Genomic DNA, 71092 nt, shown 5'->3' with positions numbered 1-71092 from the left:
GCTTCCTGTGCAATGTTCTCCTTTATTTTCTTGTCTTCTAATGGTTTGGTTCTGTTTTTTAAGGTGAGGAGTGAAATGTTTGTGCTTATTAAGTAAGGCACTGATAGGATGGGCACTAATAGGATGAAGTAGACTGCAAAACTAGGCTGTCCTTCAGATAGCTGTTATTGCTGTCCCAGTTGCTGAGGTATTTTCTGCTGACACAGGCTTGCAACTCTGAAAGCCCAGGCTAGCAGCCTTGCTGGCAACCCCTAACCTGACCTGCAGCCCTTGGTGGCAGTGATTCAGCGAGGTAAGCAGTGTGTGTCTGGAAATCTAGTCTTATTGGTGGGCAGTGGTCTTCGGAGCTTCCCTGCCAGGGCCTGAGAAGGTAAAAGTACTGTTGACAGAGGTGTTGTAGTCAGTTTGCACATAGCTAGAGATACTGATTGTGGGGTAATACTGACCTTTTGGAAGCCTTTCAGGTTAGATCCTTTTCTACTTTTGCATTCATCAACTGCTTCCCCTGATATATCATTGCTAGCCTTTCCCTGAGCAGAAAGACTAACAATTCAGGATGTGGCATATGAGTGACTGGAAAATATGAATAAACAGCATGCCTGCAGCTTTCTTGTGATGCATTTGACTTCTGAGACCAAGAAGTCACTGGCTGAAAAAGAGCGATTCATGTACCCATTCTTTCATCTTTTCTCCTATTTGCTCCACTGCTCTAAGTCTCTCTTGCTGTACTAAACACCAGCAAAACCAATGAAGTTATAATATCCCATGCCAGGAATATTTTCTAAGAATAGCTAACAGGTGCCAGTCTCCACAGATAATAAAGGCAGATGTACTTCAGTCTGGCTCTTCATGGTGAGGTCCTGTCAACTGCTCTTCCTGGCTACACGTCATTCAAATTTGGTTTATTCTACACCATTGCTAAATTTGCTAAATTTGTCAATAAAACTAGCTTCCTGCTAGCTTTACTGACTGCTGTGAGCTCTTCTGCAAGGAGCACTGCAAGGTGAGATGGAGTTAGGTGGTCCTGAGTGCTGGAGTCCTGTTAGGGTGTGAGCTGTCTGGGGCTTCCTGATGACAGTGATGCAGAAACCTGCCTTAATGCACTTTAATGAAGGTGCAGAGAATGATGCAATGGCTGAGAACTGCTTCTCTGTGCTTGCTCCTGGAAGGGTGAGATGCAGTGGACTAGATTTGGTCTTTCTGGGCCTCTGCAGCCCAGAGGGCAGCTTTGACATAGCAGCAGAGGGGATGTTGGGATGTGCTACTGTCATTTGTCTTTCTGATAGATTTTTCCCTTGGATAATCTCCGTTTGAGGGAGCTCCAAAGGAGGAAAGTTTTCTTTCACATACATCCAGCCTCAGGTCAGTGCTGGGTGCATTTGCAGAACCAGCCAGCTTAGTAAAGGCTGAGAAAATACACTAGATCAGCAAAGGTGGGGATGTTTTGGCTTCCTGGGCCAGGAAGCATGCATAATGGTTACCGTGTAATAGCCAATCCAAACAAACCTCCAAAACCACTGGCAAGCATCATGCCAGTTGGTTTCCTTCTCCACCCCAAACTTGGTGTCTGGCTGCAGCATGCAGAATGAAAGTCAGTGGTTGGGGTACAGAAATACTCTGAATTTGGTGCTTGGGAAATGGACAGCTTTCCCATGGAGGAGAAACCAATACATTAACTGAGATCCAAAACCCAGAAAAGGTGGACACAAGGAATGCCACATCAGCTCTTTTCAACATGTTTTGCTGGTATGTAAAACCTGAAATACATTTATCCTGTGACCTCCCATCGACCAGAGAGCAGGAAAATTGAGCAGATACATTGTGAGCTGGTGGAGGAAGAGATTCTCACCCACAGGCCAAGTATTTGCCTTCCTTTACCTGCTTTCAGTGCAGTGGGCTTTATGCACATGTGTGCATTAATATACCTGTTATGCATAAGAAAATCGGGGTGACACCAGCTGCTGCTGCTGTTTTCAGTGGGATTTAGGATGGCCAAAAGCTTGGCTGTGGATACATTTAACTCTGCTATGTCTCTGCATGCAGATTACATCTTGGAGATTCCTGTATGTGTTTGCAGGCACACAGTCCTGTATTTCTGTGTGTGCTCATGTGTCGGTAGGCACCTCAGTCTGTCCATGTACCTGTGCCTCTGCCTCAGGGTACAACACAGTGCTGTAAACAGCAATGTCCTGCAGCCAAAGCTGCTGTACAGCAGATAGATAAACTGCTCTGCTCGAGGGTTGCTGTCCACACCACGCTGCAAGGCAGGCAGCCTGGCTTCACTGCCGAAGTCTATTCATTTTAATAAGAGGGACACCCTGTGTTATTAAGAAGAGTGTTTATTACTGTCGCTGCACGCTGACAGCAGCTTCCATCATTGTTAAAAGGCAGATGGGGGGGAGGAGAGTAGGGAGCCATGTACTCCTGTCTTGGAGGCAAGGACCCAGCTGGTGAGGAAACTGGGGGCTGCAGGGCTTTCCCCTCAGCCTAGAGAGGAGTCACCAGTGGAGAAGAGGCCTTCAGGAACGTGGAAGGGGAAGTGTGGGGCCTTGTTTCATCTTGTCTCCAGGGCTGAGCAGTTTTGCCTTCAGGCCCCAAGCCAGATGAAATCTCTTCTGTTTGGGAGGCAGCCCTCCTTGCCTTGAGCTCTGCAGGGGCTGGGTGCTGTAGGTAGAGATGGGAAAACCAACGAGGGCAGCAGTAGAGGGCACTCACTGTGGGAGGAGGGTACAATATACACATAGGATGCAGCTGTGTCTATGCTGATCCCTCTGCTTGGTTCAAGAGTGTCTCTTCTCCCCTCGTTTAGCTGTGACAGTAGCATTGAGCTGCATGGTTTGTGGGGCCCCTCTGCTGGGATATGAGTAGGAATGTCTTGACATACAACAGCAGGCCTTGGCACAAGTAGACCTTCACCCACTGCTGCCTGGACACACCTCATTTTAGCAACTGGCTTTTCTTAAAAATCAGAAGGTGTCGCCTGCAGCACTGCAAGTGCTGTGAGTTTGTATGTCTCAGGGAAGTGCAGGAGGAAATGGTGCTTATGCGCAGCATGAATAGCCAACATTGGTAGCTGGTTTTGCTGGTGTTTTCACTGTGCAAATGGGATCTGAAGTCTAGAGGAGCTGCTGCCAGCACAGGATAGGATGGGCACAGGGCACCAGTGTAAGAGATGTGTACAGTGCCTTCCTGCTCTGCCCTAGTGCTTTCACATTTTGAGCGTCTGAGACATGGTGGTTCCCAGATAAAGATGTTTATGGAGCTAAATCCCTCCTGATTACAGAGCTTCACCTTTCTTGTGTTCAGTCAGAAACATCTGTACCCAAAGCTGGAAATGGGCTTCATTACTTTGCTCCTTGAAACACAAGGGAATGTCAATGTTTTTGGCTTTCAGCTGAAGAGCTACAATTTCAGATACCACTTTAGTTTTTAAACAAATGAAAGGGAATGTACTTAAAATTTCCCTCTCCTTAATTTCTTCTCCAGTATATTCAAGACTGCCTCATCTTACCACAGTGCTTCCTTCTCCTTCCTACACCTTCTGGGTTAAAGCTCCTGGCTTCTCTGGAGATGTGGTAGTACTAGGGAAGTTGGAGCACTCCTGGAGATATCGTCTCTCCTTTGCCACTTTCCCTCCTGAGAAATATATGGATGAAGGGAACCTACAGAGACTGTGGGTGATGGCTGTCAGCTTAGATTGATGATCCAGATGGATCCTTCTGGTGCCCTTTGTCTACTGCAGCACCCATCACAGCAGGTGGTAGTGGACCCCACTCTTTCCTGTGCTCTGTACATAAGCAGAAAGTCTCTCCAGTCCCAAGAGGAGCAATTCTGTCCTAGCAGAGGAGTGATGATGGACTGTTCCCTGGTGGAAACCCCCGATATCCTGTATCTTTATAATGGCAACAACTGACTGATGCACCAGTGATTTCATCCTACCAAGCAACAGGTGAGTGTAAGGGAGCAGGTGGAAAGGAGATACATGGCAAGGGAGCCTGTAGGTGAGTAGAGGGGTGGTGGGAAGCTTGGAGAAATGTACTAGCTGTGGGAGAAGCCTGTGTCCTTAGCCAGCATTGGGTGCTCTGATGCGCAAATCCTACTGTGGCTGTGCTCAGCATAGATGAAAAGGAACAACTCTGGGGTCCCTTGTTCTCGTTCTATGTGACTTAGCACCTTGCTCTGACAGCTGAAGCTTTTGCTAGTCAGATGCCTCTGGTGGCTGATGCTGCTCAGGCTGCTCCCTTGGCCCTAGCCCACCCTATTGAGGCTCTCCAGCCATGTGTGACATTAAGGCTCCTCTAGGTCTCTGCAGGTTTTGCAAGGTTGATTGGGACCAGTACGTGTCACTCTCAGCCACTTCCTCATCACCATAACTCTGGGCTGAATAACAAGAGGCTGAGAATCTGCTAACGCAGGCCCCGGCAGAGTGCCCCATCACTCTCTTTTATTCGCCCTGGAGATTTATGCTGCCTATCTCCCTTCCCTTTGTCCACCAGCCGGGGCCCTATAAGTCATGTCCCTGGGCTGACAGGTCACGTGGCTCATGCCGTTGCCCTGTCAGAGTGACTGATGCCAAGGGGTGATTAAAAGAGAGGAGGGGTGAGAGGTCAGCTGCAGGCGGCATGATGTGAGTGGGGGGATGTAATTATCACTCCCGTGACATACTGCTGGGGGCTTTCATGGATCGTCACCCAGGCTGGAGGTGGGGAGGGGGTGCTGGAGCAGGGAGGGGGAGTGGATGGACACAAGATGAGTGTAAGCAGTGAGGTTATGGGAGGCAGGGAATTTCCATTTTTGAGAGAAACTAGGAAGTGTAAAGCCCTGTCTGTTGCCCGAACTGAACTTCTAGCCTTCAGAAAGAGAGAAGGGGCATTTGGAAAGCTGCAGGGATCTGCTGGCATCAGAAAGCAGGCCTCTGTTTGCAGACGCTTTTAGCCACTTAATGTTTTAAGTTCCCTCCTTTGACGCATCCCAACAGTGACAACACAATACAGGCAAGAGTGCCTTCAGATGTTCAAAAATGAGATGTGTGTGTGATTTTTGGGGAGAGATTTGATAAAGAAGTTGGTAGGCTCAGTCACCCAATGCTCCATGCTGACACAGCCCAGTTCCTTCTCTAGTTCCCCTGTCTGGAGTCTTTTGTGGACAAGATGAGGCTGTCTGGGTAAACAGTCTCACAGATATACCATGCAGGTTCTATTGTTGAATGTCCCCTTTCTGGCCCAAGGTAGAGATGGGATCTTCAGCAGAGCAAAGAATGAGCAAAAAGCAGGTGAAGATAGATTGAGAAGACATATATCTGTCCTGGCGAAGAGGATTTTGGATGGAGCAGGAGAACAGCTGTCGTATATCCATATAAATGAGAGAAATAATTTCATTTCTGACAATGGAAGATTAAGAATTCTGGGTAGCAGATTTAGCTCGCCAGATTTAGCTCTCCATCTTGGCTGGAGAGGCTAAGATGATGTTGAGGTATGCGTTAGCAGTGAGAGTAGTCATGAGTATGGTCAGGGTGCAGCACTGCTGAAGTTTAGGGCAAGAACTGAGAAGATCCATGGGAGCATTTTGGAGAGTTTGCTGTTGTGCCTCTGATCTGACTTATGTAATTCCATGGTATTGGAGTTTTTCCTTGGATTCTGTTTGTGACTTCTGAAGGTTCCATTGCGTAAGTCTGAATTTCTAGTTTGCTTTTGTTGTAACTGGCTAGGACTGAGAGCTAGGACCTCCAGTTTCCAAGAGTATACATTGGGAGTATTTACAGTTCCCATGTTTTCAATGACTCAGACTGTCTTTGTGAGCCACAGGTAGCACAGATATCTCTCTTGTAGACAATCTTAAAGTTTAGTATTAGTACCTTGGGCTCTGCATGGGAAAGTGTTGAAAACCACACAGTACTGTGCTGTCATGCCCTCAGGTTTGGGGATGCATGAATACCTCTGTAGAGTCGGCAAGTGGACCATCTAGTTCAATATCAAGCCTTTAACAGTGGCTGTCACTGGTGTGTTATAAGAGAAGAAGCAGGCAGATGTGCCCCACCATTAAGGTCTTACCCTGAACTTCTGTAGTTGGAGGATGCTGATGTGGACAGCTGAACCAAGTGCCACTTCGAGCTTTTGACTAGAGTTTTTTGACAGTACAAGGAATGACAGCCCTTCAGGCTCTTCCAGGGCAAATACGTAAGTCAAAGTTCCTCTATTCCTCTCAGAGGGAGAGGTTGAACTTGGTGAGCCATAGACCAAGGAGACCTTGTTCATGTGCCTTGTGGTTACATGTCAGATATCAGAGAGCAAAAGCTACCTCAAATAAACAAAATGAAACTAATGCAAAGCACTGCCCACCCTCCCCCCCCCCCCCAAAAAAAAAGGAGGAATCAACAAACCTCAGCAGCTTCTCATATTACTGTTTCCACAGTGGTATGGCCTTAAGGGCTGTCACAAGAATAATTTATGGTCAGAGGAAAAATATCACTGAATAAACTAGGGTAAATATTATTCATGCAGTTTGAATTAAAGGATAAGTGTATTCTAAACATTGGCTTTCCCACCAGCCTGGGACAGAACTACTGTCACACCTCATTGAAGCTCAAGGGCTCAGGACTTAATTTATCATTATATTACCTAAACTTAGAAAGAATCTCAAAACTCAGCAATATCTACAGCAGGCAATCTTCAGTCTCCAAATCATGCATCCTGGCCTTTCATGCAGAGAAAAGGACACACTCCTTCGGATTCTCAGCGGCATCGTGGCTCTTCTCTTCACTTTGTCTTAGCCATGCTGGGAAGCATAGACAGAACTTAGGTAATGCTTCATATTATTATCATTCACATGCTTGTGTGGCTCCACTGCAGATTTTCAGCTAGGTGTTTATTTCTGTAAGGGACTATGGGTTGTGGGTAGTTGCTGTCACATAGCAGTGTCATCAATATCTTTACAGATTCAGAGAAAATACTGTAGGAAGGAATGCTTAAAATTCATCTAAATCAGCCCAAAGATACCTATGTGATTCCTTCCAAATGCTTACGTAACTTGATCTTTGCAAGGTTTTCTAGATCTCTGATCATTCTTGCTTAGCTTCCCTGTGTCTTTCTGGCTTGTCCATTTTCTTGAACTTCAGTGTCAAGAGAGGAACAAGAAAGGGTCAAGAAGTCCAGCTCAGGCCTTACTAACACAAAGGAGAGGACAAGGACTAGTTCTTGTGCCTTCTCTAGTTTGTACAGCCCAGGACACTGCTGCATTTTCACAACAGCTTGGCATGGGTATTTGTCTTCAACTTGTGACCCGTTGTTTCTCCCTACATCCATTTCTGTAGTGCTACCACCTACCTGATTCTCCTCCAGCCCCATGATTGTGCAGTGGATTATTCAGGCTCAAATATCCTGGCGATGGAGTATGCTAAGGGAGCCCATCTACTTTCATCACTTCCAAGTGCAACATGCATGTGATACGTCCTCTGGTGAGACAATATGGCTTTGCAAGTCTCTTGCCTTCTGTTTAGCTGTATAGTTGCATCTGCTTGTGTTATTCCTACATAATGGCTGAGAGTGGTGCTGTGGCTGACCTGCTTCCTTTGCAGACCTTTCCTTCAACTTGTCAAGGTCATTTTAGATTCTCAGCCCATTCTACAATGTCCATTCAGTCTCTTCCATCTTAAGTAATCTGTAAATTTATGAGCAAACACACTGGTACAGTGAAGCCTGTGATGATGAGTGACCACTCCCTGGAAAAGAGTAAAAGATTATACCCCATTGGGAATCAGCTATAAAGGTTATTAAAAATTAGAAGGGTGGGAACTGAGAACTGAAAAGGATAACCTAACCAATGCATTGTCCACTGAGTCACCTCCTATTTGGTGATGCTGGAACAGTTGCCTTTTTTAGTGTGGCTTAAAGAAATTCTATCATTTTAAGCACCAGAGACTGAAACTAAAAGTGATTAGGAAATGGGAGACCAAGAGTGACATAGAGTAGAAAGTTCCTTGAGTTAAAATAAGCTGTGTGAAAACATCCAAGATTTTTTTCTACTATTAACTCTAAAAAGTGTGATTCCTTTTGCTTGTGTTCCCTTCTCATAAGGGTTATAGGTAGTGGGCATTGGCAAGAAATGTTTGGTGAACTGGAAATTTTAAATCAAGGAGGAGTTCCAGATGTGGAATCTGAGCATCGTGTCAAAAACCTTGGTTGCAGGGCTATTCTAGGATATAGTGTATGGACTACAAAAAGCTTTTCCACACCAAACAATTCAGTTGTAGGCTCACAAAGTGCAAAATCCCTCTTTACTTCTGTCTTCAGGCCCAGATTCATTCCCCAGAAATATTTGGTGAATTCCAAACAGCAAATACACTTGAGGGAATTCAATTTGACCAAGCAACCCATCAATGGAGAAATAGCTTAAATTTGGCAAATAGAGTATTTGCTGGATGTTGCTTGCTTGGCTTTACAGGGGACTGGAAAGGACAAGCCAAAACAGCTCGCTAGCCTTTGCATGAGGGAAGTTTTCTTGAAGGCAGCATTAGGGGTTTGTTATTCTGGGGCAGAAAAGGCAAGAGAAAGGGAAGAATTTACTGACAATGAGCTCTGCAATGGTGATAGGAGGCAAAGGGATATGGTGGTAAACAGAAGGGCCGGATAAGGATGGGCAGGGAGAATGGGAGCAACAGACAGGAGTGAGAGATACCAGAGGGGTGGGGAGCATGGGGGGAGGAGGTGAGGGAGTGAGCCAGGAAAAGACAGCATGACTGTGTCTGATCTACACTGACGAGTACCGATGTTAACTGTCACCTCTCATCTCCAAACTAAATCACGCCTGGAATTGGAGGCAGCGAGGAGCTGATAGAGTCAGCCTTAGAGAGCCGACAAGTCAATCAGAGCGGAGATGCGTGGAGACACCAGCTTTATAGGGCTCGGTGCCTTCATTCATCGCGGGATTTACACCTGTCAGCCTCCCGGCGGGGGGAGCATGCCGGGCCTCACTTCAGCACCACTTAAAATGGGACAACAGACACATTACTGCAATCACCCTTTGCTCTCCTTTCCTCCAGAGGGTGCGTTTTATATTGCAGGGAGCTCAGCTGCCTTTGCTGGTTGCATTTGAAGCTGAACACCTCCTGCCAAGAGGGGGAAAGGACTGCCTGCATTTCAGGACTGGGAGAGCTGTTCCCCACGCAACTGCAATGCCCCAGACCAACGTGGGAGGGAGGGCAGGGGCAAATGACAGGGTAAAGTGTTCACTAACCAAAAGGCTTCAGGAGCTGTGTATGCTGCATAAACCCATCTCGTTGTCTGAGTCTGTCAAGATATTTATTAGAAGAGGTCAGCAGAGGCCAGACCAAGAGATCAGACTCTCTGTCTTCTACTCAGCTCTTCTCAAATACCTGCAGTGCTCCATAAAGACTATCCTCTCCTTTCAAAAGAGCCCCCAGATCAGAACTCTTCCCTGCTGGCTAAATCCTGGGTACCAAAGCTTGTGATATAGGCTTTGAGCTGCCTGATCTCTTAATCCAGCTGTGTGTATTCATTTGAAACTGAAAGCAGCTCCTTTTTGTCGTCTGCTTCTCAGCATTAACTTCTCTTTGATGTAATTCTTGCTTCCGATGCTCTCTCCCTTCATGGGGAAGATTAGTGTGAAATTGGTCTGCTTCTCCAGAGACTGCAGTGTTAAGCCTCCAACACTTGGTCCTTATTGGAAATCCTTAACCCACATTGAGAGGAGGGGGAGGGAAGGAAAGTGTAAGAGTCCCAGTCCTGACTCTGCCAGGGCTCTGTTGCCTCCATTCCTTTAACTGTTTTGGAAGTGTGGAGCATGGATGTTGAAGGAAGTAGGGATGTCCTCTAAATGATGCAGGTATTTTAAAGCAGAGACAAAGATGGCATCCTAGCTGCTAGGCATATATCCTCTCAGGTTGAGAAGAGAGGACAGCAGTGCAGGGTTAATCAGAGGGGACTGTGAGCATGCAAACAGTATGCCCAGGCTGGTCAGAGTGACACCCATGTTTTGGGAGTTGAGCCGCAAAATTGGTCATTGCTAATCTGCTTTGAGGAAGTAGGCTTAGAGATAGATTGCCTAAGCCCATGAGAGAGGGATGGAGTGCAGAAGACAGAAATTCCCCCTTCTGCTGGGAAGGATATGGCTGCAGGGTTGCCTTGTGCTTCATCTGGAGTTTTTTCCTCATGTGAAGAGCAGTGGGCTCAGTGGGGATGAACTTTCCTGAGCACCAGAACTGCAGTTCCGGAGTATCTCTGCTTTCGACAAGTGCTCGTAGGGGTCCTCACAGTGCCAGGACAATGTCCCTTGCTCTCCCTTTCACTCTGCTTTTTGTTCTTGTCTTGCTCACATGGCTATTCTCTGCTTGACTTCCATCGTTCCACCATTACATGTTCTTCAACTTTATTCCACCTACCAGCCCTTGGACCTGCTCCTGCTGCTTCCTCTTCCACCAGCCTCTCCTGCCCACGCTGTTCTTCCTGGTGGCTTTTCCCTACTCCCTGCAGCCTGAGGTCCTCACATGTGCTGCGCTCCAGCCCCACCATCCCCTCCTGCTTGGTCCTCCTCTGTTGCCCTCCCCACAAACACATGGTGCCATTATCTCAGTGAAGGTCCTTGAGCACCCCCCTTGGTATAGCCTTGTGCTTCCTGTCGCTTGGTCACCCCCCCTCCCTCACCCAGATCTGCAAATCACTCCTTCCCATGTCAGCCAGCAAATTGGTTTATCCTCCCCCCATCCCAGCTTTCATTACCTTACCGAAATGAAGCGATATCTCCTCGGTGGAGGCTTCCCGTCGTTGCAGCCGGTACCCAAATCATGAGAGCTGGCATAATAAATGAAGACAAAGTGCTGGCGGCCTGGGCCATCTCTCCCAGTGCGCCACTAGCCGCTGCCAGCTTCATTATTCGCTTAAGTTGCCGGAGAAAATTACTTAACCCTGACCCGTGTATTAGGGCCCTGTATTAATGCTGCGACAGGCGTCTCTTACAGCAAAGAACAATTTATTAGAGCCGAAACAGGCTGCTTTTCTCTGTCATTTTTCCAATCTGAGCTTTGAACACACATCATTAAACTTGTCTGACTCTCTCCCCTTCTCCATCATTCCTTTTTTATTTTTTTTTTAAACAGAAAGCGTTGTAGAGAATGGAGATTGCTCTGAACTCACTGAGTGCCTCGGACTTTGCCCCCTCCTTTCTTCCCCTACGTTTTTTCCTTCAGACACAGCCCCTGTCTCCATCTCTAATTCATCCTTATTCTCCTCTCTTTGTAGTCACATTTCTGTTTTTCAAATTCTTCCTCCTGAAATTCTCTCAATACTCTCTGCTTGCAGCTCTCTTTGCCTATCCCTCTTTGTACGTGTGTCATGCTCTCCTTCATTTTGTGAGTTTGGCTATTCTCACTTCTTTCTTTGTGATGAACTGGAGGAAAGATACTGGGAAGAGCATACTCCTTATTCCAGCATAGAGGCCATCCCACCTTACCCTGACCTGGGACTCCCTGGAACACCAGAGATCATTGGAGCGTCTCAGAGTTGCCCTATTAACTAATGTTCAGCACTTTCACTCTCATACTGTTCTGTTCAAGGGCTCTACCTAGATGTTGTTTGGTCCGCTACATCACCCAGGAGTGCCCAAGCAGTGTGAGCATCAGGAAAGGTTTCTGCAGGACTGGCTCTGTGTGTGTCGGGGGGGTTTCTTCTTAGTTGCTGAAATACTTTCATATGCTGTGCTGGGGTTCGGTTATGCTCTCTTTTTTCATAGCTGATTAGTCATTATAATTGACACTTCCAAGCCATCAATTGGGATGGATTTAGCAGGAGGCTGACCATGCAGTCTGTCCTCTTTCCTACCTTCTGATGGGCTGCAGAGGGAGAGAGATATTGCAAATGCCTAAGCAAACTTTGATTCAAGCTGCAAGGCCTGAACTTCCCCACCTGAAGGTGACCTGAGTTATGAGAGTGCAGAATAGCTCAGGATATGGGCTATGAGAGTTCAGAATAGCTCCATTCAAAGATGGAGGCTACCAGATTATAGTAGCTTCTGTGGAGTGTCAGTTGTTTAAGGCTTGGTGAGAGGGTGTTTGTGTCTAACTGCCCAGGACCGAGTGCTTAGCTCCTGAATCAGGTTGCCTACCATGCTATAGTACTTTGCCTCCAGAACCCCTCAGAACCCTCCCTTAGCTGAGGGGCTCACGTGAAGCCTATGTCGGCCTTAATGACAATTGCATTAGAAGAGAGATAAGTATCAATATGGGACCTTCCCTTTTGTTCATTAGTTGACTGGTAATACCGGAAATTCTACACAAAGTCATCAGCATCTTTAGAAGAAGACACATGAGCAACCCTGAATTTCAACACACAAACTATTTATGACACAGTTTCTCCTCCATTTCTATTTTCTGGTGATTTGCACAAGAAATCTGCAAGAAATGGGCACTTCGTAATAGAGGAAAAGCTAAATATACAGACTCTCACAAATCATTTTGGCTTCAAAGATTTCTTAGTCTGGCTCTGGACCTGCTCTTAACTGTCTGTTAACAATTTGCTCTTTGCCAGTAATTGTCCCATGGGGTAAGTGAATGAAGAGAAATTGCTAAGGATTGAATGGATCTAGGTGACCACTTTGCCCTCCATCTAGCTTTCCATGAGAACATATATCCCTGGACATGTCCTCTACTTGTCAGGAATGAAACTTGGTGCTAAATGAGAGGCATCACCTTGTGTGGAGGGTCTGGATCTTCTGCCTGGATCTCACAGATCAGCTAGAGGTTACTAGAACTCAAAACATGGTGATAGGCAGAGAGAATCCCCTCTAGGTTAAGAAGAGGCAGGAGGTCTGCCTGGGGTGTGAGTTAAGAGAGGTTGTTTGTGCTACTTTATGCAGAACTCCATTCACTGTGACAGTGAACACCTGTCTGCCTTCACATTCTCCTGCATGATCTAGATGGGAAGTATTTCTGTTTTCACATCAATCTACTGTGAGTGCTGTGCTGGACTGAGTTTTTTGCAGTCTATAGAGTGAGACAATCTGGTCCTCACCCGAGCCTAGAAGAATGGCTTTTGTCAAAGGCAGAGGAGAGTTCAGTCCCCATAATTTTTTCAGTCTGTAGCTGCTCAGCTGACAGTTTGACTTCTCTGTTTCAGCATTTATCTCCAGTATGGACCTTGCCAAAGACCACTTTGTCATCTCAGAACAGGACTTTTGACAGTCTTAAGTAGAGCATTGACAATAGACTAACAACAAAACTATCCTAATAACTAAAGCATTAACTAATATTAACTATAGGAGTACTGGTTAGATGGATTACTCTAATTTAGTAGAATCTTTATTATCTTCCTCTCCACTGCAAATTTGTCTGGGATGCCAAAGATTTATATTGAAAAAAGAAGCAAAATTAAAGTGATGTGTTTTTTTCATAGCATCATTTGCATGCAAGGTGGAAGAAGTTCAACATTTTATCCTAGTCTCATCCCTACTGTTTATGCAGGCTGGATGAATTTTCAAGGCTGCTTACCTTCCTGAAGAGAGAGAAAGTTATTTCTAGCAGTGTCAGGAATCAAGGGGATTCTGTAGCTATTTGTCAGGGGAGTGACTGTGAGCTGAAGGACAGCAAATTCATGAAGACATAAACATGGTACAGGAGATAGCTTGGGGGCTGGTGGGCTGCACCACAACAGTGACACCTCTAAAATAAGGGAAATATCTCAGCAGGAGACACACATGGAAAGAGCGCTGCAGAAGCTGGATCACAGTACAGTCTGGGGTAGTTTTGTTCCACCTGTGCGTCATTTCTGTGAGTGAGATAGTCAGAGGTCCTAGTTTTTAACTACCTGTTGAGGAATTAACTAATGACAGACCCTGAAATGCAAAGCATGACCTCCCCATGTAGCTGGGAGGGAAGCTAAAGCTTATGTGCATCATCTTCTTTGCCCATTGGGGAAGAGCATGTAAGATGAGGTGTCAGCTGGACTTCTAGGTGCTGAACAAATCCAGTGGGCTTTTGGTTGTGAGTGTGCAGGATCTGCTACCACATAAAACATCTCTCGAGTCTCTAAAACTGTGGATCTTTGGAACTTCTTTGTTGTTTTTTTTTTTTTTTCTCAGATGTGGTAGGGGATCAGTGGGGCTGCCAGGGAGAGGAGGGATGGAAGAGATGGCAGTGAGGGTGAGAGGGGATGGTTGGTTGGTGCAGCTGCCCTTCTGCTGGGAGTCCCTCCCGAATTCCCTGCCACTTTCCTGCTTAGCCTGATAGCTCCTCCAAGTTCTCTAATCACCTTCTTGCTGTAATGAGCCTCTCATCTCACTGATGGAAATCAGGGTATTTGGTTATGAAAGGGACACTGTTAATAACACAATCTCTCTCTTCCCCACTCCATCCCCCACTCCCCCCACCAGCCCCCCTCCCAGCTCTCCACACAATTCTCTCAATTAACGATAGGCAGAAATTAATTTTTCCCCTGGACTGAAACAATTGCTTGGCAGAGGATTGCCAGCTCGGCTCCAGATAGGGACCTTTCCCAGCAGGGCCCAGAGAAAGGAGGAGAGACCGATGCGATAAGCAGGGCCCTATCAGCAGCCACAGGACGCAGTAATACAAATGTTATCCTTAGAAATGTATTTAAAGAGGATATGTTTATAATTCGAAAGGGATTGTCACGCTTCTCTCTTCCCCCTCCCCACAGATCCACACTGCTACCGCCTTCCTTACCATGAAGTGCTCTCAACCCTCTGAAAAGCTTGCCAATGTCAGCACTGCAGGCTCCCCTGGCCACAGTACAGGGTAGGAGGAAGGGATGCCTGGGTGCAGTGCTGGGAATGGCTGTGGAGAGCCATGACATTCAGCATGCAAAAGCCAGGTAAGGCAGTGTGCAGAATCTGCTCAAGGGGTGGAAGCTTGCAGCAGTTCTACTTGGATCGTGAGCAACAAGAGGCAAGGACCAGACAAACATGCTGTGCAGAAGGCAAGCAGTGGTAGGAGGAATAAGCAAGTACATGGAGAGAAGGGAGAAGAGCCCTCGCTGAAGGCTGGTCTGGAGGGCAGGGAGCTGGCTGCTGTTGCATGCAACTGCATTCCAGTAACACTGGTGACTCAGAAAATGCTGTCCTCTTGGTTGCTTTCTAAAGCTACCCATTTATAAATCCCACATGCATAATAACTCCACGTTTAAAAAATAAGCCATCCAGCTCATCCCAACCTACAGATGCCAGCAAACCGGCAGGGCTACTCCAAGGAGTATGCCCCTGGCTGAAACACCCATCCTGGTTCACACATCCAGTTACTAGAGCACCTTCATCTTCCCCCGGCATAAGGAATGACAATGCATCACATGAAGCCTTCTGGCAACCCTGCTTGCCTACTTCATGCAGACTTGTGACATGCCCTGCAGCCCTAAATAAGACCCACTGCCTACTGCGTACCAGTTGAACTCACTGCAACAGGCAGATGACTGCAAGATGCAGGGATAGCGGGAGAAGAGCAAAATACTCCACACGGTACTTTCAGGAAGCAAAACCTGCAGTCATTATAACTGCAAAAGACATCATTCTTGAGGCTTCAGCAGTCCTTGTGGTTGATCCCCCCTACTGCTTGTTCATGCTGAAGGCAATCTAGAACTCAGCTCCTACCATGCAACATTAACATCTTTGTTGTTCCAGCTCTCACCAGCCTTACTAGTACCATTCTTAGTTCTGAACATGAAAGCATCCTCAGGAGATTTATTTGGGTCCCTGAGGCTGGCTGGGAGACTGCTGAGTGCCCCTCTATGGCTTGGAGGCTGCTGTTACTACATCAGCAATGACACATGGACAGGTTCTGTGGTATGAACCTGCACCATTCCTGTCCTACAGAAGTCCTTGATTCATTGCCAAATAAAACAAAACTATCAAATAAAACATGCCACTATGAGATGGATAGCTTCATGACCAAGTTTTCAGTTGCAAGACTAAGAGGATTCCTGTGATTTGTTTTGTGGTTCTTCAGTTCCTGTCTTGCTTGTGCTTGGTTTCTCTTTGTATTTAGCTCTTGCTTCCAAGTTGCAGCATTATTAACATCCTGCTTGCTATATTTAAATGTATGCTTTCCATGGAGAATCCAAGTAAAAGTGATTTATCTTAATTTATAAGATTACTTTTCCAAGGAACTCTGCATCTGTGATGTCTTGTCTATCGCTTGTCACAGTAATAATCACATTTGTTTTATATTGCCTCACACCTATATTTACAGTGTACACTCCACAGCAGTCAGGAGCTTGGCTTGGACATATCAGCAGGATTGGCACCTTGTCACAAGACCTGGCCATGAGCTCCACACACAGTCATTGCTCAGCCAACTGCTAGCAGCCATGAAGGCCCTGTGAATTCTGTCAGAGGTAGGATCTGCATCTCTATTCAGTGTGCTGCACACAATACTGGAAAGAGGCTAGCCTTCATATCACCAGGTTCCACAAACTTCCTGTCTTCCCTTACTTCAGCACATTCTGTTTCCACCATGCAGATTTTGCCCATCCTCTGCCAGACATGTGAAGGCAGGTAGCAGTCCCAGGAGGTGCAAAGCATCTTTATGACTAGTGGGCCAGCAAGGGTGGAGGAGGTGATTTGACAGACCTTGCTGGTCTGCAGGGTTAGACCAGAGAAGATCTCTTTTGGTGAGTCTAAAGAAAAATGCATGGTTTAAAATACAAATTTAATTTATTGCTGTTAGCTGTGAAAACCTCTTCCATTTGCTTTATGCATGTCAAGTCTTTTGCCCTCGTGCAGAGATGCTGTTGGCAAACCGTAAGCCCTAAAAGCCAGCCACAGAGCTGTCTCTGCAGTTGACTGATGAGCTTGAGCTCCTTCATTGAAGTTCCTGGGTTCTCCTTGGTTCTTCTGGCTCCTGCCTTTGTTCCCTTCCCTCAGCCTTTTCCACTGCTGCTAACCTGACAATCCTCAGTGAGGCTCTGGAGCCACCTATCCTGGTAACAGTCGCATACTTCCCTTTTTTCCTCATATTTGGTAGTAATAAAATATTCTTAATTGGAAGTGGCACACCAAGCAACCCGGAAAGGGTTGAGGCTACCATTAGAAGGCAAGATCAGTTGCATGGCCTTTACTAGCAGGGGCTCCCATGAAGCCAGTGCTACAAAACACTACTAAAGAAGCTAAGTCATCTTGGGTATTGTGGCACTGTCCTCCCTAGCCATGTCTTTGGGGCTGGTATTCACTGATTGTAGGCCCACACCCATGGCCACAGCCTGCATGACAGCCTCTTCCCCTCCCTGCCATCTTCACTCAGCTTTGTCTTTGGGCTGCCTGTGCTGAACAGGCCTGGCAGCAGCCACCTCACACGGATGTCCGTGTTGGTGAACTGGCACCTCCAGACGGGAGCGGTCCAAGGCACACTGTCCTAGTGGCTGGGGGAGGCACCAGGGAGGGTCTTAGCCTGTGCAGCTGTGCAGGGCCTCCCAGATACCATTTATTTCCACATTCAGGTGCTGTTTAAGCTTGGGCAGCCTTGGCAGTTGGGAAACGGGGCTTTGAAGGTGTCTGAGGGAGCATTCTTACAAGATGACACAACCTGTTAGTCACATCAATACTGGGTTGTTTTGTTTTTTTGGCAAAGGCATGCAGAGAAGGTCTCTCCCTCTAGCACACCTGTTTCTGGTAAGGACTGCATCTCTGAGCCAGGGTACAGCCACCAGGCCCACACAGCTTGACCGAACTGACAGCCTGAGACTTTCCAATGTCAGCTCGACAGCCAAAGTCTTCAGAAACTCCTTCCGGGTGGTGAGGTGGGAGGGAAACATGGCAGTATAGCCTTGTCCACCATGCACTTCTTCATTCCTTCCCTTTCAGCCCTGTCCTTTCTCAATACCCAGGAAAGATTAACTCCTCTCCATGCACCAGAGAAAGTTATTATCATTAATGAAGAATTAAAAGGGAGTGATTAATAAAGGGCCCTTATCTGGAAGCTAGGAGGAGGCTGGACAATGGGAGGAAGATGGAGAAAATGAAAAACAATAAATATGAAGTGTAAAAGGAGGCGAGCACTGCTCCCACTTGTTAGATCGCAGCTGCATCTCCTGAGGGGGGAAGGCTCCAAATTGCTAATTACTGCCTCTGAAAAGACCTCGTTCTGATATGTTTTCTGCTGAAAGGTTCCCATTAATGAAGCAGCGATGATGCCGTTTCCCTTTGACTTGCCTTCAATTCCCTCCCTGAGCTTCCTCCCAAGCCGGGAACAATGAGGCCCTGGGAGCTGGCGGCTCCCACAGGCCTCTCAGAGACTAGGCCGGGGGCAGCCGAGTGAGGGGAGCCGAGCCGGCTGTGAAATATGGAGGGGGGAGATAAGGCAAAGACAGAGGAGAGAGGCTCACTCCCAGGAGCCCAGGGAAAATTTGCAGTTATTATGAAGGAGATGAGACAGATTAAAAGCCCTTGTGTTCTGCGCTGCCCTTTTATTTAGTGGCTTCATCTCCAAGATGAAAGAAGTTGGAAATGACTTTCTCCGCATTTTGCTGCAAGAAGCTTCACGGCACATTTTTTGACTCTATTCCTCCCTTTGTCTCTTGTCCCCTTTCTGTCTCTCTCTTTTTCCTTTTAACCCTTTTTGCTGAGAAGCACCATGGGACCAGGCAGAGCATTTGCTGGGGTAGAGCAATGACCCTTCTACTCTCCCAGTCGTGCTGGGCTGTACCTCTCCTGCTGTCCGCCAGGGAGGAAGCTTGGCAAAGGCTCTGCCATGACACGCTGCTCGCATACAGCCAAGCTTCCTCTCCTGCTTACCTCAGAAGCGTCCCTCACCACTAATATCTCCTTTCCTGCCTCCAGGCCCAGCAACAGTTCAGCACTGGTGACCACAGCCTCTGGGCAGAAAAAACAAACTGTATGTACAAAGTCCAGTGACAGAAAGCAATCCAGTTGGGCAAGAGTGCTGAACATTTTGTATCCGTAGCATATTTCCCCTGCAAAACTAGCCCTGGGAAGATGGGCCAGTTCCCATTGTCCATGCAGTGAACCTCAAAACTGCTCAGAGAGCAATTTGCCAGGGATACAGGATGAAGCTGAATACAGGCAAGGATTCAAAATTTATGGTCACTGGCCCATGTCAGTGTGAACCTTGTAAAAGAGGACAGAAATACCATAAACTGTTCAACATTGGATTACCCCAACTGCCCTGTTATATTTCTCAAATTCCTATTCCCAATTTTTTGATTTTTCCCTGTATACATAAATGCTCATTTTAGTTCTTGGAACTCTTGCAATTGCAAAAGCAGCTTTGCCCTGTCTTTTGCTTTAGCCCTGTTCCTCTCTCAGAAAACCAACCTTGCACACAAGTCTGTCGTCTTACTCAGATTGAACACTGCCAACGTCTGCTGAAATTTGAAGTGTTGAAAATGGCAAAAAATTGGAAAGGTGAAGTAAAATTTATAGCAGTTGCCAAACAGTTTGTTAACTGACAGAAACAGCAGAGAACTAGTTGGGAAAATGAAGGTAAAGTAATAGAGTGGGCATCTGCTGCCATCTCCCCAGGACATCCAAACACAGGATTTCTTGTACACAATTGTTTGTCTGGTTTGTTATCCTGCCTGGAATGGCAGCCACTACCAAGGGCTTGAAATGAAGGGGTAAGAAGCTCTGAAGTGGATGTTTACAGAATAACCTTCCCATCAGGGGAGTTTTTCTCTAACCCAGACATTTTGTAGCTGTTTTTTATCCTGAAGCATGAAAAAGGATTGCAGCGGTGAAACAGGATTAGATTTTAGGAGGGATTGGCTCTCAGATCTGAGAGTAAAAAGAAAACCCCTGGATTGGAAATAGGAAACTGACAGAGAAATCGAAATACCGCAGGCAAGTAGGATGAGTTACTGCCATAGAAAGGGTTAAAAGACAAAAGAACAGAATTTTACACAAATTTGTGTGCAGAAAGCAACTTAAATGAAGTCAGCTGTTGAAAATTGGACAAACATGATCTACCTAATGACTGTTTTTCTTCTTTTAATATTTCTTTTTCAAAGAAATTTTGCAGAGAACTAAAAGGTAATGAAAATGTTAACATGACAGCTCAGGCTGACACGAAGGACTAGTTAAAGAAACGCATGTAGAAAGCTCGGTGAAGCGAAACGATGGCTGTGTTATTGGGGTGTAAGAATCAATGGCAAACTCAAGGATTCAGTGATTTTTTAAGTATCTTGACAAACTAGGGAGGGTGCCAGAGGACTGAGGAAAAACAAGCGCTGTGCTAGTCTTTTGGGGGGCAAGTGGGGAGGAGGCAGTGATTCTGGCAATTATCACCCTTTCAGAGTAACTTCTGTTCCTGGTGACATGATGGAATAGAAGCAGAAAAAATGTAAAGATAACAAAGGAGAAGAGATCTATGAGCAATAAGCAGCAGCGCAGATTTGTAGAGAACAAATCCTGTCAGACAACCTGATTACTTTCTCTGATTGAATTTGCAGAATTAGTGAAGACAACACCCCAAACATAATATATCTGGACTTTGGCAAAGCCTGTGATACGCTGCCTCAGAGAATGTTACTTTAAAAATGAACCAGTGTTGAGTGTGCAGCCACCTGGGTTAAGAAAAAAATCCAAAAGCCCATACGGAAAGTGGGAAATAAAAGGAAATGATAAGCAAAACTGGACAGTGGCAGGGTCACACCTGGCTTTACTCTGGTGTGTAAAACTGGACTGATGTGAGGAAAAGAGGTGCAAGGCTTAAGGAGAGGGGAGTAACACTGTGAGGTTTAATTTAGGAGTTGTTTTCCATTCTGATACACACAACTAATGTCCCATCACCGAATTGGAGCCGTTTGGGAACGGCCGCAGCAGCTGAAAGCTCGCCATAGGCCGAGGGAACGCTGGTCCGAATGTGAGACCAACCCCTCCCGCCGCCGCCGCCGCCGCCAGACCCGCCCCTCAGGCGGGGCGGACGGGGAGGAAGTGGCCCGGGGAGGCCGGAAGCGCCGCTGACGCGGGGCTGGCAGAGCGGGGCGCTGGCCGGTGAGTGGGGTCGGGGTGAGGCCCGGTGGTGGGTCGGTGAGGGTAGGGTTTCCCAGTAGGGCCAAGGATTGTTCGGTAAAAATACCGTCTTCTGCTCAGGGGAGGGAGGCGGTGTGGTGGCCGGGTCTCCGAGGGCGTTCGGTGTAAGGGAGGCGGCCTGCGGCAGCAGGTGCTTCACTAGGGTGCGGGTGTTTGTGAGCCCGGTGGGATGTGAGGAGAGAAATTCCACGTCTGCAGCTCACTGGTGGGGAGAGGAAGGTTGTGACGTGAGGGATTTGGCCAAGACTTTGGGATTGGAACAGTGACAGCTCTGAGGTGGAAGAGGGGGGATTTTTTGGCAGTAGGAGTTGGGGCTCTGTTTCATACACCCTGTTCTAAGGAGTGCGGGGTCTTATGCCTTGGTTTGCTGTCGATGTTTTGCAAACTACCTTTTTTACCGTATGTATTACTCAGCTTTGCTGCTTGTCTCTTTTTTGGAAGACTTGGTCTGTTTGCTGAGCAAGCTAACCATTTTCTGTGGCTTACTGACGCCAGGTAGTTGTAGGCTCCGATATCCTTAAGATGTGTAATAGAGCCTGCTGCTTCAGTGTAAAAGATGCAACATTAAGGCCTCTTTGGACACAGAGCACTTGACCCAACTGCTGCAGTAGCAAGATCTCTGCTACCATGGTTAGAAGAGGGTTATAATGCTTGCAAAAGGAAGGAGTGAGCATTAGCCCAGGAAGCAGCAGTTGTCCTGCATTGGGGTCTCCAAGACAACTCCAAAGTAAGTACATAACTTGGTTAATGTTACAAAGGCTGTAGTATACTGTAGTCTAGTGGTGTGCTGGTAGCAGCATTTATGCCTGCTGCTAATTGTTTGTTGTCACTTTTGGTAGACATTGCCAATGGATGAACTGGTGCATGACTTGGCCTCAGCCTTAGAGCAGACTTCAGAACAAAACAAGCTGGATGAGCTATGGGAAGAGATGGCCCTAAGCCCACGGCAACAGCGGCGTCAGCTTCGCAAGAGACGGGGTCGTAAACGCCGCTCAGACTTCACGCATCAGGCAGAGCATGCCTGCTGCTTCAGCGAGGCCTCAGAGTCAAGCTTGGACGAAGCTGTCAAGGATTGCCGTGAGGTGCTGACAGCCAATTTCAGTGACTCTGATGACACAGGGGTGGTCAAACGACACCCTGCTCTTAATGCCACCCTGAGAAGCAAGCAACACTCATGGCATGAGTCAGATTCCTTTACAGAGAACGCGCCCTGTCGACCTCTCAGGCGCCGACGGAAAGTCAAACGTGTGACATCGGAGGTGGCTGCCAGTCTCCAGCAAAAGCTTAGGGTGTCAGAATGGAGTTATGAGAGGGGCTGCAGGTTCAAATCAGCCAAGAAACAGCGTCTTTCACGCTGGAAAGAAAATGCCCCTTGGACATCATCCAGTCACAGCCTTTGTGAATCAGGAGAGAACAGGCCCTTCCTCAGCAAAGGGGGAAGGAAGGAGCGGATGGAGTGTGAAGCTGATGAACAGAAACAGGGCTCAGATGAAAACATGTCAGAATGGTGAGATCTCAGTTTTTTCCCTGTGCTTGTCAGACTGGCTGCATTGCTTGCAGCTGCTTGTAAAATCCTATGCTTTGCTTTTAAGAAGTTATCAAAATTATTCAGTGCTGCTTTCTTTTTGAAGAGGAGAAATATCTCTGCTACTTCTAAACTGCAAATTTTTTCCAAGTCTTTCCTGTCAATGCTGTACTGCTGACCTGAAATGCTTCCTTGAAAAGTTGGCAAGTCAATATGGTTTTGGCTCCTGTTACACAAGAAGCCCTCTGAAGTGTCTTATGGCCCTGCAGCTGCAAAGTGGCATGCTTGTGAACTGAGTTTTGGAGAGTAAATCCACCCTTGGCACTTGTGTGATTGATACGAGCAGATCTCAGTTTCTTGTTTTCAGAGTTTACTGTAAGTTATAATAGAAACAGATCAGATCTCTTCCCATCATGACCACTAGCCGTCTGTGTAGGTACTGTGTGAACCTCAGTCGAAACATCTTGTTTGCAGTTCTCCGTCTGAGCTCTGGATCTGGAAAAATGTCTTGAAAGGCTAGCTATAGGAAAAATGTAGAAAGCCAATGAAATCTGGAGGAAGTGTACCAGTATAAGGCTGTGCTAACAGTGGAGTCTGGCATGTCTTTGTGTCCAGTTTTGGAGACCTTTGAATTTGTGTCAGAATCTCATACAAGAAATGAAAATGAGAGGTGTAGATGTCATGGTCTGAATTTGTGTTGCTCTTGGGAAGATTTCCCCTGGAGTGTGACTTTTATTGTTTCCATAGAAGGTTTGAGGTTATAAACCTGCTTCTGTACAAAAGATATTTCAAGTTAGAAAAGAAACAACTGCTGAGAATCAAAGTGAGGAGATTTGTTAATGAATGAAATACAGAAAGTGAATGAAGTTGTTTATTTGCTAATTATCATTGTGTAAGAAGCAGGAGACATTGAGGAAATATTTAAAACAACAATTTTTTTGTTTTTGTTTTTTTTTTTTCATGAGACACAAGGTTTGGAACTCTGCTGTGGGACATTTTGGATGTCAAAAATTTAATTATGTCCAAAAGGGGGATGTGGAGCATAGGTTTACTAGGGTCTGTTAAGCATTACAGTGCAGATGGAAGATCTGGCTCGGGAAGTCCTTAAACTGCTGACTGATAGAACCTGGAGGAATATACAGAGGAAACAGCTGGTCTGTGTTTGTCATGTTCTCATATTCTTTTCTCACGCATCCACTATAGTGGACACTATCAGACAGAGGACAGTGGATTTGGTGTGGATTATATACTTTGTGATCCAGTATAATTGTTCATAGGTTAAGGTTCACCTAAGTGTTGTGGCTGAGTAGCTCCTGTAGTTTGTCAGGATAGATGAGTGGTTGTTGAGGGCTTTGTGGATAATGGCTGTAAGTGCAAACTTCTCAACAGTATTTTCTGGGAGCCTGTGAAAAGCATAGGTTGTAATACATCCTCTCTGTCCTCATCTCGGGGATCACTATTGCATTTTTACTGAATCTGTGTTTTGTATGTAACCTGCACAGGTTGGAAGTAGCAAAGATGTAATTTTTTTCTTTAAGAAGTGGCTACTGTTTGATTTAAAAGTAGGTGCAGTGTGGGCCTTTTTAAGAGACTAATCAATGCCTTTTCACTACTAGCTGTTAAAAATACTTCTGTCCAGAGCTGTTTGTTGGTAGTCCAGGAAGGGGAATGTGCTGACTACCCATGAGTGTTGCATGTCAGTGGTGATGGACTGAGAGATACTCTTACTTGATGTGGCAGTGATGGACAGTGTGCCTTCAGACTTTTTTCCCACCAGTCAGAGCCTGTTCCTCCGTCATGTCAAACTTGAACTTAAACCAGTAGGCTTTTATCCAGCCTTTCTTTGTGACAGCCTTTCAAAGAGTAAATAAACAACTTTGTCCTACTTGAGGACCATGCTGGGAGATTGCTTTGTTCTGTCTCAGTTGTCCCTTGCTCTCAGACTAATTATTGTGCAAGTGTCTGCATCAAATAACATTTACCATCAGCTGCCAAAGCCTTGGGATTCTCTTTGGAAAGCCAGGGGTTGAATATTTGACCTCTCCAACACCACATGTGTGATCTGTGCTGTGACTCACTAGGGAGGGTCAAAGTTGGAGAGAGAAATACATACAACCCTCTTAACTGCAGAGTATACCTCACGGCAGTGGAGGATCATGCTTTGGTCTCTGCTGCTCTAAATATAGCACACTGCTGGTAGCAGCAGGGTGGAACTGGCTGTGTTTACCTCACTTGCTGTGTCTAGCTGTTTGTCATGTTACCATGAGAGAAGTACCTTGCACAGGTAAGGGCATAATATCCTGAGGAAGGGAGAAGAAAATTGGGTGCTCAGAAGAGTGAATGGTATGGTTGTCATCCCCAGTTGATGGGAGGGAAAGTGACTGATACGGCTTGTGGAAGTCAGGAAGACAGGAAGCAGTTTGTAGTAATCTGGTGATTTACGAAACACTTTGAGACTGAACTGGTTCCACTACTGTTCACTTCTCTAGCAGTGGCGGGTGTCAGAACTAACGTGGTTTTAGGCAAACTAAGTTGTATATTCAGAATTACAGGTTGTTTTTTGTTTTTTGTTTTTTTTTACCACCTTTTGCCTCCCTTCTACTGGCACTTGCTTTTCTTTGTTATATAGGAATGAATCTCTGTATATGCTAAAATAACCAGCATTTCTTTGCCTTCCAAAGGCTCCTCATCCTAAGTCAGATCAAAACCCTACTGTATTCAGTAGATAAACTGTCATTCACTGAGGAAGCTTTGGATATAGATCCTTAATGATGAGGTAGTTTTATTTAGCTTGCTTGTGGGACAGTACCCAGTCTTTTCCAGGAGAAAGATGTGCTGCAGAGCTGTAATTCAAAGTGTTCATAAAATGAATTCTTTGAAATTGTTTGCCAGACATAGCAGGAGATGAACAGAAATTGAGAGAAGGAAGGATGTGCAGGAACACAGGAGGAGGGAACAATGGCTATTCTAAATTGGGTAATGACATGTCTTAAAGACTGATCTGTAAATGATTTTGGAAACAACAGAGGAAGCAAGTGGTCTTAGCTGAAGTAGCCATTTGTGTATTTGTACAAAGGTGATGATGAACTGCTAAGACTGTTAGAAGTAACTTGCCCTTCTGTCTCTTAATGCTTTGAGATTCCCTGCAGCCATAATAAAGCAAAGGCAAATTATATATTGAGTACTGAATTTCCTCCTATTGCTGGTCTAAGCTGAGTATTCCCAGTATGGTCTGGGTTTGGCTTGAGGGCAGAGCAAAATACAGTGCAAGAGCTGTCTGAAAAAAATCACTGTGAATGGAATGGTGTGCTTACTAGTGAGATGTGCACAGTTTGTTTAATCTGCTCTCAAGTACCATAACTTCTAATGTGACTGGGGACTGTACTGACCCACCAATGCTGTGTGACTTCACTGGCTTGATGCTGATGTATTTGTTGTGGTTTAACCTGGATAGGCAACTAAGCCCCATACAGCTGCCTGCTCCCCCCCCCCCCCCCAGTGGGGTGAGGGAGAGAATTGGAAGAGTAAAAGGGGGAAAACTTGTGAATTGAGGTTAAGTTGATTTAATAGGTAAAGCAAAAGGTATGCAAAAGAAGGCAGGCAGATGTTTACCCATCTCCAGGAAAGTGGGCTCTTTTGTGTGTAACGGATACTTGATAAGACAAACTCCACCCCTTTTCTTTCTCCCAGCTTTTATTTCTGAGCATGATGCCATATGGTATGAGCTATCCCTCTGGTCATTTGGGGTCAACTGTCCCTGCTGTGTCCCCTCCCAACTTCTTGTGCACCCCCAGCCTGCTCACTGGTAGGGCAGTGTGAGAAACAGATGGCTTTGGCACTGTTTAAACGCTGTTCAGCAGTAACCAAAGTGTCAGTGTGGTATCAACATTGTTTTGGTCACAAATCCAAGCGTAGCACCATGAGGTACTATGAGGAAAATTTAACTATCTCAGTCAAAACCATTACAATATTGTGGCTTGGAAGTATAACCAGTGCTCATCGTGAGCGTGAAGTAATTTCTTTACCCTTTGGAAGGGAGCTGTTTCGATGACAGCCTGCAGTGGCAGTCAAGAGCCTGGCTTAAACTGATGAATTGGAGGTCAGTCTCTCTAAAGAAAAAATTCCTCTCCCTTGGAAGGCAAGTGACAAAGACAGAGTATTCAGCTTCCCCTCCTTCTCCAGCCCACACTGACCTTCTGCAGCCCCTCAGTGCCTCTTGTTTTCTTATTTTTATAGAAAATCAATATCCCTCCTGACACAAACAATAGCTCAGGCAAAAGAATAAATGGGGGAAACCTGAGATCTCTGTCCATCAGCTCTCACTTTAACTCCCCCAAACTATTTAATTACAAGCATGCTTTGCTCCAGGTGTTTACGACAGTGAAATTGCTAAATGAGGACCATTTTAACCAAAGATTGGGTGATCAATAACACTCTATAGCAGTAGCTTGTTGAATCAATAGCATTCATTATTTCATGGTTAAGGTAAGTAGCCTCCTTTGCAAGTGGAGGTCATTAATCAGTGCTTACTGGACCTGCAGAGAGGCTTGTGTGGGAGTCTAGTTTATGTTCAGCCCTGAAGTGTAAAAGGGGTGGTAAAGAGGGTGAGATCTGTGAAAGTTTGTTCCAATGAAACACTGGCAGTAATGTGTACCTATAGGGAACTAGAGAGCTCTCAGTACAACAGGATGCTTAAAATACTCTTGATATGATCTGGAATCTTGACAATGCTTTTTCCTTTCTCAGGCACCTTTCCTCTGCGATGCTAAAACCCTTATGAAGCAGTCACTCAATCCTCACATCTGGTGCTTGTGAGGACTGTTAATCCAGGCTTTCAAAAGGGAAAGCAGGCACGCTAAGAGATTTGCCCAGGGTCATACAGTGAGTTGGTAGGAGAGCTAGGAATGAAACAAATGACTCATGGTTCTCAGTCCTTGGCCTTCATTGCTATGGTGTATATGTGGGAGGGTGACTGGATAGCCAGACTTTGTAAGGAATTGATTTGGAATTTTATATTAATTTACATACTAAAATGTGGGAATGATGTACAAACTGTTCATCCTTTAGGTTTAAATGGCCTTTATACAATGATGAAGATGCAGAGTTTATAGATATCCAGCATGATGGTTTGATTTGGCTGTGCTTTGGAGTGTATTTTCTAAGAGCAGTATTATGCTCACAAGATGTGTTTTTATTAGCTGCCTGCAATTCTTTAGGGTGACGTATGTTGTGGACGCTCATCATTCAGTTTTCTGAATCAAGGACTATCCAGTTGATACTGGTGTTTAGTATGATCCGATTTCTCTGAAAGAGAGGGACCCAGAGGTGCTAACAGCATGCCCTGATCAGAGATTGGTTCTAGTGCTGAGTTATATCTGATGTTTGCATCTAGGGCCTTAGTGCTGGAGGATGGGCATTGCTTGTTCTGATATCTCTCCACTAAATCCAGAGGAATTATTGCTCAGTGTCCAAAGATTGATTTAATATCAGCATTAAAGCCATCAGATGCTTGGGACTGACCTGAGCATGTACATCTGCTACAGATATTCATCCAGCTTTACAGTCAATTAACGGTTTTCTACACATTAGTTTCTAGTTTAATTCTTTGGTTCAAGAATTAAGTCTTTTGTAACTGCGTCAGCAAATGGAAAGCGTTCTGTAATGAGGCTGCATTCAGCAGCAGCAGCAAGTCATGCTGTGCTAAGGTATTTAGCTAAAGAGTTGTAAATGTACTAGCTACTCTTCCCTCCAAATAAAATGAAAGTTGCCATAGATTGAAGGGGAAGTTTATGTACCTGTATAACATTTTGAGAAAAAGGAATCTGAAGTAGAAAACTTCAGAGGGTTTTCAGTTAGCTGTTAAGTGACCCAAGGACAGAGTTTTTGGCTGCACTTAATTTCCTAGTGAGTATTCCAGACACTGTCATAGTTAGGTTATTAACTCTAGTACCTGAGGCAAATGCCATTGTATTAATTACTTTTTGATAACTTAGAACTATACTAGCTACAGGATTCTTTTTCAAGTGGTGCAGCATTGCTAGATTTTAACAGAAAGCAATTACGCCCCATGCTAGACCAAGCCAGTTATCTGAAATGCATTTTTTTTTTTTGTGAGATAGCTAGAGTATTTTGGGCTCAAAGAAGCTAGTAAAATGCAATAAAGTGTTTTTTTGTTTTATATCTGCTGCAGTTGTAACAATAGGGTTTTCTGTTTTTTGTTCCAGTGAAACCAGCAGTGTATGCAGCAGCAGTGATGCTGGCCTGTTTACCAATGATGAGGGCCGTCAAGGTAACAACTGTCTGTTTTTTCTCATGTGTTGATGGGGAATTTCTTTTACTTTATTCACAAATACAGAAAAAGATCTGTGTTTGAAGAGGGATAGAGAGGGAAGTATGGGAGAAAGGCCAGTGTCTGGGAGGGCATAGAAGTTAAGAAGTGAGCTGAGGGCTACAAAGGTTGATAACAGTGCACTCTTCCTGCTGAGATAGTTTGCATATTGGATCAATAATACTTGAAACATAAGAAGCTATTATGATGGAAAGGCACAGAAATACAAGAGAAGTTTAAGAGCTGTTTATAAAGACCAGAGTTTATGATTTGTTTCTATACGTGTTTTAGTTGTTGTCTGCATTCTGTTAGAGACTATGTTAGTTGTTTCTCTCTGTGAGCAGGGAGAGATGATGTGGAAAAAAAAATCAGTTAGTACTGACAAGTCACCTAACAGATTGTGCTAGGAAGACCACAGTGTGTGTTAGGCTTTATTTCTTTAAATACACATTCCTCCCTTACTCTTATGTACATTAGTTGAGTCTAGTATTTTCAGTGTCTGTTGCAGAAATAGTTTCTTAGGAGGTTTGAGTGTGGAATGTAGTCCGTTTTATTTATTGGTGACAGCCCAGTGTCCAGTTCATGGGGAATATGGAAGAAGTAAGAATGAAAAGAGGTTGTAGTAGGTACACAGGCACTCAGGAGCAGGTGGAATGTGACCCTAGAGACCTGCAATTCTGTGCAGCTTTTTCTGGTGTGCATTCTGATTCAATCTCATTTCACAAGCTAAGATTTGGATGAGATATCTTCTGGGAATATATGAATGCTAAAGGAAGTAATATCAATAACTCAGTAGGAGATGCTGCTTTTACTAGCTTGTTACTGACCCAGGTATGTGTGTGTGAGGACAACACAATGATAGCAAATATGCTTACATGTTTTCTGACGGTATGTTAGGCAGTAGGGCTGATCTATTGTGATCTTAGGTGGCTATAATATTTTCCTGAAAATTAGGGATTTCAAATATCAGCCTTGACAACTTTGACCTTTGTTGCCAGCCTCCTGTCCTTCAAAAACAACAGAAAAGTCGAATCTTTTGTCCTCTCTTTTTACTGATGACTGTTCTGGGGGGACTGAAATTAGTGAGCACTTGTGTATCAGATGGTGAAGCTGGGTGGTGACTGAAGTGTTGAATTTTTACTTCATCACCTGGGACAATATTGATGTAGACTGGATAGTGTGTATATATATGCTTGTCTGTATGCTTGGCCTATATACTTGCTCTGGTTTTATACCCCGTTTTAGATATTAACTCTTGGCTGCTACTGGAAGTAGGATACCCAATACAGCACATAGAATATACTCCTTAAATAAATAAATAAAGTTGAATTACAGCCTCCCTTGTCTAGGTACTAGAAGAGGTGTGACATCCTACCCATCAGGCCCCTGTTCAAACAGTTTATATTGTAATAGCTTTATGGACAAGATGTTTTAGCTTGCAGTTACGTTAAAAAGGATAAAAAAATGTTGCACTTTCTAGTTAAATAAAAACCATCTCCCTTTCATTTTCCCTCTCTCTTTTTTTTTTTTCCTTTTTTGGCCATTTCTAGTCATAAATAATAAACAATAGTTCTCCAGTGTGATGAAGAAAATACAAAACTGTCAGGTTTTGGGTTTCTTGTCATTGATCATCATCTTAGAAGTAGTTTTCTGGTACAATTCCAAAGTAAATAACAGGAAATTTAAGCCAGCAGTGTACTTCAATTGAATGTAGTCCCCCTCCACTTCTTTTGAGGTTACGTCATGTAATATTTGTCCTGGTGTTAATTAAATAGGCTGTCTTTGCAGTTCTAGCTACCAGTGCACTTCTGTGAGCAGAGAATGCTCCTAGTTTATAATTTCATTGTAAATTTTGGTGCATTGTGATATCTCGTAGTGGATGTATTAGCATATGACCCTAATTGTTAATGTTTGTCTTATGAAAATAGTGATTCGAGATATGAGGGTGCGCTATGCTGGTAGATCCAAAATTGTGATAATTTTGCACAAATTTTGAACACTTTACTATCCAACATTACTATGAGATGGATAGGGATATTTATATTTTAAAATATATTTGTTACAAGCGTGGTAGGTCAGCTGACATACCACAGAAATAAAAAGCAATGTCATAGCTTTGGGAAGAAGTGTTCTGACTGTCTTACCTGTTGTTGCTTGGAGTTGGCTTTGGGTGTTGCTTCTTCTGTTATGTGAAAGATTGCAGCATTCTTACTAGGGTCAGGCTTTTTTTCCCTTTTTTTCTTTTTCTTCTGTTTTTTTTCTTGTCTGGCAAGATGTGTAGGTATGCATAATAGACTTCAGTGAGAAAGAGTATAACTTCATGAGGAAAGGAGAGTAGGTGGAGATGCTTGACTTGGGACTTAGTGGTAGGCAAGTGAGAGTTTTCCCAAGTCAGGTGTGTTATTTTTTTAAGGCAATGTGAAGTACCTTGCAATTACATGGGATTGTTTGTTATGTGAGTCAGGGTCTTTGCCACCTTCTTGCTTTTTTCTTATGCTGCTCATGCAGTACTGCTCTCTGTTTCTGGTGAGGCAGATTTACCATGAATGATGCAGTTATTTTTAGACTGCAGCTGCATTAATTACAGTGACCCTGCTTTATGGAACTTTGGTCATGACTTCTGTTGCTGCTCTAATTTTGAAGAGGTTTGTAGTTCTGACAGATTATAAGAAATTTTGATGGAGAAACACTCACAGCATGGTTAGGACTTACAGTCAGAATGACCATTTTTAATACCTGTGTGTTTTCCTCTTAGCTGCTGTCTTAGGAGACTAGGGATCTTTCTCATTAGTGAGTATGCTTCTTTTTCTTGCTCTGTGAGCCTGGTCTTCTGTTGCGAAGTGTCTCCTGTGACAGCCTATAACGTGTGCCAAATGATTGGCCTCTACCTCTGTCACAGTAATTACTTCAGAGAAAGAGTTCTGCATAAGACATCACACAACATTGAACTGAGGCTGATGAGATGCAGTCACAACAGAGTGTTGAAGCTGCCCTAGGCAGGTCTATAAAGAGGGCTTTGTTCTATAGGGAAATTCTGTAGACTGATGAGTTGGATAGTTTAAAGCATTTAGTGAGGCCCCGTAGTTACTGCAGATCATTGAAATGGAATACAAATATAAGGCTCTTCAGGAAGGAATTCCTAATGAGACTTCAGTTGTTTCACATCCAGAAATGTGAATACTACCTGTAATGTTTTGTGGGGTTGTCACAGGGCACATTGATCTTACTTGTGGCTAATTCCATCCCATTTCTTTAGGAGATGATGAGCAAAGTGATTGGTTTTATGAAGGAGAATGTGTTCCAGGATTCACTGTCCCCAACCTTCTTCCCAAGTGGGGAGCTGACCACCGATCTGAAGTGGAACGTATTGACTCTGGCCTGGAGAAGCTCTCAGATTCCATGTTCCTTTTGCCCTCACGGCCAGCTCAGAGAGGTGAGGTCCATAAGGAATGCCATGAGTTTGAGAACTTTTGACATGATGGCAAGAATAGATTCTGGTCACAGGCTCTGCAATTTAAATGCATACTAGTGATATGTATTTTTTTCATGATCCCATCAGAAATATCTGCACTACTGGAGAGTATACTAGAATAGCAGCTGCCCACATTCTTGAGTCTTTTTTTTTGGTGTTTTTGTTTTTTTAGTAGAGGTGTTATTTGATTTGTGAATAAATGGGAATATCTACCTCTTGAAGATTTGGGACAGAGGATCTGAGTTGACCACTGAATTGTTTTTCCTGGTGGTTTTGTCAGGAAGAATCTTCTGTATTCATTGCTCAGTTTTTCTGGATTTGGTTTTCAGGATTTCATGCTCGCCTGAATCGCCTTCCAGGAGCTGCTGCCCGTTGTCTCCGAAAAGGTCGGAGAAGGCTTGTTGGCAAGGTATTACCTTTTGCAAGATAATAATTTTGTATTTCCAATGCTGATCTGTCCTGAAGTACTGTTCCAAGATATCATGTGAATTGTTTTCTGCAGAAAGAGGCCACTTACAGGTTTTTTCGTGTATTGTTTGATCTGTTTAACTGCTTTGACTGCCAGAAGTCGATTGAGTGACTAAGTGGATTTTAAGGCAGGTTTGGAGTGGCAAAGGCAGTTGTTCAGTGCTAAAAGCAATATGAAAGGAGGTCTGATGATGAATGACAGGGAGCATAAATATCAAGAAGCTTTAGACAATGTAGGGGAAAATGATGGTGGCATAAGACTTGTGCGTGCTCATAATTTGAGACTACAAGGACAGAGAGGTGACTCAAAGGTAAAGGAAAGCCAAATTTTTGATAGAGAAGCAGACTGATAGGAATGGCAGCAAAGGAAGGTGGTTTTAGCAGTTGCATTTTTAGTGGAAAAACAGAAGAATAAAGGGTATATGCAGTATTGCAGACAATGTTACCTAAAGCCGTTGACTACGTTTATTATATGTAGGGCAAACAACAAAAAATATTAGTCCTGTTTCTAAAGGAATTAAGCAATACTTTGTAGATGCCTGTCTAGAAGAGGGAGGGATACATCTGGTTGGGTCTAGATCTTGGAGTGTTAGGTGCTGCTGGCTTTTGTGAAAGATGTTTCTGAGAAGGAAGATGTTGGCTGTGTTTGGCTTTCTTTTTTTTCGGAAAAGCTCTGTGCTTTTGAAAATATTTGCATATGTTCTGAACTGACTGGCTTCAGGGAGTCTCTTAGCGAGGTGTGTTAAGAGGGGCGAGCAGTGTGACTTCTTCCGTCTGTTCAGTCACACTTGAAAGATCCTTGTTTGACCCTTCTTTCTTCTACTCACTTTGCTTAGTTGTAATCAGATTTAAAATATGAATCCTCATCTGGCAAGAGACCTGCTTTGGGTAGGGTTCCTCGGGCCACCTGCAAGTGACTGGGTCTGTTGGCAGCACCTCTAATGATCCAAATGAGAAGGATAATATTTACTTGTTTAATTCATCTTCATCACCTTAAAGGGATCTTTGTCATTTACAGCGGAGGTCACTGTTCCCCCTTCCCCATCTCTCTCTAAATTGTAATCATAAATAATGAGTTTCATTCAAAGCTCCCCGCCAGCGAGCTGCTAATTACCAAAAGTATGGCTTGTAATTTACACAGTAATAAACGGTAAATTTAAGCATTACGGCACTTGAAGTTAATAATTTTCCTGCTGTAACAAATAGCCCATCTTTCACCCCTGCTGCTACAACTGCCCCCAGACTTTGAGTATGGTTTGCCTATGTGCCTGGCACAAACAAATCTTAACCTGTGAAAGCTTTTTACCCTCATCTTCAGACCCTTCCTACAAACTGTGTTTCTTTTTTGGAAGTAGTAGCTATGCAGACATGAGTAGTTGGTGCTTTAGGTGGTGTGTGTACGTGTAAGCCAGCATCAAACACATACACAGAGCAGTGTCCTGCAGGGGAAAGTGTGTTCCCAGAGCAAGTTCCTTCTGCTCGACCTGCCTTTTTAGCTGCTAGAGGTCCTGCTGCTTCCAGAAAGGCCAAATCTTCATTCATGAAACAAGTTTCATTTACCTGTACTTGCTGAATCCCTGTCCTTAGTATGACAGTGTCATGTCCTGTCACTTGGCTTGTTTCTGGCCCAGCTGACCCCAGCAACCTGGAAATAAGTACTTCTCAGCTATTTCCCTTGTTATTGACTGCATTCTTATGCTGCATACTTTGTATTGGTCCAGTCCTTGGTGTGCCCTGTGCAACCGTTATCACTAAAATAAAAAACAAGCCCCACCAATAAAACAAAATTATTTTTTAATTAGTTATATCAGCTCAAGTTTGGATCTAAAAGGAGAGAATGAATATGTTTAGTTGAGAGTGGGCTGGGAAGAATAGGATGTGGCCCAGGGGAGTAAGATCTATTTCTACTGGCAGCAGCAAACTATTATGCCTACTCACTGTGTGAGAATCTGCAACCCTTTGCCTGTCTTTGTGTTTCAGGAGACCTCCATGAGCACTCTGGGCACCGAGAGGCTAGGTCATATTGTTAGTGATCCACGCCAGAAAGAGTAAGGCCCTTAACAGCTTGTGTAGAACTTTGGGAAGGGTGGAAGAGCTACAGTTCCCTCCTGGGACTGAAGGGAATGAAGAGCTGGGTGGTAATTTAAGTATCCAGTGATGTGTGGAATGGGAGGCAGTCTTCCACTGTTGGCTTCTCTGTTTTCTTTTTTGCAATTGCTGACTTTCCTTTTGTAAGGCTACCCTATTGTATGGACTCTGCTGAAATGTCCCTTTGGTTACAGTCAGCTTTTTCTTTCCTCCTGCATTACAGTGTGCTGTTGCAATAGCTGCAGATCTTCTGCACAGTAGGAGAAGACTGAGCCCTATATGTTAGGTTTTTATAAAGCTTCTGTGTGGAGTCATGCTATGAGCACATACCCAGGCTGCAGAAATGATGCTGACAAGGCAGCCACAAAATTGCTTTCTCTCTGATGTTCTGTCTCCTTCCCCAATTAGCATATTTAAAATGTAGTCAGCACCAAAAATAGTTATGGTGCCTATCCTTTGGCATCTCTCCAATGCTCTTCTTGTTGGGCAATGGATAGGTAAGGATGTAGGCTGAACCCACTGCACTCTTAACTATAGTGCAGTGGGTCTACCCTTCACCAGGTGTTGGTATCAGTTTTCTTCCTTAGGTTTGTAATTCGTTGTTTTTAATGAGTCCTGCTGATGTTTAATCTTTCTCCTTCTTTCTCCATCTTTGTTCTTTCCCCTTCTCTCTTTACCCCCAACCATCCCCTGCCCCCTGTGTTTATTCCTTCTTTGGCATTGCTCCCTCCTGTCCTTCTGACTCTGCCTCCTTCCAGCTTTTGGTTACCATCCATGGGGAAGAGAGATCGCAACCAGGTAAGCTGACTCTGCTCGACCATTTTTATTTTCTTGATTTCCCTCTCTCTAGAAAGAATAAAGTGCCGGCTTCCGATTTCCCGCACACTGTGGCCTGTGCACATGAGGTAAGGCAGCCCTGTCCCTTCTCATTTTGTTAACTGATGTCTTCTGGGCTTTGAACACAACCCATGTCTTGGGCATTATATTGTCTGTTTAAACTGAATAGCTCAGGAACTCCTTTTGTTTATCTTCCTGTTTCAGGTTAGTGTGTAGGCCTTCCTTTCTGACAGTGACTGGGAGGGAAAATGCCTCTTGGCATGAGAAGTTTTGACTTCTCAAAATGCCATAAGAATTGGAACCTTTTTCTCTTTTTAAATGTTTTGTTTTGCCTTGTTTGACTGAGGCTTTTACCTGATAGTCTCTTCAACAAAGAAGGGAAAAAAATTCTGATCTGATTGCAGTTAAATAACAGCTATAACAGGAAAATGTAAGAGGTAGTAAGTGAGAGAAATAGGCATTCTTGTAACTGAACTGTATTTTCCAGTGGGTCTTTCATAGCTCCAGTGCTGGGAGGCTTTTTTACTGAAGATATAAGAGCTCAGGTTCTTAACTGCAGAAAGCAAAAGGATCTTCCATTCGAGCAGTTGTGTTGCAACACAGTTCCTAGCCATGCACGCCCCTTTCTGTTCCTTTGCAAGTTGTTTTTTTGGCTGGTGAGCAGTAGGATTGAAATCCATTTTCTCCTTCAGGTGATTAAAAGTACATACATGGCAAGAAATAATTTTCAGGCCTTTGTGCAACTGTGTATTTCCTGTTAATGAGAGCATTTCGCATACTGCTTTTACATTGCTAAAGAGAAGAATGATAACTACATAAGCTTTAAAATGACCAAAATAAATTACTTTTGTTTTTCTTAATTGAACTTGAATTGACTGTGGAGGCTTACTGGTGATTCTCCCCTGCTGTGCAGCTGCAGTGTTACTTCACTGACAGTAAACTAACAGTCCAGCTTGAGGAGAAGCTCCCCGTCAGCGGCAGCTTTGTTGTGCATAGTGCCTGTTCCTTCTCAGAAGGGTTGAAGGTAAAGGCCTGGGACTGAGTTCTGGAGTTGCAGATAGCTTTTATGATGAGTTCTGCTACAGCTGTGGATTATTAGTTTGTCCTTATTTAAAATGCGTCAGCAATCCTAGTAATACAAGAAAGGTGTTCTGGAGGTTGTGGTAGCACTTTGCAAAGCAGATGGAAATTAATTTCCTGCTTTAGGTGTGAATTATGAATAAAGAGTAAATGCTGAATGGAAGTGTGATGCAGGTACCCCAGAGAAACTATCAGTCTAAACCTTGTATTTGCATATTGAGCAAAGTTTGCTTCATGCATTGTTTGACTCGATTATTCAGTTTCTGTCCTGACCTTTAAAAAGAAAAACAACTTCAGAGTTGCATCTTCTACAATGAGCTGTTTTACACAGGTTTAATGCTTTCAGGATTTGTCTAATCTTAGGATCTAAGGCTAGCCTGACTCTGCAGTGTTTGAGAAATCTGTTTAAAGCAGTTTGCAGAGAAACCGTGTGAGGTGGGTTGGGAGTGGGAGGAGGAGCTCACTTGCTGTGGAATGAATTGGGAGCTCCTTGTGAACTGAACCTGGTGGGCCCAAGTCTTTTAGAAGTTTGTTTCAGTGATCCATGCAACCATAGAGAATACCAGAACTTCTCTGTGGGAAGTGGGAAGAAACTAACTTTTCTCTCTACAATGTGATGGTAGACATAGGCTTCATGAATGGGAGGCAGACTTTTTGCTTATGGCATGCAGCAGTAGAACACTTTGAGTATGCTCAAAGTTGACCGTCATTTTTAATAGTCTAAGTTGAAAGAGGAGCATGCTTATAACGCTGTCTGTTGTGAGAAGATGGTTATGAGATTTGCACCCTGTGCTTGCTTTTTGTCTGAAGTGAGAGTCAGTCCTCACCTTGTCTCATCCTTGATGTGTCAGAAAGGTCTCCTTATACTTGTATGAACAGCTACAGGGAATAGATCTGAGTGGCTGTACCTGAAGATTCTTGCTTTTAATGCTTTGCTTAAATAAAATCTCTTGACTTTACAGTTCAATCCATTATCTCCTTTGTACTCTCTGGATGTGCTTGCTGATGCTTCCCACCGAAGATGCTCACCAGCACACTGCACTGCCAGGTAACTCCTTTGCTCTGCTCTTTTGGGGTTGTCTCACTTCCCTCCCATGGTTATCTTCAGTACTACTATGTGGTTGAAACAATGCTTGTGGATCTGGAAGTTAATCAGCTTTTCCCTAGGAGGTCTGTGTTCAAATTTAGCATAAAATGTATGGATGCAGCTTATTTGAGAATCCCAATAACCACGTGTTTAGAGTATATGAAACAGTGTACTACAGGCAGGCAGAACATACTGTGCTTTTAGAAGTAAACATGATCTGTTCTGGATTGTGGGTTGCTGCAGAACTGTTGTATAGCTACAAAAGGGGACAGTATTGTTGCCCACTATTAAAATCAGAACAAGATGAGATGCAAAGTGCTGACACGCTTGTGTGGGTGACATGCTGAGGCATTTTGGTATTCTGGGTGCCTAAAATAGACCCTCTAGGCAGACTCAGATCTCACCTGAGGTGACCTCTGATGGCTTGGTATCTCTCTCTACTGCTGAAATTTAGATCTTGCCTGGCCAAACACTGAGCTATATTTGAGTCTGCATAGTTGGGGTTAATATGCTATTCAGGCGCCTTCTGCTGACTAAACCTGAATTAAATTCAAGTGTTGGCCTTGGAGGTGACTCCTGTTCTTGTGCTGCAGGTGACTGGCTAAAGGTAAGGTGCCCTTGAGCTCTTTCCCATGCAAGGAGGCAAAGCCTTGGCTGGGGAACAGTTCTAGTTATGTGCTTGCATGAAGGACCAAATCTGAAAGAAACGTCTGGACTTTCAGCTTCATGGCTTTCTTTTTTGTGTTAATTAGCAAATAGAGCATGAAAAATGTACTGAGGTTGTATGTGTCTGAACGGAAGCTTGGCACCCACCCAGCAAAGCCTCTCCTCCCACTGGCTTCTGCAGGGAGTTGTGATGTCGCACCATGACCTCATGCTGCTGTAGCCAGCATGTTAAAGCTGGAAAGGGGGAGGGAGGAAGAAATCCGCTCATACACATTCAACTGGATGAGAATAAAAGGAATTCAGAAGATTGTGCATCAGCAAATTGGTTGCTTTTGGGGCTTTTGCTGTGCTCTGGGGATGTTTTGTGCCTGTGAAGCAAGAAGATCGGCGTCTTCACTTACAGCTAAGATAACCTTTCTAGAGCCTTTAGTGTTTTACTTGGTGCTCTACAGAGGTTTGTTTTCTAGAAAGAAGAGCTAGACAAATCCTGGTCACAAATTAAACAGGGTGAAGTCTCTACCTTTATGATCATCAGCAAATAACCAGTAGCTTTGGAAGGGGCATGGCAAGGGATTTCTAAACCTGGAGGAATCATGATTGCTTGTTTTGGCTGAATAATGTAGTCTAGCTAACCAATGAATATATGCTTAGTTCCTTTCTCAAATGAGCAGCTGAGCGCTGGCCTTACTAATCCCTGATGAATTGTTACAGAATATTGGCAGAGAAGTTGTCCCATCCCAGAGGCAGGTGTGGTTTTGAGTGCCTGTATTTTGAGATACTAGTTCCTGTTTTCATGTGAAATGTGCTCAAGAATCTTTATACGAGAAAGAAATGTGGGAAGAATGAACGTTATATAGCCCCATCTATGTGGCAAGGATTGAACTTTTTGGTACATGGTACTTGCTGTCAAGGGTAAAGATGCTGTCAAGGGTAAAGATGCTGTCAAGGGCACAGAAGGAAATTGTTCCTTCACAGAAAACATTTTTGTGACAATAGTTGGTCCCCAGTTAACATCATCTTCTTTTGCCATGGATGGAGTTAGTTCCAGTAGTTTGTGCTTTGGTAAGCTCCTAACAGCTTGCACCTCATCGTGGAGAAACTCTGCTCAGAAATTAGTCATAAAATGGTTTGTTGGGGGGAGTTAAGCCCTTGAAAATGATATGAAATGTATTAGAGAAGAAACTCTTGATGGTTTGGGCATCTTATTTCTTCAACCTGCTGCCTCTACCGTGCCATGCAAAATTACCTCTCTCTGCTTAGTTTCTGCTAACTCAAAGGCAGGTGGAGTCTTCGCTCTCCCATGGAAATGTTTTCTTTGTCTCAATGGCAGATTTTGGTGCAGTTCATCTGGAAGACTTGTAACCCAGTGCTTTGTTTAAGCAGAGCTGAAGGCTAGAATACTGAGCACAGTTGGGGGTGTTCAAGAACCTCCTCTTTGACACTGAAAGGCCTATGTGGAGGGTTCTTTGGGAAGTCTTATTTGAGAGGCTGTATAAATTGTACACTACCAAGATTACCTTTCTTGCTTTATGTCTGTGATGAAATTTCATTCAAAGTGTATGCACAGCACTGGGAATTTCACACCCATCATTAGAAGCCGTTTTGTGTGTGTTGTGACTGTTATCATTAGTGGTATAATTTTATTTTGTGAAGTGAGGAGAGTTTCCTGCTTTCTTGCAGCCCTCCCGAGGGACGGCTGGTGTATTAATTTGCTGTATTGCCTCCTGGCTGTTCCCAGGCTGTTTTTTCCTCTTCATCATGGAATTTTTAATGGCCCTGCTGCCTCTTGGGAGGCATGCAAGGAAGAGTACCTCAGGGATCTCTTCCTTTTTTCACATGCCTATAATTACTCTCCTTTAAGAGCACAAAGCATTTGCTAATCATGTCTTGTCTGTTAAGGTTTTGGCTTCATGCAGGCTTGCTAAAAGCAAGCAAGTAGAGACTTGCGTGGGCAAGTGATCCTTCCCCTCTTTCTCTTCTGCCCATTTGCCTCTTTTGGAGAAAGGAGTGATCTGAACAGAATTTCTTCTTGAACCCTACTTAAGAGGGGTTTGTACAGGCTTAAAGTGGAATATTTCATTAGATTTTGGTTATTCAATGGCTCTGTCAGTGGGAAGATGTTATAGGTTCTTGGTTGATGGACTGTTATTCCCTTAAGGGAGGGTAAGAGTTTCAGAAGAGCCTAGAGCCAGTGTTCCCTTCAATTTCATTTTGAATAGCAGGTAGAATAAGAGAAGAAAGTAGAAGATAAATTTTCCCTAATGCCATTTATTGTTTGCCTTGCCTTGAAAATAGGGTTATGGGTGAAAAATGCAATTAAATGCTCTCACTGGAGGTCATAGGAAAAGTGCACCTCAGATAGCAAGTAGATGTTGAAGGTGGAGATTTTGAAGAATTATGTTAGAGGCCTCTGAAAATCACTTTGCATGTACTCTCAGTTGAAGTCAATTGTAAACCTAGAGTTTAATTGGATTTAGAAGCAAGGCTCTCATCTTACTGGAACATGGGATAAAGATCTAAAGGGGTGAGTCATATAGTGAACTGCCTCACACCCTGGATTTGGTTAGAGTGAAGAGGCTTGAATGTCTCTAATTCTAGTTCCATCTCTAGAAGTATGCTCATCAAAGTAAATCTTATTCTTTTTCTTCTGTATCTTTGCAGAGATCCTGATATTTCTGACTCTTACCCAAGTATGTGGAAGTACAGGGAATCCCTGCAGTAACAAACACTGTCATGTCTTCCTTTGCTAAAGCCTGGCTAATATTCCAGCTGGGGATATAACTGAATTCTTTTGACAGGCATGCAGTGAACAACAGCTACCAGCCTAGTGTCACATGCAATTGTCTGAGGCCTAATGCTCCCATTTTGGTGAATCCTAATTCTCTGAAAATAAATTCCCCTTAGCTTCAGAATTTTGTTTACCTGCTATTGCTTTATTCTTCTTAAAGTATGTTGCCGTTATCCAATCCATGTGCTCAGCATGTATGGCAAATACTGGGACTCTTTCTGGAAAAGATATCATGTAATTTAGTATGAAAATTGAGAATGCAGTATATGGGATCACATTGTCTCTGCTTAGAACACTTAACATGGAAAACAAGAAGAAAACATGTTCACTTGTATTTGCCACACACAGACTTTTTAGTAATGGAATTTGCTATGTCATTACAATGCTTACTTGGGGAGCAGTCAGCTGCTGCATGAAGGCCTATGAGATTTGGATAATTTAAGAAGTGAGCTGACCTGTTTGTGATTTTTGGAATCTGAAAAGGTGCTCTGGAAGCTCTCCCATGAGGCTCTGCAGGGTAGAGGAGAGACTCCTATTCACAGGAAGTATCTACAGTGTGATGTGACAGCAGGAGCCACTTGTGTGTGTGGAAGCTTTGCATGCAGATCGGATGCACAAGTTGTACTGATTTGCACATGTTATGTGCAGATCAGACTTTGGTGCCCAGCTGTCTTTATAGGCAAAGAGGAGGAAGAATTCTGCTTTCACTATTAATTTTGTGAAGCTACCATCAACAGCCTCAGGTAGGGGCTTAGAGAAAGAGCCTTTTATTTGGCCAGTGTTTGCTGGGAATATTGCATCACAACAGCAGGAGCTGAGTTGTGTGGAGTTTTAGTAGCAATATCCTTGTTAGGAGGCTGTCTCTGTTGAACATTTACTTTAACATGAGGATAATAACATCCCTTGTTTGTATGACAGTAGATTAATGACTGCCTCTCACTTTAACTACATAATCCAAGTACTTTGCTTCCTGTAAGGATGCAGCTGAAATAAAGATTGTCAGTAGACAAGCTGGATGATGTAAGATTACAGTGAGAGGCATACACCCCCAAATGTGCCCTCTGCCTCCCGCCTTCAAGAAGGCCCCAGACTGTCACAGCTCTGTAGTCTTCTCTGAGACCTCCATTGTAAGTTTAAGGTATTTTTTACTCTAAAATGTGCAGATTGCTTTATAATCTAGACTTTGCTTCACAGGCAGTGAATGTTCCAGGGGCCTCATGCTGTTCAGTAAGGGTCTTTGTGGGCTAGTGTCTGCTTGTTCTCCATATTGTATGCCACAGATTGTCCTCTCAATCCTAATTTTCTGTTGAAACCCTGTGGTGGATGTACAATAGTGGCAACCTCCTGTGACCCTAATGTCCAGCATGTGGTCACCTTGAACTGGAGGAGTAAGATAGGAGTCCGGTTTCTGCAATTAAAATTCATTTAAAAAAAAGAAAAAAAAGTCATAGAATAAATAAGTGAAAAAGAAAGGAAACATTACTTTTGACACATTAGAGACAACAATGAATCTCAGTTTTCTGCATAGCAAAGCATGCTTTTTTTCCAGTGTGACCTGCATGTAGAATCAGGTACCTTAATGTACCTCAGGTCTCATGTTAAGAACAAGAGACAAATCCATATATCCTGGGTAATTTCTTTAGCTTGTGATTTCAGACAAAACCAAACAAATCCAAACACTGTCAGAAAGACACTGTAAACTTTTTTCAATATAAAATAATTTTTTCTATACATACGTAATTTGTAATTCACTAACTCCTGACAGTGAGGACCTGCAGTGTTAGTTGGATAATATTGCAGCTGTGAATGTGTCTGCACTTTGGATCGTGCTTTGTCTCTCCAGGTGTGTTCTACTTTTTCTCTTCCCAGGTTAGAATTTCAGTCCTCTTTAGACTGTAAACTAGGTTTTCACATTAGTCTCTAGTCACCTGGCAGCTCCAGCTGTGACTGGGCACTGCAGCTTTGTTTTTTTTTTATGATGATCAACCAGCTATAGTCCAAAAGTAACCAGGGAATTATTTTCTGGTACTGTTTGTGCAACATCGGAGAAAGTGTAGAAGCTTAGCAGAAGAGATTAAAAACAGGTAAGGACAGAGAAAGTGCCATTCTGGTTTCTCGGCGTAGAATCATAGAATAGTTAGGGTTGGAAAGGACCTTAAGATATCTAGTTCCAACCGCCCTGCCATGGGCAGGGACACCTCACGCTAAATCATATCACCCAAGGCCTCGTCCAACCTGGTCTTGAACACTGCCAGGGATGGAGCATTCGCAGCCTCCCTGGGCAACCTATTCCAGTGCCCTCACCACTCTAACAGGAAAGAATTTCCTCCTTATATCCAATCTAAACTTCCCCTGTAGGCCTACGTCTTTTACCCCACGAAGCTCTGTGCCTCAGAATTCTTCACAGAGGGCTTTGTGACTGCACAGATGTGCATTTTCTGTCAGCCTTTCCTCTCAACCCCGTTCTGTTCTACTTCAGAGTAATTTTTAAACTGTTCAGAAAAGTTGTTAAGTTTCAACTTTGGCAGAAAAGCTAATTAATGGTTACAGCCTGTCAGTGAGATTTTCACAGTTTATGATTCAGCCTGTCCACTACTATGTTGTGTGCTTCACATGACCTGACTTTCCTGGTGATGGTGTTCCTAGGAGTCTGCTGTTAAACTGGGATTCGCCAGTTCTGTTCTCTTACTGATACAGCACAAATATGCAAGCTAGTGATTAGAAATTTAGATTGAAAAGTGTCCTACCAACCCAAAAAATTCATTTTTCACAAATTATACCTCAGACAGTCTTTCAGTCCATGTCTTAATAAGGACTGTCGTCCCTACATGCATTCTTTTGCTCCTCTCTCTCCCAAGGTACTTACCACCTGGAAATGCAGATTTATGGTGCCTGTAAAGTGCACCAGGCACTTGAAACTGACACTTTTACCACCAGGTCAGTCAGAGCCAGTCCGTAATCAATACGTTCCTGATTTACTAACTGAAGTGTGGGTGATCAATAAAGGATAAACCTGAATGAAATACATGTTACAGAGACAATTTATGACCTCTGAGCCTTTGTGTGTTAGAGGCAGGCCTGCTAGATGCAGTGTCCTTGCTATTAGTCTCCAGCTAGAGTATGATTTGCCTTTACTTTCATAACAAGAAGGCATTTTGAGGTTCTCATTCACATTCTGTGCCCCCTCCACCCTCCCTGTAATAATGAAGTAAGGGTAGATAATAGTTTGAGCATGGAGCTGAGAGCAGGAGCTCTTATTTAAAATCTAGTTTTTAACACTTGTGAGCTGGAAAAGATTACATAAAGTCTTAAAAATTGATAGCATATACTTTTTTCCTAGTCTGTAGTGATTCTCCACCAAGGATCAGATGGCTAATGGTGGTGTAAGTTTATAAAATTAAAAAGGGAACGATATTATCATGTAATAAAATGAGTTGTATTATTATATATAATTATGTAGCCATCTAGTTAGTAATTTAATACTGTGTCACTGATGCAAAATAAAAACATGAAGTTCCACTTGATTGAGGCTATCTTTTCCTTTGGCTATGTGTGTGCCTAAGTGTTTCAGATTACATGGTGGGACTGGGCTACAATGCTGTATAGCCCCAATGCTCATAGCATATGTGAAGTCACTTTGAGGTTGGTCACTTATGTGTACAAACTCGAGATTTGAAAATGTGGTTTGTAGGTGTGCTGGTATTTTTGATAGCCTTTATTTGGTTCATGTTTTCAGGAGATTCCTGTGTCTGGTTACATTAACATGCGTTCCCAGATTTGAAAAACTGGCTGTCAGTGAAACTTGGCACAGCTTAAAAATTTTTGAAGCTATTCCTTAATGTCAAACTTCGATGACAGATTTTTTTTGACTTCTTGTAGAACTTCTGAGTTTTAGTTGAGAGAAGACTAGATAGTTCTTTCTTTGTGGTTGTGCTTTGTTACATGTGAGTAAGCAGACCCAGCAGCATTCAAACAATTTATAGTCTTGACTGGTATGGGAAATATTTTTGTATTCCCTACACTGTTCTGTATTGCTACAAGAGTACACTTCGATTTTGCATAAATACAGTGTCAAAAACTATCTATTATAAATATGCTGCCTTTAAAAAAAAAAAAATGTAGATTTTTGGCATGGAAATACAAAGCCATAAACTTTTCCTGTTGTTATTTGCAGAAGATTTCAGTACTTGATAAATGTTTGTTAAACTTTCAGGATTTTTTTTGTTGTTGTTGTTAATTAAATAACAGGCTTTAAAGATACAGAGGCTTTTCAGCACTTTATCATCAAAATGGATATGGTTCCAATCTTTGCAGTATATAAGCACTCACAATCTTATTTGCATTCCAGTTCTGCATTTTGCGCATCAGATCTGATGCAGAGAGTGACCAAGGAACATGCCAAAAAACCTCTGGTATATTGGACAAAGGAGGGATTTGAACCCAACATCATTGCTAAATTACACTTTTTATTCATTATGGATTGTATTTGAGAAAGTTCTCTGGTTTGCTCCCAAGACCGTCTTTTCTGAAGTAAACTTCTCTTCTTCCTCCATCTAGAACTTGGAGAAGTGCTCAGTTCAAGTCAGTCCCAATAATGCAGGTTTTCTTAATTGGCAAATGGCCAAACTGATGATCATTGGCAAGCTTCAGACTTACCAGTTAATAATGACTGGTTGCCTAATGACAAGCCTTTCAGCTTGTTTACAGGTGCAGCAAGCACGTATTGCCATCAGCTAGTTCAGCTGTTGTCACAGCACTTCGATAAGGAAATAATAATTTTGAAAATGCATCAGATTGTTTTGCGTTCCTAACTTTGTGAACTTACTGCTGTAGTGGAAAGTTTATATGGACAGTTGGAATATGGGTATTCCCCTGAATAGGTTGGAGGGTGATTGGCCAGTGTCTTACAGGAAGGTGATACTAGAACAAAGTTTTATTTGTTTTCATTTCTCTGTAGGCAAGCAAATATACACCTGGGACCACCATGTTCAAGGGACATCAAGAGGAAACGGAAGCCAGTTGCAGCGTCCATGTCCAGCCCAACATCAGGTGACCTGATATCTGTGTGCCAGCATTTCTGAAGTCTCTCTTGAGCAAAGTGCCAGTCACAATAGTCAAAAATATCATTACCTTGATTTAGAACTATTGAAACGTGTGTGAGAAGGGCAACACGTGAGAGGGAATATCGTGGTTTTTCATAGTATCAAAAGCTGCCTACTAAAGTGGCACTATAGCACGTTAATGTAATTTACAGTGTGTCATTATACAGTGGGTAATATGTTTCTTCATAAGGTGTTATTTCCACCATTCTTAAATTATGCAGTACATGGTAATAAGAAGGTGATTGCTGTTCATAGTGTGTTCCTTCAGTGTTGGGCTGACATTAGCTGGTGGCTCTGGTGCCCTTTTTCAGAATGTTTTTAGGCACTTTTCCAGGAACAGAAATTTAGCATTGTCTCTTCACTGAGTGAGGCCCTGGGAGCTGTCTTAGTCTTATGAATGAAAATAATAACTTTTTTCTTGCTCTGGGGACATACTAATTAAAATGCTGGTTTATTTTCATGTGGTATATTTCTGGAAAGAGACTGATTACTTACCAGGAGCTGAAGAAGCTTTACTCTGCAGACCACAGAGCAGTTTTGCAGACTTTTCTCTGGCCTCTCACCCTACCCTCTCTTGAAATATTCTGCCTACTATCAAGTGACCCATGTTCTTCCAAGTAGCTTATTAAAAAATTATTACTGTAATTCAGTAACAAGAAGGTGGGTAAGCTCGTGGGAAAAATGGTGGTGTGAAAACAGTGGGGAAGACTGAAAGAATTGGTGATTAATTCCTATTCATGAAGTTTAGGTTTCTTCCTTAGACTGTTGGATAGACAGTAGAATAATGGAAGAGGGAAGAAAGTTGTGCTGGTTTTCCAGGCCACAGATCTGGATTACAGACTGTCTGAAAGGTTCTGTGTTAAAAATTAAGAGGAAAAAAAATAAAATTACTAATCTGTTGCTCAGCAAAAGTAATTTGTTATTGAATGTTTATTTAGGATATTCTTTCCTGGCTTTTGACTATTCCATGATAGGATATGCCAACTTCTGTAGTGAAAGTTAGTAAAATTGCATATCCATAGCCACAGAATTTTTCTTCTGGGAATACTAGGTTTTCTTGGTAAAATGCTAGTGTCTCACTGTCCCCTCTTACCTATCCATTAATTTATTGTTCAGATTATATTCTGTACTGCATTGCTGGTCACTTTCTATAGGGAGAGCATCTCTTTCTATGCCTACATGTTTCAAAATACTATGTATGTTGTACTTACTTGACTAGGCAAATTGTACAGGGACACTTTTTGAAGACTTGAATCTGCACCTGGGGTGGAACCAACCACTGGAATCTTGGTTTCGTTTGGGATAATTTTGTTCCTAGTAGCTGGTGCAGTGCTGTGTTTTGGCTTTAGCCTGAGAACAATGCTGATAACACACCAATGTTTTAGTTGTTGCTCAGTAGTGCTTACCCTGATCAAGGACTTTTCAGTCTTTCATGCTCTACCAAGTGAGGAGGGGCACAAGAAGCTAGGAGAGAGCAGAGATAGGGCAGCTGACCCCAAACTAGCCCAAGAGGTATTCCGTACCACAGCACATCATGCCCAGTGCATAAACTGAGAGGAGTCACCTGAAAGGCCCCAGATCTCTGCTTGGGTCGGGCTGGTGGTGAGCAGGTGGTGAGCAATTGTACTGTGCATCACTGTTGTTTATTGTTTGTTTTCCTTTCTCCTTTTAGTTTTATATTCTCTCCCCTTGTTATTTTCCTTAGTAGTAGTAGTATATTGTACTTTGGTTATTGTACTGTTCTTATCTCAACCCATGGGGTTTACATTCTTTCAGTTCTCCTCCCCATCCCACCCAGGGAGAGGGGAAAGCTGGAGGTGAGTGAGTGGCTGTGTGGTTCTGAGTTGCCAGCTGGGTTTAAACCACGACAGTAGCAGAGGGGTTTCAGAGTTTTTTCCTTTTAAGGGTGAGGGGAAGAAAATTAGAGTATGCGTTACAAAGTAAGGAAGAAGAGTGTGGTTACTGGAATCCAGACAGGATGCCTGGTGATCAAGAGAAAAGTGCTGCAAGGTTTTTCATGGTCAAAAAGGGTAAAGATTTCTTACTTAGACCCTATTTAGAAATACCCCCAGGAAAGGTAGTAGCTATGGACAGGTTTGCTATAATACTGACTTGTGGAAAAAACCTTCAGATTGTGTAGCGGAAACTGTGTTCTAGCTGACTTAGTACAGCAGTCTTCCAATTGTAGCTGGAGCACAACCTGGGGATGTAACTTGGAAACTTCTGAAATCTGATATTATTTCTGTCAAAGGTGATCTGTCTGGAATTACTAATGCCTAAAGAAATATATAGGATTACTCTGCAATAATGTAGAATTGACTGATGACTCTTCTGCTTAAACATTGCTGAGATAGTTACAGATTTTTCTCCCTTGCCATGCATCTACTCGTCCACTCATAAATGTCTTACTGGGGCTCCCCTGTACCTAAGGAGTCACAGCAACCTCGTTTTCTTACTACAGAGGCTTTTTGTTTGTGGTGTTTTACTACTTCTTCAAAAGATGAAACACAAGTAGATCAGAACACAGGCCTATGCCTGTCACTGCAGGCGCACAGAGTGCTGGATTTCTTCACCTTTAAATAACATCTTAGCTGAGTCCAATTGCTCTCGTCTCACTTGTTGACCAGGTCCTGCTTCAGTGATCTCCTTTTTTTGCAACCTGGGTGCCCCATGGAGGTGAAGGACATAGCCTGAGCTGGCTCCATCAGTCAGCAGAACAAATGGGCTTGCTCTGCTGAACATCGGGCCATCTCGGATTCCACCTCTTTTATAGAGATGAGTGATGAAGAGGGGCTCGTTCCGCTTTGCCGCTGTATTAATACACATCAGGGGCCAGCTCCCGGCACTAAATCACACTACTGCATACATCTGTTATCGGGCTCCTCACCAGTGTGATGAACAAGACTGCAGATAGAGGCTTCCTTGTGTCATTCTTTATAGGATTTTCCTAAAAGAATAAATAGCTCAAATCTCTGCCAACACTCTCCCCTGTCATTGTGATGAATTTAGCTTCTTTCTTAAACATGCAGCTACAAATCTTCCCCTAATGCCTCACCCCCCCCATCATCTACAGAAAGTTTTGAGTTGAATTTGGCTGAAATCAGAAGATTCTAATAAAAAGCATACGAGATGTGGATGCTGTCTCCCTTCTAGCTGCAGGAATTTGAGAAGGGAACTAGAGATACATTTATTTGGGAGTGAAGCAAGCTAAGTTTATTCCATGTCTTCTCACATAGTTTTATGTAAGTGGGTATTTATGGGTTCTGGTAAAGCATCTTTTGACAGAGACCATTGTATGAACATCCAAAACCACGCATTACTGTAGCAGAAATGCTTAGGTCTCTATTTTATTGCTATAGCATTAAACTTCTGGTAGTAGTACTGCGCTTTGAGGTTAACAGGCCTAAATAGTGTAACTGAGATAGAGATTAAAGAATAGTGTTTTGGAAAAAGGCCTGGCTGTTGAGAGCAACAAAATATGGGTAGCAAATTCAGAATTTATTTGCACTTCAGGAAGTGACTGTTATCAAAATTAAGTTGGTCAAACTTACGCCTGTGTTGAGAGAGATTGAAAATGAAAATGCTTTCCACACTACACAGTTGTGCAGTATGCGAGCCCTAAAGCTCTCACCAGGTAAGAACAAAGGTCTGGCTGGTGTAGTCTGGGAGTAGAATAAGGAAATCTGGAGGAAGTAAGAATGGCTGTACTGGATTAGACCAGAAGTTCATTTGACTCGGTGACCAACGGCCAGTGCCTAGGGAGGAAGAAAGTTTGTTGTGATAAAGGTCCTTCAAATTTTCAGTGATGTAAGACAGGGCCTTCAGAAGGCACAGATAGTGTACTTGTGTGTAATTACTTTCTGTTGCAGTGCAAATAGAGTTGCACTAATGTCCCCAATGGCACAGCAGAGCTTGTCTGATAAATACTGTATAAAATGTTATTCTTGTCATAGTATATGATGAAGATTGTCATGTCTGTCTTTGGTTTGTCAGAAGAGGCCACAAGTATAGATGGTTGTGAAATAAATGATGAACAATTGTCCAGCTTTACACTGATGCTTTTAATGTTTATTGTGGTCCAGTCCCAGTGAGTCTGGTGTAAAAATCTGCATAAGTAGATCTTTGTCTGCCTTGTCATGTATTCACACTTAGATTGTGAAAAATAGTAACTTCTAAAAAGTGCCAGTTAGCAGCCTCTGAAACTGCTTATCAGAGAACAGCCTGATGAGTAGTAGCAGTTTTGTGATTTTTCTCTCTCCTGTTTCTTGCCGATGAATTCACCTTTTGTCATGGTATGATGGTACCCAGCAGCAAGAAGCCTGTTTTAGTCCTTTGCTGTTTTTTTTTTTCTTTTTATGAGCAAAGATAGAGAGCCTGAGTGGGGAGACTGCTAGCAAGGGCCCCATAGTGTAGTATTGGTGGTGATTATTAAAGGACTTCATTGTTTTTCCATGTGTTATCTGACCTTTAGATGGAGGAAGCTGATGGGCTAGAGCTAGAATATGCAATGTACTGTTATCAGCTGTGTTGTTGTGGTTGTATGGGAATGACTCACTGTTTTGAATGTACAGAATTAGGGTTGTTTGGGTTCCAGATCTACTGAGTGGGGAACCTGAAGCATTGAATCAGCTTTTTATTTAAACTTCAAAGCAATCAGTCCACTAGTTGAAGCTTGTTATGGCCTCTTTATCCTTCATCTGCTAAAGAGCAGCAGAGGCAACTTGTAATAAAAACACACAAACAGCTATTATCTATTGTGAGAATACAATGGAAGAGAGATATGTTTCGTACTGAAGCAAGCGCTTGTTCAGAAAGCTTCTGGTTGCCCCAGAGACTCCTGTGACAGCAGCCTTTTCTTTTTCTCCTGCCCTGTTCTGCTTTTGAGGATTGAATGATTCAGGATACTGAGAATGGGAGCAAACTCTTCTCTCCTCTGGAAATTTGGGTGGCTGCTGGTTTGAGCTATGGATCTGCAAATCTCTCTTGCTAATTATAGCCTGTCCCATTTTGAAGTAGTGCTTGTATGGATAAAATGAGAATGGATTCCAGCCTAGCTTAGCGAGTAGCTTCTTGGTATAATATGGTGATTTGCCATACTAGATATATGTGGAGGTTTGTGGTACTGCCTTTACTGCGTAAGGAGGGGAGGTATATTTTCTTCTATAACTGAGCTTTGCAACCTGAAATTTGCCAAACTGTCAGAGACTTTGAAATTCCCAGATGTAGGGTTAACTGAGTCTTTGTAAAGAGATCAAAGTATTTTCAGTTGAGTGATTATGAATTGATCCTGTTTAAGTATGGGACAGCTCTTGATTTCCAACAGGAACTTTCACTAAAGGAACTAGTTAGTGGACTGGGAGCTTGGAGTTCTGAATATGAGAATCATTATGGCAAAGGTGTTAATGTTATCAAGAACCTGTATTTCAATGGAATTTGGTGGGGTAACTTGTAGGAACTCAGGGAAATAACACCTTCTTACACGAAAGTACATATATGTGAGGTGTTTGCCATGAAATCACTTGCTCTAACTATTTAATTTTTTTTTTATTGCCCATTCCTACTTTCTTCCTCTGTTCCCCCTTCCCTGAAATTTTCTATTCCAGCAACTTTATCTGTCCACATGGATGCAGCAGAGTCAGAGCTACCAGCAACACCATCTCTGAGATCCCAGAGCTCTGAATGGACAGGGAAAACACCAGCAGCGGAGAAAGCTACTATCACTGCCTCCAGTAACTTTTTTAAAATGCCACCAGAGAAGAGCCCTGGATACAGCTAAAAGGAAGCATTGCAACTGTAAAAGCTTGGATTTTGGAAGTGTTTGACTCTTGTGTGTCTCTGCCAAACCTCTTGTTTGGTGGTAGTGATAATCTTCAGTATTGGCGCATGATGCCTAGCATCATCCAGACTGATCTGTGCCCCATACACCTAAACCATGTTTGTGAATCTGTGTTTAAAAAAAAAGGTAATCGGTGTTGGGACCTCAGTGGCTTTTAAAAATATTCTTGCTATTGTTGTATTTATTATGCATTCATCTCCTTCCCTGCTGCCAGCTTGTATGTGCTGGGTCATGTACAGATTCTTCTGGGTTTTCAGATCTTTATTCACCCCCTGGACATGTTGCTTTTTGTGCATTTGGTGTTTTTTAGGTGAAAATCCCCCTGCCACTCAGGCAAGTGTCTCCCCCTGGTTTGTTTGTTTTTTTTTCGGCTGGGGAATGAGGAGGGAATGCAAACAAGTTGAAATATGGACCCTGAATTCTGTATTAGGAGAATGTTTTCAGGCCATGTGCTAATGGACTCAAATCACGTTGTTTCCAGTGAAGCAAATACGGTGCTTGTCCATTCAGAAATTGCCATTGGCTTACTGGCAGCATGATCCACTAGACCGTTTCCTTCTCCGTTGTTCTGAATGTCTTTAGTCTTGCTTGTGTATTGCATGGTCTTTCCTAAATCTCCTACTGGATAAGGAATTGGGAAAACTACTTGGACATAAATGTGCAAGCTGACGTATTTGAAAGGAACCTGGGCCCTTGAATATCCTTGGAGTATGATAGAGGATATACAAAATTCCAGTTTCTCAGTGTATAAATTATAAAATGACTTGTTAGCATTTCTGCAGGATGCTTGCCAGAGAGGTTAACATGCTGTTGAACAAAAAAGCCATTTAAAGTACCGCCTGAGTTCAGAATATTCTGGGTGTTGATCAGACCTCTTCTATCTAAGTCTTTCCCTCCCTTCAGAAAGTATTGTCTGCTCTCTTTTCTAGAGATGTCTCCACCTATTGATGACTGGACTTTGGAGCATACACAAATGAGATTCTCTTCATAGCACTTCCACTTGTTCCTCTGTTATTTTGTGTTGCAGAATATGTGGATAGTGATTTCTTCCCTCTCTTTTCTTGAATTCTTGATCACGCTTCCCTTTTAATTACTCTGTCTGGAGCTTGTTTTAAGCTATGTTTTTAGAATATACTCCTGCATAGCTAGTGTCAAGGAACAGGTGGCCTCATGGCTTCATGAGTCCTTTAAAAATAGGATATATTTGTATGCTTACAACTCTTTTTTGTTTTCTTCACTGGGTGGAGCTTTCAAACAGTACCCTTTAAGCTCTAAATTTCATTTTGAATGTGGAGGTGCAGTTAGCACTTTTAAGTGGATAACAAAATTTGCATGAATTTAGTGGTTTTGCAGTCTCCTGCTCTCCCTTATAAATCAAATAGCTGAGGGAAATATCAGAGTTTGAGACTATAAAGCAGTGATTTATATTTAACTCTCTATTAAAATGTTAAATGCTTATAACATACACAAAACAAAAATTGAATGACTTGCTAAATCATGATTGACATATACAGTTATACTATAGACATAGTGTCGGTGTCTCATCCCCTAAATACCTACTTATTTTTGGGGAGACATCTAAATTGGAGTTACATTTCCCAGCCCAAGCAAACTGTCAGATCTGTCATTATAAATCCCTCTCAAAACCGTTGTTTTTTTTTTTTTGGTGGTGGTACATTTTTAGAACTAATTAGAACAGAGAAAGCCTTTTTACCTTGCTGAAGGAGTACAGAGGTCTGTTTGGATTATGGAACAAGCTGTAAGGGTTTTGCGGAGAGAGGAGTGTTCCTGTTTTAAAGTAGTCATTGGATTGTCTTATTTTTGTAGGTATTTCGAGCAGTGGTACTTAAGAGGTGGCAGGGAAAGCCTTGGCACTGTAAGGGCCTGGAGATTACTGGAAGTTACTGGAGAGCCTGTAATTTAGAACAAACAAAGAGAAAGTAAACCTGAGCAGTAGTAGCTTGCCTATCTAGTACTCATGAACACAGTGAAGGGGAAAGGTGGTCACATTCTCCTGCCAACCTGCAGATACATTTTAGGATTGGCAGCCTCATAACCTAACTCGCAGGCTGCTTTAGTGACAGGGAGTGGTTCTCTAAAATGTGTTTGTGCAATTGAGTGGTTTTAATCTCTGCAACCTCTCTTGGTTTGAGCCTGTTCAACAGATTTCCTCAGATTACTGATCCTTCAGCTAAGATTTTAAATTGTGGCCTTTGTGTTCCCCTTTTTAAAACAAATTCTGCTATATCCTGCTACATTCCAAGTGTCATTCAGAGTAGTTCTGTTTCTTCTGTGGTGTCATGGCAATTTTAAAACTTTCAGAACAGAGGTGTTTGAGGTGTTCAGGAATCTTCATTGTGGCAGTGGGGGGGGTTGCCAGGCTTCACATGATTTTTCTCTAGGGGCAGGGAAAGATAACTTACCAGATTTTCCTATTGATGTCTGCTGCTCTCGTGAGACCTCACTTGCTCTCATGAGACTTCACCTGGAGTATTGTGTATAATTCTGGTGTCTTCAACATAAAATGGACATGCACCTGTTGGAACAAGTCCAGAGGAGGGCCATAAGGATGATCAGAGGACTGGAGCACCTCTCGTATGAAGACAGGCTGAGGAAGTTGGGGCTGTTCAGCCTGGAGAAGAGAAGGCTGTGTGGAGACCTCATAGCAGCCTTCCAGTATCTGAAGGGAGCCTATAGGGATGCTGGGGAGGGACTCTTCATTAGGGACTGTAGTGACAGGACAAGGGGTAACAGGTTCAAACTTAAACAGGGGGAGTTTAGATTGGCTACAAGGAAGAAGTTCGTTACTGTGAGGGTGGTGAGGCACTGGAATGGGTTGCCCAGGGAGGTTGCGAATGCTCCAAACGTGGCAGTGTTCAAGGCCAGGTTGGACAGAGCCTTGGGTGACACAGTTTATTGTGAGGTGTCCATGCCCATGGCAAGGGGGTTGGAACTAGAGGATCTTAAGGTCCTTTCCAACCCTAACTATTCTATTATTCTATTCTGTGTCAGTAGCACTGTTCATCTGGTTAAGGCCTTACTTGGGTTCTGAGCTCTTAGGAGGTCTTCCTTGTCTTTAATAATTGAATGTACCTGTGGCAGGCCTTAGGGGTCCATGAGTACTGGTCAGTTTTTAAGAAACATCTTTTAAAAGCTCAAGAGCAGGCAGTCCCTTTGTGTTGAAATTCTAGCAAGTAGCACAGAAGACCAGTTTGGCTGAACAGGGAATTCCTTGGAACTCGGGAGGAAAAAGAAATTGTATGGTCCTGGGAGAAGTAAAGTTAGGGTTTGCAGGAAGATTATAGAATCATAGGATGGTTTGGGTTGGAAGGGATGTTAAGATCATCCAGTTCCAACCCCCCTCCCGTGGGCAGGGACACCTTCCACTAGACCAGGATTTTGAAATCCCTGTCCAACCTGGCCTTGAACACTTCCAGGGTTGGGGCATCCACAGCTTCTTTGATTAGCGTTTTCCAGTTGGTCACCACCCTGTCACAGTAAATAGCTTATTTGTCGTATCTAATATAAATCTACCCTCTTTGAGTTCAAAGCCATTCCCCCTTGTCCTTGTACTATCACCACATGCCATTTTAAAAAGTCTCTCTCCAGATTTGTTGTAGGCTCCCTTTCTGTACTGCAAGGTGTTCTAAGGTCTCCCCAGAGCCTTCTCTTTCTTCTTCAGGCTGAACACACCCAACTCTCTAAGCCTATATTTGTAGGAGAGGTGCTCCAGCCCTCTGATCATTTTTGTGACCCTTCTCTGGAAGGCTGTGGTTTGCATGTACAGGGAGAAGACACAAAAGGCCAAAGCTTAGTGTTGAAACTGGCCAGTGTTGTATCAGGCAACAACAAAGGGTTTTTGAAGTACGTTAATAGCAAGAGGACGTCTAAGGAAAACTTTAGACTGATACTTGTTGAAGATGGTCATGTGAGAAATTGGGATGGAAGAAAAGTGAAAGCATTTAATGCTTTTTTTTTTTTTTTCCTCAGTCTCTAATAATACTGACACATCTTGGGCTGCCCAGTCCTCTGAGTTGGAGGACCACAGCTGTGGGAACAGTGACTTTCCATTTGTGGACAGTGAAATTGTGAGGGACCAGTTGTATCAATTGAAGTCCATGAGTCTGGGAATTCATCCCAGAGTAGTGATGGAGCTAGTAGATGTTGCAGCAGGACCCCTCTTTATCATCTACCAAAGGTTTTGGGATCTTGGGAAGGTCCTGGCTGACTAGAAGCTAGCCACTGTTACAGTTAACAATAACAGCTTGAGGGAAGACCCAAGAAACTGCAGATCTGTTAGTCTGACCTCAGTACCTGGAAAAATTATGGGAAAGATCACACTGGGTGCTTCTGAAAGACATTTAAAGGACAATGCAATAAGGCACAGTCAGCATGGGCTCACAGAGGGAAAGTTCTCTTTAACTAATTTGATACCCTTCTATGATAAGATCACCTGCCAAAGGGATGAAGAGGAGGTGGTGGATGCAATTCTTCTGGATTTTAATAAGGCTTTTGATACTGTCCCTCACATCATCCTTCTGAACAAGTTGTCCAACTGAGATGAGCAGGTACACAGTGTGCTGGGTAAACAGCAGGGCTCAAAGGGTTGTGGTGAATAGGGCTACATCTGGCTGGCAACTGAACACAAGCAGCGTTCCTCAGGATTCAGTTCTAGAAACATTTCTAGTCAGTACTGTTTATGAATGATTTGGATGCAGGAGTTGAAAGTACCATTAGCAAGTTTGCTGATGATACTGAACTGGGAGGTGCTTTTGACCCTCTCAAGGGAGAAGAGGCCTTGTAGAGGGCTCTAGATAGGTTTGGCTATGGGAGCGCTGGGCTATGGTTAATGGGATGAAATCTAACAAGAAAATATGCTGGATTCTGCACCTGGGATGGAGTAATGCTGGACACAAGTATAAATTGGGAGAGAATTGGCTGGAGATCAGCCTTGCAGAATGGGATATGGGGGTGCTGGTTGACAGCAGGCTCAGTACAGCAGTGTACCCTGGCAGCAAAGAGAGTGAACGGTATCCTGGGGTGCATCAAATACAGTATAACCGGCTGGTCAAAAGAGGTTATTATCCCCCTGTATTCAGAGTTAATGTGGCCTCGCACTGAGCACTGTGTACAGTTCTGGGCACTGCAATTTCAGATGGATGTTAAGTTACTTGAATAATTTGTCCAAAGGAGGGCAACAAAACTGGTGACTCTAAGGCATGTCCTATGGGGAGTGACTGCGGACTATAAGGTTGTCTGGTTTGGAGAAGATGAGGCTGAGGAGCAACCTCACGAAGGGAGGTGGAGAGTGAGGTGCTGATTGTTTCCCCCTGTTTTCAATGATAGGATGCATGGGAATGGTTCAAAGCTGCACCAGGGGAGGTTCAGACTTGACATTAGAAAACACTTCAGGGAGGATGGTCAAGCACTGCAGCAGGCTTCTTAGAGAGGTGGTCAATGCTCCAAGCCTGTCAGCATTAAAGAGGCATTTGGACAGTTCTCATAATAATACACTTCATTTTTGGTCAGCCCTGAAATGGTCAGGCAGCTGGACTAATGATGATTCAAACTGAACGTTTTTATTCATGAACTTCATGAAGTTTCTGTCTTTTCAAGGTCCCTCTTGGGTGGAACCTCCACCCTCCATCAGTGTCTCCCCTCCCCAGCCTCCTGTTATTTCTGGTCTTGTTGAGAGTATGTTCTGTGTCTTTCCACCCAATCAGTAATAATCACTGAACAGTATCAAATCCAGTATTGTCTTCTGGGCCATGCTTTTCACAGGTGGCCATCATGCAGATTTCAAACCATTGATCATTACTGCGGAAAGTTCAGCCAGTTTTTCATGGACCTTTCTTAATGGATGACATTCAGTTCAGAGTCCATAGCTCCCCCAATCAGCATATATAGATACATATGTATATGTGAGAGACTACATCAAGAGGCTTACTGAAGTAAATGTAAACAGCATCCACTGCCCTGTATACATCCACAGAGCCTGTCATTTCATCACAGAAGGCAGTCAGGTTTGTAGGCATGATTTTCCCTTGTTTAATATAGTGGCCTGTTCCTAGCCACCTTCTTGTCCTTTGCATGCCTGGAAATGGCTTCCAGAACTTGCTTCATAAAGCTACAAGGGACCATGGTAGGGCTGACTAGCCTTTCATTCCCAGATCCTCCTTCCTGGCTTTTTAGAAAGGTGTCATGGTATGTACCCCTTCCTGACACAGGGGACCTCATGCAATTGCCACAACTTTTCTTAAGACAACCGAGACCAGTCTTATAACAGCATACTTTCACAAATGGGGCTTTATTTGTGTACTGGGAGAAGATGGACCTTCAGTGAAGGAGAAGTCAGGAGCTGTGAGAAGCACATTTACAGTCATTCTAGTGAGGCTTCATGCCCAGTGTAGTAGGTAATGGAGAAGTGCAGATTAAAAGAATAGAGTTTCTGGCCTGATGGATTTATGATTTTAAGGTAAGGTATAGTAAAGAGTGAAGAAGGCAACAGAAGAATGGCTGGAGAGAAATTCGTAAGAGACTACTGAATGATAGATTAGCTTCATGACTGTGGTATGCATAGGTGTATCTTGCGAGGATTCCTGAATAATGACATTGAGTCCCTTAGTGCTGGCCTTTCAGTTGTAGAAGCTCCTGCTGTTGCTTTGTGGATGTTGCAGACCTGCTTAATGGGCAGAGGATGAGGAAGGAAATTTGAGGAAGGGCATCAACAAGGGTGAAGTGTACCTCTTATTATAACCCTTTCTGCACTGAAGAAACAAGATGTTAAAAAAATGTGTGTGCCTGAGTATCAAAAAGGAATTCTGTAAAGTGGGTAAGAACTTTCTTTTGTCATCCTGAAGAACAGTTTTGTAATCAGAGAACATTTCAGTGAAGCAAAAGTGAAAGATGCTACCAGTTACTTGTTCAGAAAATGTATTCTAGTAGTCTGTTAGGAGACTATAAAAGGAAGACAAACTTCTGTTCTCATTGTGATTCTGCATTGCTGTGTCTTTGTCCCCTGCATTCTATTCCAGTTTGTGTTTTGTGCTTGAGACATCCTGCTTTTGTACCATCAAATGTGGGAAAAATACACTAATGCTTTTTAAGACATAAAGTGTAAGGGACCACTTGCTAAGCAAAAGGCAAGATAAGATTATTTTAACCCATTAACTTTTACCCAATACAAGGATTAAACTGAACGTCGAGAACGTAATATCGTAATTATACCAAAGTGTTCAGTTCTTAAGAGAGTAGACTCTTAAGAGTGCCATACACAAGTGCAGGGAGACTGGTACATGGAATCATAGAATCACGGAATAGTTTGGGCTGGAAGGGACTTCTGAAGGTCATTTAGTCCAACCCCCTGTAATGAGCAGGGACATCTTCATCTGGATCAGATTGCTCACATCCAGCCTGGCCTTTTACGTTTCCAGGGAATGTGCATGCCTGGCCTTCAGTCAGGTGACATACAGACTGTTGTGGAGACAGATGGAACATTTAACATCCTTCTCAACTTCACCGTGGATAAAATGCCTCTCCAACTGCAAACCCATCCATTAGTGTTACTCCAGTGAATTGACAAAGATACATTAACTGGCATACCAGGAAAAGAGAAGTCTTGTGCCAACTCAAAGAGTTGACACAAACGGAAAATGGACTGGCACAGCTCACTGTATGAGATAAAAATGCAAAATATATATACCTGCAGACAGTAATAAAAATTGCTGAGCCCTGTGTTCATGACCTAGAGTATTTGTTGTCTTAAACCTGCCAATGTTATGATGATGATCAGGGTTTTGCAAATCTGCCCTCTTTTCCTTCTAACCTCTGAAGGAAATGGCATGAATAGCAAAAGAAAGGCTGCATGGGGGGCCACCAGAAGTCTGTCTGTCTTGGTAGTGTTTCTCACAGTGGCTGGGTTTGGATACATAGGGGGCATCCTTTGTCCTTCATAAGGACAAAGTATATGGTGATACTCTCCTTTGATGTTCTCTTAGCCCAGTGTCCTGCCTCAAAAAAATACACAAGCTCTCTCTTCAAGGGTGGAAAAAACTGTTGTGAACCTTTTGGCCATAGTATTTATCCTGCAACTGGATTTAATTATATTTTCAGAAAGACATGTAATCTGACTTTAAAAACATCAAGTAAGGATTAGCTCATCTTTCTCGATAATAATTTTTCTTGCTAATTACCTTCTTCATAAGGAAATTGCATCTTTTCTTGGAATAGTTTTTTCCTAATATCAGCCCTCTGACATTGTTTCTTGCAATGCTTTTTATTTTTTCAGCAAGGTTGAGAAGTCCTTCCATTACAATTTGGGCTTCTTTGTCATTTGTAACTACCTATAGCCAGTCAACAAATATTATGTAATCCACTAACCCATATAACTAATTTTTCATAAGCTTCACGCTGTAAAACTTGTCATTTAACCTTTAATAATGTATTCTACATCCATCTGCATTCAGCTCTAGTGTCTATGCTTAAGAGTATTCTTTACAGCAGCAGGAACATTTGCTTCCCTATTGCTATTCAGGCTTCATATGCTCATAAATCCAAACATCATGCTAGCCTTTGCTGCCCAAACACTGCTGTAACACTACCATAAAAGTGATATTCAGGCACTTGACTCAGAATCTAAAGTTCTTACCACTGCACATGATCTTAGAAATAATTATTTTTTTTAAAATTTATTCCAAAATGCATTGCATTTCCTGTGGCTGAATTGCAGTGCAGTTTTGGACTGACAGTTTTTGTAATTTGTAATACTTACGAGCTCAGTCTGTAGTTTTATCAGAAGAGGATCAGAGCCATCTTGCCTGTGTGGTAGACAGTTCTTTATGGAAATTAAAATACTAGGTAATAAAGTGTCTCTTGTGTTGTGCAGATTGGCATAAAAATGAAGTTAAAGCCAAATCAATTCAAGTTAGAAATGGGGTATGAGATTTTAACTGAGGACAGATTAATCATTGGAACAAAGTACTGTGGAAAGCAGTAGCTTCTGTGTATCTTCAAGCTTCAATTTGTAGACAGCAGCTTTGTGGAAGGAATGTTGTAGCCAAATATAAGCCATTGAAATAAATATAGAGGCATCTAAAAGACATTGAATGGTCAGTGAAGTACAGTCTACATGAAATGATGGCTCCTTCTAGTTTAGAACCTCAGAGAAGACAGACTTTTTTTCTGTGTGGTAGAGATCTGTTGAAAAAAGCAATGTGTTTTGGCAAACATAGGGAGAAGTAATGGTGGTGGACTTTTTATGATATTAACAAAAGATTGTCATGAAATATGTGTGAGAAGGTGAGGTGAGGAAGAAATTACATGTGCCAACTGAAATGAAGCAGCATTTCTGCATGCAGGTTTATCTGTGAGTACTATAATGACATATGAGTGTACAGTCCTCAGAATCTATGTGATCACTCAGTTGAAGAACATCCTTGGTGAGGATTCCCCCTTTCTTGATGTACTGGCAGCTGGAGTTCTGCTGCTTTGGGCTAGTGTTCCCTGTGTACATATTCAGCTTTCAGTAGCTCTATCTCAGTTCATTCAGCTGTGTGAACTGCCTGCACATTGCACTGAAATCAGAAACATGGGGGAGAGCATGGGTGGCCTTATTACCTCAATAGGATAATTGCCAAAAAAAGTATGCAATAACTTATTAAATCACTATAGCTATTGTTTCTGCTTTCCCCTCTCATGGCATGTAAGGAAGGATGCCCTTTTGATAGCCTGTAGCCTTCACTGTCTTACCAAAGGAGTAGATTGTAGGTTTCTCCAAGTGGAAGAGCTCTTCTGCACTCATCTGAGAGGATATAGTGTGATTGGAGGAAGCAGCTTTCTGGTACTGTGTTCTGTGGTGTGTTCTGTAGAGTGATGACTTGCTCAGCTTTTCAACTTTAAAATACATTACGCAATACTTTTGTTTCAAAATGAATGTAAAATTCCATTGATGAGGGAGTGCCACATTTGAATCATTGCATCAGATCTCAAGTCCTGGATGTTGTGTTAAGGTCCCCTGATAGCATTTGGTTTTGTTGCTCAGATTGGTGTATGTGAGAACTCGTTGCTGGGAGCTCTTCTAAGAGTGCCAGGAACTGAGACTGGTCTGGCCTGAGCAGAGTCCCTGGGCACTGCTGAAGCCGAGGAGTTTTCTCTTGGGTTCAACAACACCAGACAGCCAAAGCCAGCATCAGTTTTATTCTAGCTTCTTCCTCCTGTCTCAGAGGACTAACTTGGAGATAGTTAACAAACAGGTCTGCTCAGAAATCTTTAAGACCTGCATTGTGCATGTCCCAAATATTTTGAGTGGTCATGAGACTTAACTGATTGATAGGGACTGGACTTTGGGTTCTTAGGGCTCTGTTTTGGGGGTAACATATAAATAAGGATTCTTGCTTGTATTCCTTGTCTTAAACATGTATTTTCTGGCGCTCTTGCAGAATCTTTGTTCTGATACAGAAACTAGAAATAAATCAAAATATGAAAGAAGTGTTTTATCTGACATAAAGCAAACTGAATCGAGAGTGGGAGAAGAGAGGTTTCACAGACATCTAACTAGTTTTACAGTATTGAAATGTCCATTAATCTGCATGCTTCCTTGACCATTTTCTTAAGTATAAGCTGTAACCTGAATGTCTTTAGGGAGTTACTGTGCTTTTCTCCCTTTTGAATTGCAGACTTGAGTGAAGGATTTGAGGTAATTTATTGTTTCCATTCTTTGTTTTTTGCAATGATTTTGTTTCCCAGTTTGTCATGACATTGTCTGTAGACAAGTGAGATGCTCTCTGTTTGGAATTTGAAACAATTCTAGAGTTTTGTAAGTAGCCTTTCACTTCTGAGTCGCTGCTTCAGATCTGCCCAGCCCCAAAAGGGGTTTCATTTAAATAAGCAGGTAAGTTTCAGTGGATGGTTTAATGGATATCTACTCATTTGCCGATGCTGACATCTTTTAAAGATGGATTGGCATCGTTCTTTTGAAGCAGTGGCCTCAAAGTTGAGTCAATTGAATTGACTTTGAATTTTCTTTAGCATATATATATGTGTCCCAGTATTGAAAGTTATGCACATTTGTGAAAGGAACAAAACAAGACTCCCTCTACATTAACTGTTTCAAGGAATAAATTGTAAAAACTGGATCCCAAGAATGTTTTTAAACAAAAAGATTAAGATCCTTTGGAAATTGCTTCAAGTTCTCAACACTGTATGGGGGGAGGGAGGGGTGTCTAATTTTTAAAAGTGATGATTTTCCTATCTCTTCTGCAAATCACATCTGAGAATTGGGAAGTGTTCTTCGTGAAATGTGCTGATTTTTGTTTGGAGCAAGGAGAAAAGTGCTCTTAACAATAGATTCTGTTATGGGAAGTGCCCAGATTTGGCAAACATCATCAGTTACAGGTAACTGTCAAAACCGTCAGGTCTCTAAAAATCATTAGGACCTGGTTCAGTCTTCCACCTACCTGCATTTATTTTTTTTTTTCTGAGTAATGAAGCATTTAATTTGATAATTGGAGGCATTTGTGTTAAAAAAAGCTGAATGGTTCTTGTTCACATGTCCTTAATTTTACACCCAACGGCTGAGAATTTTCTCAGCTCAGTTTGAATAGCTGGTGGTAAATTCAGTAACAGGCCTGACTGTGGTGGCTTTTGTTTACTTTGATCTTTTTCAGACCATGCTTGCTTCATACTTTTCCAACTCAGAGAATCAACTGAAACTACAAATGAATACAAGTAGACTTGCTGGATTCTAATGGAGGATTTCTCACATCTAAAGGAAGGGTATTTCAAATCTGGGATACAAGTTTTGTTCTCTACTGAAGTAAACCAAGATACTTGAAAATATTTTTTAATGAAACATAGTATTGCATTTCAAAGTGCCAAATGACATTAATCTCATTCACTGCTAGTGGGGGAGCAACAGGGAGGTAGCTGAAGCTGAAAACAAGCAGATTTTAGGAGTTGCTGCCATTGGGCAGATGGAACACATAGGTTTTGCAAAACACACTTTTAAAATTGCACCTAGTTGAAGAAATCTCACTTTGAGAAGTGTTGGAGCTTCCCCCTCACAGACTGCCTGCAGGGGCAGTGATGGCAAACCATGGTTCTGCTAAACAGTTCTGACACTGACGTGCTTCTAGCAATTTTGACACCAGCTTCCTGAGACGTTCACCTACATTGCCTTAGGACTGTTCTTCACCCTGCTTCACGGCATAGCTTCCAAGTGCTTGGACTCACCTGACCCCCAACCTATGGGGAAACATACATTCCCAATTTGAGAAAGCCATAGTGAAGACACCCTTAATGCTGAGAGCTGCATGGTCAGTGAAAGAAGCTTTGTGTTTTCTTTCCTGACTGTTCAGTGTCACCATGAAATGAACCTATGCAAACAAGAGCAGCAAGGGGAGCTTTTGTGAACCTTTTGTCCCTTGCTGGACCTTTCAGGTACTGTTGAGACAACAAGGAGTGGGAATGAGGAGTGCAGGGTCTGATTCACAAGAAAGGGGAGAGGGACTCAAGAAGTGCAGAGGCTGCCACAGTGCTACCCTCGGCAGGTGGCATTTCCCATCCTTCTGACCACCTTGGTAAGCTGCAGGACTCTAAGCCACAGATTTCTTGTGTTTATGTATTGTATTGGGTTTGCGTGGCAAAGTTTTGGTAGTGGGGGGGGTATAGGGGTGGCTTCTGTGAGAAGCCACCAGGAGTTTCCCCTGTGTCTGACAGAGCCAATGCCACCTCCAAGATAGACCTGCTGCTTGCCAAAGCTGAGCCCATCAACAGTTGTGGTAGAGCCTCTGGGATCATGTGTTTAAGAAGCAGGAGAGGAAAAACTACTGAGGAACAGCAGTGGGAAGAGAGGAGTGAGAATATGTGAGAGGAACAGCTCTGTACTCTGTAGACGCTAAGGTCAGTGAGGAAGGAGGTGGAGAAGGTGTTCCAGGTGCCAGAGCCAAGATTCCCCTGCAGCCCGTGGTGCAGAGCATGGTGAGGCAGGCTGTGCCCCTGCAGCCCATGGAGGTCCACAGTGGAGCAGATCTCTACCTGCAGCCTGTGGAGGACCCCACACTGGAGCAGGGGAATGCCTGACAGAGGCTGTGACCCCATGGGAAGCTCGCACTGGAGGAGGCTCCTGTCAGGAGCTGTGGCCCTGTGGAGAGAGCACCCCTCACTAGAGCAGGTTTGCTGCAGGACTGGTGACCCCACGGGGGACCCATGCTGGAGCAGTCTGTTTCTGAAGGACTGCACCCATGGAAGGCACCCACACTGGAGCAGTTCCTGAGGAACTGCAGCCTATGGGAAGGACTCATGTTGGAGAAGTTCATGGGGGACTGTCTGCTGTGGGAGGGATTTCACACTGGAGCAGAGGAAGAGCGTAAGTAGTAAAGAGCAGCAGAGACAACATGTGATGAACTGACTGCAACCCCCATTCCCTGTCCTTCTGCAGCACTGGGGAAAAAGAGGTAGAGAACTCAGGAATGAAGTTGAGCCTGGGAAGAATGAAGGGGTGCAGGGAAGGTGTTTTCCTGATTTGATTGATAATAAACTAAACTAATTTCCCTGAGTTGAGTCTGTTTTGCCTGTGCCAACAATGGGTGAGTGCTCTCTTCTTGGCCTTATCTAACCCATGAGCCTTTCGCTGTATTTGCAGAGTGATAGAGCGGCTTTGGTGGGCCAGCCAACATCAACCCACCACACATTTATTTAGACATTTAAACAAGTGCCTTCTGTAACACAGCACAACACCCCACCCCAGTAAAAAGAGAAAACAAACTGAAAAAATTGTGTTCTCATGACCAGCAAAGCTACAATTCAAGTGGCCAATGTTTCTATAATCAGTGTCCTTCTGTCTGCAGCATACAGTGCAGTCAAGCAGTTGCATGACATGTTGCTGCATTTGGAGGTTGTGTGTCCTGTCCCCCACTCCCCTTTCACACTAGGTTCCTGCCTCAGTCCATGTAGGAGAGTTGAGATTCTCTGAATGTACATCTGCTTGGGTTTGTGGATTTTTTTCCCCTCATTTAGACTGATTTCAGGCTTTATTTACTGCACAGCATCCAGGCTCCACTCTGAAAAGGAAAGAAGTCATTTCCTTTTAGTGTCTTCAGGGTACCTCCTGCTATGGCAGCTTAGAATGTTAGAATTTATTTATGTGCTGAGAATTTGGATGTTACTGTCATCCTTATTTTACACGTGGAAAGTTTAAGTTAGAACAACTGAAGCAAAAACTCAGGATTTCTCCCTGAACTTGTGAGGTCCAGGATGAGATACGTGGGAACTGGAGTTCGGAGTGGCTCACTTTGTAGACTTTTGTAGGTTCAAATCATGTTTCCTATGAAGTTCCATAGTGGCTACCAGTACTCAGAGCTTCTGCAAATCTAGCCACAACTACTGATGAGGTGAGAAGCACCTTCCTCCTTCCTGAAGGAAGCCCTCTGGCTTCTTGGATACTAGAGAGATGGCAACAGGCTGGCACCTCTCCAGGGCTCGTGGTTGATTACTTTCATTGCAAGATTTTTGTCCTGACAGTTTCTTGCTTTGTCCTTTCTGTCTAGCAGCAAATGAGTCAGACCCAATCTCCTACAGTTTGTGGCCCTCATCTCTGCAGAGGAGCGTGTTCTGTATGAGGCTAGAGTTTCACAGAAAATAAACTGTGGATCATTTGATTTGGTGTTATTGTAATGTGTATGCGCAAAGGGATGAATTAGGACAACAGTTCATTTCTCCACTTCTGAGTATTTTTATCTGTAACCAGATAAGTGTGTGTGTGTATGCACACACAAAATTTATGTTTGCACTAGGAATAGTTGGTATGTATTCACTTTGTATTGGGGTTTCCTTATAGGGTATCTTAGCTTCCTGAAATATGTCTCTGGACCTACCTACAATTCCTGGACTTCAGGGGAATTGCAAGTGGAAGAGCAGAATAAATATATAAATGTATAGTATTACAGAGGGTCTCCTATGAAATAGCTTGTCTACTACAGTTTGAGAAAGAGCAATAGGGAAGTGACAACTTGCTCTTCAGCAGTCATATTTTGTATACTTTTACCTGGGCATCATAGGGTGATGTGACTATTGACTCGTGTCTTGCACTGATATTACAAGTGTCCTCTGGTTTTCTTCCCTGAATTCCGAAGTAATGACTGTCCAGTGCAGAAAACATGGCTGTTATTTAACAAATGCTAGGCAGCCTGTTAATGCCCAGTTCAGCAGAGTTTTCAAGTATCAGAAATCTTAACGTATGTTTTGGGAAGAATGCCCTTGGGTCAGTGTCGTGGTTTAAACCCAGTCAGGTAACTTGTTCACTCACTCCCAGTGAGTGGTGCCGAGCTGACAACAATCAAGGTCCGTGTCCGTCTCCCCCCCCTGCACCGGGGCTCTCCCCTTCCCCGCTCCCGGAGGAACGGGGAGGAGGATCGAGAGAGTGCAACTCCTACGGGTTGAGACAAGAACAGTCCAGCAACAAATCACCACCACTACTATCAGCTAAAACAATGATAAGGGAAAATAACAAGGGAAGAGAATACGATACCACCGGCCAAGAAAGAGAGTTCCACCCGGAAGCCCCTGTCCTTCCGGGTAACTCCCAGTTACCCCCCACCCCGGGCATGACGTGCTGTGGTATGGAATACCTCCCCGGCTAGCCCGGGTCAGGCGCCCCGTCTCTGCTTCCTCACAGCTTCCCCTCCTCCCTGGCAGAGCATGAGCCTCACAGAGTCCTTGGTCAGGGTAAACATCACTTAGCAACAACCGACAACATCGGCTTCACCAGCACTGCTCTCAAACTAGAAGTCAAAACACAGCAATGCACCAGTTAACACAAAGGAAAAAAACATGACTGCTACTGCTGAACCCAGGACAGTCAGAGACCCCCCTTTGGAGCCAGAATCAATCCTCTGACCAAGCTGTATCAAAAAGAAGGGGAAAGGTACAAAAAAAAAAAAGGTGCTAACTTTTGTCTTTATTGTCCTGTGTTTTGTTCTATGCTCTCCATTCACTCTCAGGTCTACATCTTCTATAGAAGTTAATGCATCTTTTAAAGAAACCCAACAAAACAACAAAACCACAAACAACCTCCCTATCCAAGTTTTTGTAGGATCCTTGTGTCAGATATGGGATGACAGGCTCTGCTCGCAGCTGAATATCCAATTTCTGGTGTAAACAGATGCCATTAACCTGAAAGATGACAATCAGAATGTTTGAATTCCTATGAATACCATTTTGAGACTGGGCAGGAAGCTGCAGTTGTGGTATCCTTACCCTTGCAATAGAGTTCTGTGGTCCACATCATTCCTTGCTCTCACATTGCACCTTTACACCTGTGCTAAATGGGCATTTTCTGAGCAAAGTGCACTGTTTGCTCAACAGAAGTGGGCAGGATGACACGTGGTTTGTTGCAGTGCACCTTATCTTGTCTCTGCTAATTGCTGTGGGTGAAGGGATGACTGTGCATTACCGCATGACTCGGAAACAACTTTGCTGGAAAACATGAATTTTTCTTCAGGTAAGCTGCATCCCACCTGTGTTTGTAACTGTGTATTTGTTCCTGGGAAGCACCCAAATGCTTGTCACGAATAGCTGGCAACTGGAAGCACCACAACTGGCGTATTCATAATGTGACTACTCTCTTACCGTACTGCAAGTATCCTGAGTGTTTAGGGTATGCATGAGTACAACTTCTACTGCTTGTCGCTGAACTACTGCTGGTAATGGAAAATTGGAATACAGTGTTCCCTGGAGAGTTTGTCTGTCATGGAGCTCAAGAGGTTAATATTTAGTTATGTGATGACACTATAATTTTATATGCATCTGCAGATACTCGTAATAGACATTAAAGTGGGCATTTACATCCTTATTATGGGTCAGTACTTGATGTCATAATAAAAAAGTCACATCGGAAAAGTACAGGATAAAAATCTGATTATGCACCTTTTGGAGTGTAAATGGCTTTAAAATTCAAATTGTCACCTGATGGGAGGGTCGGAAAAGAGTCAGAACAAGGACAAAGGGGCAAAGTTATGAGACACAAGGGGCAGGATAAAGGAGGAAAAAGAGATAGGCCAGACTAGGCCTTTGCTTGGGCAGTTTGTATCCATATGAATACTGTACTCCATTGCTTAGATATCTCATGTCATCTGATTAAACATAAACTTGAGTGAAAGGTGAGCTTTGTGAGGGGTAAACAGACTCCATATCTTCTGGTTTTCCCACACAGTTCAAATCTGCTCAGTGCTGGGAGGGCAAAAACTTCATGTGGGTTAATGCAGGGTGTTTATTTGGAAAACAACAAATATCATCAAAGCTAATAAAGTTTCCAAGGCAAGGTAGCAGCCAAAACTCTCTCATGATGCTGTCCTAAGTAACTACACAAGAAATGATGCAACTGCTGGCCCCAGAGCCTGAGGAGAGGGGTGGACACTGGGGAACCTGAGACTCTAAATCCTGAAGGGCTGAGTAGGTTAAAATCAACCGAGAAGTACAAAGACTAGGGCAGCATGTAGGGTGGACTGCATATGTGGTTGGATAGACCGGGACAGTAAGTTCATCTGCAATGCTCTCAAAGGGTTTCCATCACCTTGAATGTCTGTGGAAGCTGAAACCCCGTAAGATGTATGTATTTGAAAGGGTGTTGACCTTCCATTTCTCTACTACCTTTTTACACACATATATCTTAAAGCACTGTAGAAGTTGACTGAAAATTTAGGGATTTTGTTTTCTTTGTTGGAAGTAAAGTATGGGTACAAGGCCATGAGGTGAGATAAAAGTTACCTCTGCTGAAAGGGGAAGCCTCCTCCTTCCATCTCCACCCCGTCTCCTCTGCATGCCTGGCTGTAAGCTCCTGCTGCTTACCTTTCACTTTGTGGATCCCTTTAAGTCAGTCAACCCCCTTAACTGCAAAAAAATTACTTTTTTTCTGCTGGTTTAATCAGTTGATTTGGCTCAACTGGTGTGGATGAGGAGTGCCAGAGGCAGCCCAAGGCATGAGGGCAGGACTGAGGCTGGGGAGATGGGCGGGCTGGGAGAAGGCCCCATCATTTGAATGAGGGAGACAACTCAAATTGATAACACCAAGGTTTTACCTTTGGCTTAATCACTTACAGACCTGTGCCCACCACCTCGCCTTCTCCAGGGATTCAGCACCTCGTAGGAGCTCCATACAGTCCAAGGCTGCAAAAGGTGCTTTGGGGGTCGTAAAGTCACCTGGAGCTGCCTCATCAAGAGCTGTGTGCTCTTCTTCTCCCAGTTGCTCCTTAGTGGTTTTGACACCATCTTTAGCTGAGGTGAGAGGGGACGTTTCTTGTGACATTACCATATGTGCTTCCTAAGCAGGGATTATAGCTGCAGGGGACTTGCTTGCTCTAGAGAACCTAAAGTGTCTCTCACATGGATCTCTTCTCTTTAGAGGGCTGATTTGTATATATGGCGTAATGAATGACGGGGCAATATAATGAAAAATACTTAGTATCTCTGCATCATCTTCCATGTGATGAGAGCCAGCCTTTCTGGTGATTGAGAATGTTATTAAACAAGTCATCTGTCCTGTGCAACAGCTGTTAACAGAAGTAACTGAAATGTTGAGGCCTGCAAGCAGCATGCTCCGCAGCCTGATGGGATGGGATGTAAGGCAATTTTTTTCAGGAAAATAAGAGGTACAGACAGAAGTAAAAACTTTGCAAGAGTTACAATGCAAATCTGTGGCAGGCCTGAAAGGCTTTTGAAATTGCCTCCTGATTCGGAGAAAACTCCAGGAACAAACTTGCCAACAAAGTTTTCAAGCTGACAAGCAGGTATTCTTCATTGCGGCGCCGGGAGACACAGGGGAT

General features: G+C 43.3%; 1 protein-coding gene and 1 long non-coding RNA gene across 5 annotated transcripts; both read left to right on the top strand.

Annotated features, from left to right (window-relative positions):
* Positions 1-20848: 20848 nt before the first annotated feature.
* On the top strand, positions 20849-52630 carry GPATCH2L (G-patch domain containing 2 like). Of its 4 annotated transcripts, none has more exons than XM_057428480.1 (11): positions 20944-20961; positions 21415-21727; positions 21840-22507; positions 28750-28814; positions 32110-32286; positions 32655-32734; positions 34774-34841; positions 35732-35786; positions 37761-37846; positions 46297-46388; positions 52045-52630. In XM_057428480.1, the coding sequence occupies exons 3-11, from the start codon at positions 21849-21851 to the stop codon at positions 52215-52217; spliced, it is 1455 nt and encodes a 484-aa protein (XP_057284463.1). In that variant the 5' UTR covers positions 20944-20961; positions 21415-21727; positions 21840-21848; the 3' UTR covers positions 52218-52630. The 4 variants fall into 4 exon arrangements, with proteins under 4 accessions (XP_057284464.1, XP_057284463.1, XP_057284466.1 ...); XM_057428482.1 differs by lacking the exon at positions 35732-35786 and adding an exon at positions 35640-35679 and having other exon boundaries at positions 20946-20961; XM_057428481.1 differs by lacking the exon at positions 21415-21727 and having other exon boundaries at positions 20849-20961.
* Positions 52631-66861: 14231 nt separating this feature from the next.
* LOC130609543 (uncharacterized) lies at positions 66862-69123 on the top strand. The gene is made up of 2 exons (XR_008974808.1): positions 66862-67539; positions 68137-69123. It is a non-coding gene; the product is annotated as an uncharacterized LOC130609543 (long non-coding RNA).
* The last annotated feature ends 1969 nt before the right edge of the window (positions 69124-71092 follow it).

Source organism: Pezoporus wallicus, unplaced genomic scaffold (assembly GCF_028554395.1).
Source record: "Pezoporus wallicus isolate ANWC-B61680 ecotype Strahan unplaced genomic scaffold, APGP_CSIRO_Pwel_v1 contig_3486, whole genome shotgun sequence".
Lineage (NCBI taxonomy): Eukaryota > Metazoa > Chordata > Aves > Psittaciformes > Psittacidae > Pezoporus > Pezoporus wallicus.
This window is presented reverse-complemented; position numbering and strand designations above follow the sequence as displayed.

Bases quoted from the DNA above. Each gene is read 5' to 3' on its own strand.
- GPATCH2L (XM_057428481.1), top strand. From the start codon at position 21,849: ATGGATGAACTGGTGCATGACTTGGCCTCAGCCTTAGAGCAGACTTCA. The intron at 22,508-28,749 runs GTGAGATCTCAG...TTTTTGTTCCAG, and splicing joins GATGAAAACATGTCAGAATG to TGAAACCAGCAGTGTATGCA. The intron at 46,389-52,044 runs GTGACCTGATAT...TTTCTATTCCAG, and splicing joins CATGTCCAGCCCAACATCAG to CAACTTTATCTGTCCACATG.